At 36.2% G+C, this 68,888-nt stretch overlaps 8 protein-coding genes and 1 long non-coding RNA gene across 22 annotated transcripts; 6 read left to right on the top strand and 3 right to left on the bottom strand.

The window, feature by feature from the left end:
- Positions 1–11,936: 11,936 nt before the first annotated feature.
- Positions 11,937–14,097, top strand: LOC112283145 (serine/threonine-protein kinase VIK). Its single transcript, XM_024521504.3, has 3 exons — positions 11,937–12,450; positions 12,617–13,358; positions 13,615–14,097. The coding sequence occupies exons 1-3, from the start codon at positions 11,944–11,946 to the stop codon at positions 13,647–13,649; spliced, it is 1,284 nt and encodes a 427-aa protein (XP_024377272.1). The 5' UTR covers positions 11,937–11,943; the 3' UTR covers positions 13,650–14,097.
- A 6,709-nt stretch (positions 14,098–20,806) lies between these two features.
- On the top strand, positions 20,807–22,799 carry LOC112283890 (uncharacterized). The gene is made up of 2 exons (XM_024523211.3): positions 20,807–21,607; positions 22,228–22,799. The coding sequence occupies exons 1-2, from the start codon at positions 21,064–21,066 to the stop codon at positions 22,314–22,316; spliced, it is 633 nt and encodes a 210-aa protein (XP_024378979.1). The 5' UTR covers positions 20,807–21,063; the 3' UTR covers positions 22,317–22,799.
- Positions 22,800–23,219: 420 nt separating this feature from the next.
- On the top strand, positions 23,220–33,916 carry LOC112283885 (protein TONSOKU). Of its 2 annotated transcripts, XM_090251038.1 has the most exons (19): positions 23,220–24,557; positions 24,947–25,744; positions 26,122–26,298; positions 26,651–26,742; positions 27,200–27,307; positions 27,613–28,519; positions 28,823–28,961; positions 29,250–29,369; positions 29,654–29,754; positions 29,901–30,024; positions 30,341–30,453; positions 30,773–30,884; positions 31,044–31,148; positions 31,346–31,412; positions 31,621–31,741; positions 31,868–32,041; positions 32,198–32,315; positions 32,567–32,749; positions 32,858–33,916. In XM_090251038.1, exons 1-19 carry the CDS (start codon positions 24,267–24,269, stop codon positions 33,247–33,249), a joined length of 4,242 nt encoding a protein of 1,413 aa, XP_090107164.1. In that variant the 5' UTR covers positions 23,220–24,266; the 3' UTR covers positions 33,250–33,916. The 2 variants fall into 2 exon arrangements, with proteins under 2 accessions (XP_090107164.1, XP_024378964.1); XM_024523196.3 differs by having other exon boundaries at positions 32,567–33,916.
- A 450-nt stretch (positions 33,917–34,366) lies between these two features.
- Positions 34,367–36,243, bottom strand: LOC112283888 (putative UDP-arabinopyranose mutase 5). Its single transcript, XM_024523207.3, has 2 exons — positions 35,931–36,243; positions 34,367–35,765 (listed from the first exon to the last, which is right to left on the bottom strand). Exon 2 carries the CDS (start codon positions 35,732–35,734, stop codon positions 34,742–34,744), a length of 993 nt encoding a protein of 330 aa, XP_024378975.1. The 5' UTR covers positions 35,735–35,765; positions 35,931–36,243; the 3' UTR covers positions 34,367–34,741.
- Positions 36,244–36,946: 703 nt separating this feature from the next.
- LOC112283887 (GTP 3',8-cyclase) lies at positions 36,947–41,349 on the bottom strand. 4 transcript variants are annotated; one of them, XM_024523203.3, is made up of 9 exons: positions 40,825–41,349; positions 39,954–40,134; positions 39,219–39,769; positions 38,792–38,959; positions 38,369–38,560; positions 37,913–37,981; positions 37,652–37,758; positions 37,447–37,530; positions 36,947–37,317 (listed from the first exon to the last, which is right to left on the bottom strand). In XM_024523203.3, exons 1-7 carry the CDS (start codon positions 40,912–40,914, stop codon positions 37,675–37,677), a joined length of 1,335 nt encoding a protein of 444 aa, XP_024378971.1. In that variant the 5' UTR covers positions 40,915–41,349; the 3' UTR covers positions 36,947–37,317; positions 37,447–37,530; positions 37,652–37,674. The 4 variants fall into 4 exon arrangements, with proteins under 4 accessions (XP_024378971.1, XP_024378973.1, XP_024378972.1 ...); XM_024523205.3 differs by having other exon boundaries at positions 39,954–40,131; XM_024523204.3 differs by having other exon boundaries at positions 36,947–37,309; positions 40,825–41,245.
- Positions 41,350–42,406: 1,057 nt separating this feature from the next.
- LOC112283886 (putative protease Do-like 14) lies at positions 42,407–46,954 on the top strand. Of its 4 annotated transcripts, none has more exons than XM_073534636.2 (12): positions 42,407–42,504; positions 42,757–42,821; positions 43,265–43,421; positions 43,562–43,678; positions 43,841–44,035; positions 44,259–44,380; positions 44,580–44,791; positions 45,215–45,296; positions 45,554–45,696; positions 45,954–46,074; positions 46,247–46,339; positions 46,456–46,954. In XM_073534636.2, the coding sequence occupies exons 2-12, from the start codon at positions 42,759–42,761 to the stop codon at positions 46,570–46,572; spliced, it is 1,422 nt and encodes a 473-aa protein (XP_073390737.1). In that variant the 5' UTR covers positions 42,407–42,504; positions 42,757–42,758; the 3' UTR covers positions 46,573–46,954. The 4 variants fall into 4 exon arrangements, with proteins under 4 accessions (XP_073390737.1, XP_073390735.1, XP_024378970.1 ...); XM_073534634.2 differs by having other exon boundaries at positions 42,626–42,821; XM_024523202.3 differs by having other exon boundaries at positions 42,623–42,821.
- A 570-nt stretch (positions 46,955–47,524) lies between these two features.
- On the top strand, positions 47,525–48,794 carry LOC112283889 (oleosin G). Its single transcript, XM_024523208.3, has 2 exons — positions 47,525–48,034; positions 48,248–48,794. The coding sequence occupies exons 1-2, from the start codon at positions 47,540–47,542 to the stop codon at positions 48,407–48,409; spliced, it is 657 nt and encodes a 218-aa protein (XP_024378976.2). The 5' UTR covers positions 47,525–47,539; the 3' UTR covers positions 48,410–48,794.
- A 1,405-nt stretch (positions 48,795–50,199) lies between these two features.
- On the bottom strand, positions 50,200–51,035 carry LOC149989113 (uncharacterized). Its single transcript, XR_016503238.1, has 2 exons — positions 50,895–51,035; positions 50,200–50,410 (listed from the first exon to the last, which is right to left on the bottom strand). It is a non-coding gene; the product is annotated as an uncharacterized LOC149989113 (long non-coding RNA).
- Positions 51,036–60,558: 9,523 nt separating this feature from the next.
- On the top strand, positions 60,559–67,382 carry LOC112283736 (tobamovirus multiplication protein 1). 7 transcript variants are annotated; one of them, XM_024522803.3, is made up of 14 exons: positions 60,559–60,894; positions 62,731–63,160; positions 63,412–63,462; positions 63,644–63,677; positions 63,949–64,035; positions 64,284–64,335; positions 64,503–64,683; positions 64,825–64,920; positions 65,206–65,266; positions 65,419–65,483; positions 65,632–65,706; positions 65,867–65,942; positions 66,181–66,404; positions 66,571–67,382. In XM_024522803.3, exons 2-13 carry the CDS (start codon positions 63,017–63,019, stop codon positions 66,396–66,398), a joined length of 1,140 nt encoding a protein of 379 aa, XP_024378571.1. In that variant the 5' UTR covers positions 60,559–60,894; positions 62,731–63,016; the 3' UTR covers positions 66,399–66,404; positions 66,571–67,382. The 7 variants fall into 7 exon arrangements, with proteins under 7 accessions (XP_024378571.1, XP_024378570.1, XP_090107159.1 ...); XM_024522802.3 differs by having other exon boundaries at positions 60,657–61,003; XM_090251033.1 differs by having other exon boundaries at positions 60,681–61,248.
- Positions 67,383–68,888: the final 1,506 nt, after the last annotated feature.

Raw genomic sequence — 68,888 nt, 5'->3', positions numbered from 1 at the left:
TAATACACATGCTGACATGAAATACTCGAGGTTCTTGTGATCTGTATACACAGTGATTGGACTAGAAGCGCCTTCTAGATAATGACGCCATTCTTGAAAGGAATCCACGATCGCAAGAAGTTCTTTATCGTGGATCTCATAATTGATCTCGGCTGCTGAGAATTTTCTTGAATGAAAAGCTATCGGATGAAGTTTGTCATCTGTTCCCATTTGTGATAAAACTGCACCCAAGGCAAAATCTGATGCATCTGTTTCTATAAAAAATGCCTTGGAAAAGTCAATACGATATAAGACTGGTGCAGAGACAAACGATGTCTTCAAGGCTTCAAATGCTGCTTCCGCTTCTTGATTCCATTGAAATTTATCTTTACTAGTCAAGTGTGTAAGTGGAGCTGCAACTCGTGAGAAATCTTTGATGAAGATCCGATAGTAATTGGTAAATCCCAAGAAACATTGGACATCTTTTACTGTCCTTGGAATCTTCCAATCTATGATTGTTTGGACTTTCTTAGAATCCATCATGAGACCATCATTTGAAATGATGTATCCTAAAAAGTCAACTTGAGTAGTGTGAAATACACACTTTTCCATCTTGGCGTACAATCCTGCATCTCTAAGTTTTTGTAATACTTGACAAACATGTATTTCATGTTCTTCGACGTTCTTAGAATAGATCAGGATATTGTCTAGATAGCAGACGACAAAATTGTCTAAGAATTCACGAAATACATCATTCATGAGATGTTGAAAAGCAGCTGGTGCATTCGTGAGTCCAAAGGGCATGACATTATATTCGAAATGTCCATACCTGCTTCGAAACGCAGTCTTTCATTCATCTCCTTCTTTGATCCGTACTAGATTATATGCTCCTCTTAGATCTATTTTTGTATAGATCTTAGCTTGATTCAACTGGTCAAGGAGTCCTGATATCAAAGGTAATGGATATCTGTTCTTGATTGTGATCTTGTTGAGTCGTCGATAATCAATACACATTCGTAAAGATCCATCTTTTTTCTTTACGAATAGAATTGGAGCTCCTGCTGGAGATTTTGAATGGCGTATGAAATTCTTTGCTAAATTCTCGTCAATATATGTCTTAAGTTCAGCCATCTCATCTTGCGATAAACTGTAAATTGGTCCAAATGGTGGCTGAGTTCCTTCCTTGAGGTCAATTGAACAATCATATGGGCGATGCTCAGGAAGAATATCTGCATTCTTTTTCTCAAAAACGTCTTCATATTCTTGATATTGACTTGGAATGCCACTTGAAGTCTTTACGTTTTCAGAAATAGGTGCAGTATAAATAGCAAAACTTGATCCTTCTTTTGCTGCGTGTATAAATGCTTTTGCACCTATCAGTACGGGTTTTACTATACTAGACTTATAATTTTTTACTTGGTTAGTAAAACTATTAATAACGCTCTGGGAAAAGTCAAGTTTACACGAATTCCAATCTATTCGAGGGTTATATTTTTCTAGCCAGGATAAACCTAAAGTAACTGGATTGGACAGAGATTTAATTATGTTAAAAGCTATGTAGCTATCATGACCGTCTATTGTTACTTTTATAGGATGAGTTTCATGAGTGACATCTCCAAAAGACAAGGGACGACCATCTATGACTTCTACATGTACTGGTTTAGGTTTTTGTACAAAAGGTATTTTACGACTTTTAACAAATTGTTCATCTAAAAAACATGCTGAGGCTCCTGAATCTAATAAAGTAGAGGCTTTGTAATTCTTAGGTCCTAAATATAAGTCTATTATAAAACAAGGAGAGGGTTTTGAGGAGAGGATAGGACCTTCATTAGGAATTGTACAAGGTTCCAGCTGCATGGTCCCTATTGTAGCTGGACGAATCCGTTTTCTGACATGTTGTTTTCTTTGACCGTCGTACCCCTCATTTTATAGTTGCGTCGCTTCTTTGGACAATGTTGAGCAGTGTGCTTAGGTTCTCCGCAATATAAACATAATCCTTCTTGACGACGATGAATCTTTTCTTGCTCAGTTAGGGGTTTAAAACATACCGCGTCAATTTGCATGTCTTCTACTTCCGAATGTACGTTTGGCAAAGATGTTGATGTTGCCATTGAGTAATAACGTTGAGGTTCCCGTGAATGATTCTCAGATCGAAATTCAAAAAGTCGATTATCACATTTTACCGCAAAATCGATTGCTTGACTCAAAGTTTGAGGATCAGGTAAGTTGAGCATCAATTTCTTTACTTCGTATTGCAATCCATAAAGAAATTGATTGATGAATGCAGCATCATCCCACTTGATGTCAATTGCAAGTTGTCAAAATTGTGAAGCATATACTGTTACTGAGCGATTTCTTTGTCGCAGAATTCGGATCTTATTTGTTGCAACACGAGTTGCATCGTGTTCACCATACATAGATCGAAACTCTGCCAAAAAAGCTTCCAAATTGTCCAATATTGGATTTCGTTGTTCAAGAAAAGACGAAAACCACGACAATGCAGAACCAGAAAGTAGAGTGCCAATAAACCTGACTTGTGATCCTGGAGTTGGATAGCTTTGCGGTTGAAGTTCAATTGCCAATTGTACTTAATTGATAAACCCTCGAAACTTAGATCTCGTACCATCAAATTTCTCGGGTAAGGCAATTCTTGGTTCTCTAGTGCTTATAGGGTGTTGTACAATTGGAGAAGGAACGTGATTTGTTGTAGATGTTGAAGCAGCTCCGATCATCTCTATATCCCCACTTTCTGCTATTCTTGTTCTTTCATGTGTTGGTGAATTGAGTTGATGCATCGCAAGCATTAACTCCCTCATTTGCTCTTGCATTTGTGCCATTGCACTCTTCATTTCAACAAGCTCTGCCATAATGACACTAAGAAAAAAAAATTGTTTGATACTGCTCAAGACAAAAGAAAAGAAAGACTTGATAACAAAGAAGATACTAAGAACAATATCACTTTAGAAGTGGGTAATCTGCAAACTTCTAATACGCTTATGTCTTATCAAGAGAAAGGGGTAATCCACTCTCACTCAAGAAAAACAAAGCTCTGATATTGTAAGTGTACTCTTGTCAATCTGTCAAGGACAAAGACTCGATGAGAGAAAATATACACAAAAAGGCTATCTCGATATAATAAGTCAAAATATAAACAAGTAGGTATATTAAAAGGAAACAGGAATGGCTATTGCCACAAGACAAGAAACTAAAGACTCTTGAACCTGGACTAGAAGCAAGAAAGGAGTTGACAAGAGTGAAGAAGCCTTCACTCTTATCTCTATATATACTATCTAACTAGGGGCTACGTGGCGACGTTCTATAGGACCTCCAATATGTGTTGACTTTGTAGGACACATGCTTTCACTTACAAGGCAAGTTTTTCTACGTGTGGGCCACATAATTAGCTTGATCTTCAAGCTAACAACATGTGTGGCACATGGCCAACTTGTTGACCACGTTTCTAATCCAAAAAGTCAATTAAAGACACCTATGAAGTCAAAGCAGCATCTAGAAAGTTTCTAGGAAGCTTCTATATTAAATATTATAGAATTAACTTACTTTTATCTACTTTTTATGTAATTATTAGCTTACATGATTATGGCCGTGACAAAATCTTATTGGTTGTAATACAAATTACATCATATTTTTCATACATAAATCAAAACTATGCCAAAAAAAAACCTCTAGATTATTCAATATTGGATCAAGTAGTGAAAGAAAAGATAAAAAACATGATAATATCAAACTTGAAAGAAGTATAGCAATGAATCTAACTTCTAATCCTAGTGCTGGATAGTTTTGGAATTGAAGTTCAATCACAAATTATATTTGATTGATAAATCTTCAAAATTTCTATCTTGTGCCATCAAACTTCTTAGATAAGATAACTCTAGGCTTTCTAATATTAGAAAGATATTTTGTTATAGAAAAAGGGATGTGATTTGGTGTAGATATTGAAGCAGCTCCAACTTTATCTGTATCTTTACTTCTTGCCATTTTTATTGTTCCTAGTAGCAATAAACTAAGTTGATACATTGTAAGTATCAATTCCCTCAATACTCTTAGATTTGAGCTATTGTATTCTTTATTTTAAGAAGCTCTACTATAATAATACTTAGAAAAAAAAAGTTTCTAATATTGCTCAAGACAAGTAGAAGAGAGGACTTAAAAATAAAGAAAATACTAAGAATAATATTAGTTTAGAAGAGGGTAATCTACAACTTCTAATATACTTATGTCTTATCAAGAGAAAGAGATAATCTACTCTTAATCAAGAGAAGATAAAGCTCTAATATTATAGGTACACTCTTGTCAATTTGTCAAGGACAAGAACTTAATGAAAGCAAATAAATAAGTGAGACTCTTCTAAAGAAATATGAAAAAATAGAAACAAAAAAGCATATATATTAAAAAAATATATATATAGAATGGCTATTGCCAAAAGATAAGAAAACTAGAGACTTTTGAAACTAAATAAGAAATAAGAAAAGAATTGAAAAGAGTGAAGAAGACTTCTTTCTTACCTCTATATATACTATCTATTTAAAATCTATATAGTGATGTTTTATAGGACCTCCAAAAATGTGTTGACTTTGTATGACATGTATCTTGACTTATAAGGTAAGTTTTCTATATGGACAATATATAATTAGCTTGTTTTATAAGTTATCAATACATATGGCATGTAGTTAGCTTGTTGACCAAGTTTCTAACCTATCAATCAACTACAAACATATGTAAAGTCAAAACAACATCTAAAAAGCTTCTAAGAAGCTTTTTTAGAAGGTATTATGAAATCAATCTACTTCTACTTACTTCTATTTATTCATATTACCTAAGTAACAATTATAGTAGATATATATATATCTTTAATATTCTATTAGAATTTATAGGATTATTATTGTATTTTTACATACTTTCTATATTTAAGTGCTTAATACATTTTTAAGTATGAACACATGTAATACAACAATGTTCAATGCAAAGTTCATTAAGTGCAATTGGATGTTTATATATAATAAAAAAAAAAAAAAACATGATGTGATGATAAAATTGTGTACTTTAATAAATCTTAATATTGAGATATTTGAAAATTACATATAAAGAACCAAATGTTGAATTTTGTAATATAGAAATTTTTTATGTCACCAAAGTATAAATAGATTTAATATATCTAACTCCATGCAAGACTATGATGCATGAGTATTGTTGAACAAGCTTGGATTTGATTTTCAACAATAGCAAAGTTGCAAGCATAAAAAGAAGTATTGAAGGTTTATTGGTAGTAGAATATCTTACCATGATATAGACCTCAATTTAATTTTTAGCAATAGTAAAGATATTGATCAAATGATGACCACAAGACAATGTTTTTTTTTTTTTTGATATTAATATATTAAAATAATTTCTTGGTCAGAAATTTCTATTGTATAAATATCTATAATAGAAATTTATATGAATAATAATAATACATTACTTAAGATATGAGAAAAAATTAAAAATTAAAAAATTACAAGGCATTATACTCAATTGATGTTTATTTTTTCATGTAATGGGACCACCTCTCATGGTGAAAATATATGAACCAATTAATCTTTAAGTCTTTGTATAAGAGCTCCAATCTATATTTATAAATCCAATTATAATACAAGAAGCTTCTTATAAATAGTATATGCTATAGTCTATTGCTTGCTTAATATAACATAAAATATTTTTTTCTTCTTTCAAATATATCTTCTCTAGTTTAGACATAAAATTTCTAATTCTACTAAGTACATATGTAATATCTAATCTATTAATAGTATGAAATATAAGTTTTTCATTTAATTGATAAAATATTATTGTGTTATACAAGGTTGAATTATTATTGGTAAGTATTAATCCCTCTAGTAGTAATGGGTATGTAAATTTACAATCCAACATTCCAAATTGCTTCCAAATATTACTTGCATATTTTTTTGAGTGTATAGATATTCTATTTGATATTTTGTCAAAATTAACTTCTAAATATCTTTAAATAATATCAAGGTCCACCATTTCAAAAAGTATTTTTAATGTATTTTTTTAACCAAGTTATAATCTTGGTGTCATAAATAAGTTCTCAATATATAACATAAGAATAATAATATAACCGTCTTTGTGCATGTAATACAAGTTTGCATCAAAATCCCTTTTGGTCATATCTATATCTTTTAGAACACAATCAATTCTTTTTTATCAAACTCTATGTAGTTGTTTCAATCCATAGATAGATTTGTTAAGTTAGTACATTAATCTTTCATTTCCAAGGCAAATGAATCCATTTGATTGTTGTATATATATTTTTTTCTTAAGTATGCCATTAAAAAATGTTATTTTTATATTTATATGATATATATTTTAATTATTGATAATTTTTAAAATTATAGTTGTTTGAATAGTTAATTATTTTAAAACAAGATCAAAGGTTTTTATGAAATCTATATCTTTCCTTTGCTCAAACCTCTTCCAACTTATCTAGTTTTCTTTCTACATAATTGATTATTCTTGTCAGGTTTTAACTTAAAGATTTACTTTGATAAAATATGACATTTTTTTTCAAGTAATTCTTTTAATGTCCAAGTTTCATTCTTGATAATAGAATCCATTTCTTCTTTCATTTCTCTTTTCTAGCTTATATCATTATAGGCTTGAATAAAATCAATGTTTTTTTCTTGAATGTTTAATTCTTTGTTTTGTAATGTTTGAACTTTTCAAAGCCAAGTAGCATATATTATAATCTTTTGTGGATACATAAATATAATAATAATTTTATTTTATGTTGATTTTCTTAAGTCTCATGGATTTGCATAGAAGAAGAGTTGTCTTAAGTGAAGAATCAAGACTATATCTATCAATACAATTTTAATTTAATGTTTTTCCAATAGAATATTCATCATTGACTCATTTTATTAAAAAAAATTGTTGGTTTAGTGAATGTTTTTCTGTCAAAAGATAAGATAATAATATTTTATCTTATATTGCTAGATAGTATGTTCTGATTAATCAACAAATTAATATTTTCTTTTGATATTGAGATTATAGACATATCGATTTTTAAATCAATTTTTTCTTTATCAAAAGATACATCTCTAAAAATAATTATCTTATATTTGAGAAGGTCATAATATTGATATATATTTCTATTTTTATTATATCCAATAAATTAGATAGATAAAGCTTTTGAATCTAATTTATTCCTATATATTAAAAGAATATAGCAATAGGCTACACATCCAAATACACATAAGTATAAAAGATTTGGCTTATGTCCAGAGAAAGCTTCTTTTGGTGTCATCCAATGTAAGGCTTTTTTTGGATATTTATTTTGAATATTTAAGTATTTTTGTTCTACTAATGATACTTCTAATCCCTTCTAAGATTGATCTTTTTTTTTTCTTTCTGCTAAACCATTCTATTGGAAATAATAAGTCATTTTGAAATCTCTTTTAATTCCTTCTTGTCTATAAAAACTTAAAAATTCATTTAATAGATATCTTCCTCTGCAATTTATTCTCAAACATTTGATCTTTCTATTTGGATTTTCTATTAATTTCTTAAATTCTTTGAACTTATCAATTATTTATAATTTTTCTTATAAAAAGCATAATCAAGTCTTTTGTATGTAGTCATCAATAAAAGTCAAAATATATTTTTTTTCTTTATTGAAAAAATTGGTAATGAGCCACATAAGTCAAAATGAATAATTTCTAATAGTTTAGTTATGAATTAACTTTTTTTTTTAAGAATATGTTTTTTGTGTAATTTCCTATAGACATAGTTTATACAAATTTCTTTCCATAAAAACATTTGTAGTAATCTACTAACTTACCTTTGATTTGACAATTAATATAATGATTAGAAGTTGAAGTGAAAAATCTTCTTATGCCATAGACAAATTTTATCTTTAGAAACTTGAAATATTTTTGATATATTTATATCATTTGGTTGTATGTTGATGTTTATGATGTTTTCTTCTATTGATAATGAAGTAGCCAATATTAAATTATTATCTTTTTCTTTTATATGGTAAAGATTTTTTTTACTTAATTTTCTTGTATATAAATACTTTTAGAATTATCTTTGTCAAATATGCAATATGATGTAGAATTGAATAATATTGCATTTCCAAATCATCAAATTTTTAAACAAATAAGAAGTTTTTTTTTATACTAGAAACATAAAGAATATTTTTTATTTCTTTTATTTTTTTAAAATAATTTTCAATAGATATACTTTCTTGTCTAATTATAAGAAAATTTTGTCCTCTAATTCTTTTAATATTAGAAATATTTGATTCTTTGATTTTTGTAAATAATTATTTGTTTTTAATTACATGAAAATTGGCTTCAAAATCCAAGAATTATATATTATCAAAGTCAAATGCATTAAAACATGCATTCTTAGTAGCTTTCATTGATGGATGCATTAGATCTTTTTCTTCATCATCTTCAATAATATTGATATAATTGGTCTTCTTTAGTCTATATAGTTGTAGTTGTAGTTGTAGTTTTTCTATTTGGCTTTTCAACATCTTTACATCACATTCTCATGCAACATGACCAAATTTGCCACATTTGTCGCAAAGGATGGTATGTTTTGATCCACGTTCTCAATTTTTTGTATTGATGTTTCTTGCAAATAGATAAAGATTATATTCTCTTCTTTGACGATGATGTCTAAAAAAATAACTTTTAAAATTTTGATTATAACTTTTCCTTTTGGCTATTATGTCATGAAAAAATCTTTTTGTGTATAATACCTCTTCTTTATTATTTCTACTTTTCTTAAGTTGATGGCTGACTTTTTCTTGTAAAAGTAATCTTTTTAATTTAAAAAAGATAGATAATGTAAGTTTTTTTTTTTGAATTTGCTTAAAAGTCAATCAATTTCTTGATAGACCATTTAAGGTTAGAACAACAATGTCTTTAACACAAACAAAAATTCTTATTTTGCCTAAGAAGATATAGTTTTGGAAGTTTAACTGCACACAACTTTAGCATTCAATTGAAGATAATGTAAATAAGAGATCTAAAGCAATTATTGGTCCTTGTAAATATAGATTGTTAAATATGTTAACTTCTTTTCTTTTAAAACAAATAACTTGATACAAATGACCTTTGATTATAGCCAAGATGATGTAAGCAAGTTCCTTCTATCATGTACAATGTAAAGAATTATCCAACATGATCCATTCAAGGTATACTACTTTATTTCTTCCAATACATATTAAACATTGTGAGATGTGTGAATCTACTAACACTATTGTTGCCACTTTAATATTAATCTAAAAATAAACCAACTAATCAAAATCTATACATTAAATTAATTATATTTTATTAAGATGTATAATTAATATTTAAAAGATTTTTTATTGATATATTATTTAATTAATATTCTTTAATATAATTCTATTATTAAATTAAATAGTAGAACTATTAAAAACATATAATGTGACTAAAATAACTAAGCTTATACAATCCTTTATAATCTTTTAGAGGTCTTTGTAGAAGGTTTTTAGACTTTAAGAACATCTGATTAATCTCATATATCTTCTCTAAAAAGATTTTATTGAACCTAATTGACATAGTGTAAATTAAAAAGAAAGAAATAAGACAACTTACTCTTACTAAGATAAGTTTCAGAAGAACCTAAATATTATATAGTTTTAAGTCTTGTATTTAATCTTCCTTTTAACTTAGAATTTTTTATTTCTTCTATTTCTTAATATCTTGTCTTTATACCTTTAATATGTTCTTATTGTAATAAAAATATTTTTATATTTAAAACATAGATACTTATATGTGAGGTACTTATTTAAAATTGTTAGTAAATCTTTTAATTTGATACTAAGATGTTAACTAATGTACATGCATAATACACACAATCAAAATTTATGGATTATCTAAGTAGAATTTATTCTATTATAATATTTATTTTAATTAAGTATATAATTTTTTATTTTTTATTTTTATTAATTCAATTGATAAACTGATTTTTTGTGTATTAAATTTTTGTATTATAATATTATATTAATTCTTATTAACTTATATAAAAAATATAGATGTATTTACTTTTAAAGTATATAATATTAACAGATTTTACATTCTTAAATCTAAACATAAAAATATATATAATCATTAATAATGATAATTAAAAACCAATATTTTTTTACTTTAATGCTACCATTTATAAATTGATTATAAAATAACAAAGATAAATCACATAATTATTTAAAATAATATTAAAAAATTTGATGATTAGAATAGATTGATTGTAATATTTTTAAGGATTGTTAGACCATGATAAGATGATATCATATAAAAAGTATTAAACACAAGTAATAATTTTGATGCTAACTTTGATAAAAATAAGTTAGTAAGGTTAAGAAGTCACTTCACTTTTATAAGTAGAAAAGTAAAAGTAAAGAATAAGTGTAAGTTATAAGTTAGTTGATAATTAATTTTATGAATGCAATATTACTATAAAATTGATAACAAGTGACATTTGATAAGTTTTATAATACAATTATAATAAGCCACATAATCATGTATTAATTTACTTCACTTTATTTTATGTTTTTATAATTATTATTATTATTATTTCTAAAAAAAATTAAAAACTAATAACACAAATTCATGATACCAAAAAAACCACCATGAAGATTTTCATATCATTAACTATCTTCATAGCAATTTCTTTTTTGACAAATTTCTAGTCAACTTTACATCTTAATAAAGTAAATTATCATCTTCCTACCACCTACAATGCTTTAATCTTCCATACACAATTACAATCCCTTTTCAAACACCTTGCATTTCAATCAACTTAACATAGACACAAAACCAAGATGCTCAACAACAACATGTCACCAAATGGAAGACCAATAAATACCCACTCTAAAAACATCCTTTTATCATTCAAATGAAAATAAGATAAATAAGCTAATCCAAACCACGACAAAAACTAAAACAAAACTTGGGATCATCATTTAAAAAAAAAAAAACCACTGTCCTCCACACCCCTCAACGAACAACACCCTTAACAAAAGAAAACAAAAAAAAAAACAAAAACATAACAAAGAAAACAAACACACAAAAAATCTAAAACCAAATTATGAAACAATCCGGCACTAATTTCTGTGATAGAACCCAGAAGTACAATGTGGCACCGTTGACCTGGTTCCCATGACTGCGACTTCAGTTTTGTCGGTGACGAGAGCTCGAACCTCCCCGACGTCGAGAACGAAAACGATAGCGATGGCGAAACTCATCCAGTGTGCAGCAGTAATAGTAGAAGTAGTAGGCGATGGTGTTGGTTGTTGGTGATGGTGATGGTGAGAGTCACGTGACTTGGGAGACAAGCTTGTGTTGAGTTGGGTTGGGGTGAGGTGGACTCCCAAGTCGTGAGGGGGAAGCACAATAATGCCGCGTCGGGAAAGGGGGTTGAGAGAATGTCACGCAATTTTCGGACAGATTTGGGGGCTGGCAGCAGAGCATGGGGTAGGAGAGCTGGCATGGGGAATTCAGTTACTTGCTCTGGAGGGTGGCGTGCTCATGAAGATGCCTATTTCCTCCTCCTCATCTTTTTCCCTCTTTTTAGTATTTCACTTCGCCAATTTTGCTGCGTTTTTTAGAATAATTCGTGTGTGCTGGTGTTGCGTTTGCTTGAGGATTGATCGACGGCGCTGGGAAGTTGTGTATGATTGCGTAACCGGAGGCTGGAAATGTGTGCCGGATCGACCATCATCTGGAGCGTTTCGTATTGCAAGGATCCGGTGTGCGTTTGAGAGTTTGTTTACTGTGTTGCAGAAATTTCAGGGTTGATAGTTTAGACAGAGGAGTGGTTCGATTATTGGAGAGTTAGGGGGGAGAACTAGATAGTGAGTGTGGATTTGAGGGCGAGAGAGACAGAGAGTAGGAGTTGAAGGGGGGTTTAAGGGAAGAGATGGGGAAGGGTAGGGAGAGAGCATTGGCGCAAGTGCATTGGGCCGTGATCAACGACGATGTGGAAGCGTTGAAGAAGCTGCTGGAAAGGGAAGAAGGGGCGTGGTTGATCAATGGCGCAGACTACGACAAGCGAACGCCGCTTCATGTTGCGGTGTCCAACAACAGCTTGATGTCTGCGCAGCTTCTCCTGAGTGCCGGCGCTGCGAGTGATCCGCTGGACCGCTGGTGCAACTCCCCGCTGGCAAACGCGCAGAAACTGGGGTTTAGCTCCATGGCGAGGTTGCTGAAGAGGTATGGCGCTGAGCCAGTGGCTGAGAATCGATGGGGCGATGGTGCTCTCATCACGAAACCTCCTCAAAGCTGGAGCTGGCGAATCTCGGACCCCAGCGAAATTGATTTCGAAGGCGGAAAGCTCATTGGGAGTGGAGCTTTTGGAGAAATCAGGCAGGCCAATTGGTGGGGCACAACTGTTGCTGTGAAGACCATTCGAGCCTCTCTCTCTCAGGTACACTTCGCACTGTTTCCTATCATCCGGTGAAAGCCATGCAACGCTTCCAAACATGAAATGCCTGTCGTGAGCGAGACGACTTCATTTTATATTGTTGCATTCTTCTATGTTAAGAGTTGTGTGTATGTGTATCTATTCTTAATGTGATTGTGTATGAATTCAGGATCGAGCAGTTGTGAAGGACTTCATTGGTGAGGTGGAGTTGTTGGTGCAGCTGCGCCATCCCAACATCGTGCAATTCTTAGCCGCGGTTACCACCAAAAAGCCACTGATGCTGGTGACTGAATATCTACCAGGAGGAGATCTCCATGCATTGATTCAGAAGGGTCCCTTGCCTACAGATCTAGCAGTTGCATTCGCACTAGACATAGCTCGAGGGATAGCGTATCTTCACGGCGGACCCAATGTTGTCATTCACCGCGACATAAAGCCTCGTAATCTCATCATCGACGAAAACAACGTCCTGAAGGTCGGCGACTTTGGATTAAGCAAGCTGGTAAAAGTGACAAACGTGCATGATGTATACAAGCTGACAGGTGAAACTGGCAGCTACCGCTACATGGCACCGGAGGTATTTCTCAAGGAAGATTACAACACCAAAGTGGACGTCTTCTCATTTGCCATGGTTCTGTATGAGATGTTCGAAGGTGCAGCACCTTTCAATAGCGAGGAATCATACGAAGCTGCTTACATGGTTGCTAGATTCAACAAGCGGCCCGAATTTGGTTCCAGGACTTATTATCCAGAAGGCATGAGGGAGCTAATCACACGATGTTGGTCAGAGTTTGCAGTGAAACGGCCCGACTTCGATTATATCATCGAAGAGTTAGAAAAGATCCAGGAAAGGTCACCGAGGCAGGATCGACACTGCTTTCGACATCTCCTGCAACGCATTCGTTGTAACAGTGAGTGATATCTTCTTCCCGGCCATCAATCACTGCAAAGTTGGATAGCCCTAAAACTCTTGTACCCAACTGCAGCATTTGTATTCTAGTCCAACTAAGAAGCTAAGTGTACAATTTCGTCGTGTTTTCGAAGCTTATGAACCTCAAAGTCTTGGATAGTTCCTGTGTGAAATCCACAGTTAACAAGTTGCAATTATTTTATCCAAAATCCCAGTCATAAAATTGAACTAGAGCCAGCTTGTTTGCTGCATTTCAGCTAGAATGAGATCCGCAACATGGCTAAGGAATTGAAGTTATACACCTGCTGGAGTTGCATTGACAACAACCCAATTAGTAGGATATTCTTATTTGATGTAGGAGGTGATATCAGTAGCTCATTTTCTTTACAAATATGGCAGCATATTGTTGTACTGTACTGGTTGTATAGTATTATTTGCAGGTTGCACAAAGGAAGGCAATCCTGTAGCTCATAATAAGTATAGTTTCTATTCATTTGTGTACAGGCAATGTGAGACTTGAATAGAGTATTTAGAGTAGTGAAACAGACTAATACTCACAGTCTGATTTTATTACTGTAGCGAGAGAGAGAGAGCGAGAGAGAGAGAGAGAGAGAGAGAGAGAGAGAGAATGAGTCTTATCAAAAAAAAGTTTGATAAACTGACATTCTTTTTGGCTCAATTCTAAACCAAGAACTGAGATCCCATTTATTTTTTTGCAATTTTTAAATTTTGTTGTAAAAGTCTTTGTAAGCATGCAAAAGCTCTTGGAATGGAATCTTGATGATGGTTGGTTCCATATTTCTGACCAGTGGAAATGAGGATTCCATAGATTTGACCATATCCACTGGAAATGACTTGCTCGGTCATCGAGTTTTTGTTTTATATATATATATATATATATATATATTTATGGTGAAATTTGTATTGAATGAATTTTTAGCAAAGATGGAAAAATAAAACCTCATGAATAGGGCTTTGTTCATAACTACCACTCTTATTTCGTGTCATGAGATACAAAACAAAAATCAAATTCTCTCCAGTTGTATTCCATTTTCTTTTCTTTTTTTTTTTTTTCCTTTTTTTAAGGTGGCAAGGCACCACCTTTAAGAATTATTCTTGCATGAAGCTGTATTTTTAAAATCTATTTTTATTGGAAGATTTTGTTTCAAGTCCAAAAAGATATATGCACATGTCTCTATTTATATTGGTAATTACATTTTTATATTTTTCATTGAATAATGCAAGAATCTCTAGTAATCTTTTTCTTTGTATCAAGTCTTTTTTGTAATTTTTGTGTAAGATTTTAGCTCTCAAAATCATTTTTTTTTTTTTTTTTTTTTGTACATTTTTCAATTTTTTATTTATTTAGATACAATGTCTTTAAAAAAGTATAAAATATAACAATAAGCTTTAAACAAGGTAATTCAAATTACATATTCCAAAGTTATTTTGGATATTAAAAAAAATGCATAATATTTGTAAATTGAAAAATTGATTAGAAGTAGTAATTAGAAGTACTGAAATACATCTATATATATATAGATAGATATATATAGATGATTAATATATATGATTAATATGATTATATATGTATATATATGATTAATTGTGATAATAAATCAATACTGTGTGAAGACGTGATATTCTTAAAAAATCAGGACTATGTTATAATGTGAAACTAATGAAAATTTATTAAAGCAAAACCATTTGGAAATTTGAAAAACACCTCAAAACTAAATTAAATTAGATAAATTTATGAAATTTATTGTAAACATGTACTCAAGAAAACAAATTTAGAATTAGTTGATCATTTTAGAAACGTTATAATATATTTACAAAGTCTATTAATTATATTAAGTACTTTTATAAAAACAATCTTTGATTTCCATCATATTAACATCTAATCTACATGAATAATACCATTATTGTTAGTTTTAAAACAATGTTTACTTTTAAATATAGATTCAACTATTCAATTCTATTTTGGTTAATAAATATGCAATAAAATAAAAATAAATATTACATTTTTATTTTATTTTATTTTATTTTTGCTCGATACAAAAGTTTTGAAAATCAAATATGATAGCAGTAACAAATATTATCTTATAATCCACTTAACTACATTAACTATAAAATTCTAACTTAAGCCAATTGGTTTGAAGAGAATTATCCTTTGCACAAATTAATATTTTCAATATGCAACACACCAAAAACATAATCTATCAAAGATCAATAACAAGAGCATGAAACATACTCCACTAAGTTGATCCAATATATTCCACTCATAATCCACAATTAATACAATTTATACACCATGCAAGTACAATGACAGCTCAATGAAGTATGTTTAAGTTTCCCGTTCAACTATAATATTAAAGTACATGCAACAGCAGACAATGACTCAGTTTTGTAAGAACCCACAATGTTTTTTTTTTTTTTTTTTTTTCCTATTTCTTTTCTACAAGTTTTCAAGATAAATTTAATAATCTCCAAGTTGCAAATTTAAGCAAGTTGTGAAACGAAATATACAAGTAGAAATTTATTGTTCAAATTTCAAAATACAAAAAAGAAAAAAAAGAAAAAAAAATAAAATTGAAACAATATGCCAATACTGTTATTTTATTCTTGCCATTCTACTGTGCTTTATTATCATTGTGTAATATGGATACAAAATCTTGAATTACTCTATTATAAGAAGAACTTTAATACAATGAAATTATTTAAAATAATGATAATGCACAATTGCAGTGTAAGGTGGGTTGTCCACTTGGTCCATACTTGTAAAATTCAATTTGATGTATTCAAAAAAATAAAAAAGGACGAAACACTTGATCAGAGTATTTGGAAACATTACTGATGAATGGTTTATACTTTAAGAATTAATAGGTGGACAACTCCCCTAATTTTGCGTAAACGCCCCTTCTACCTCACATATACACAATAAAATTCCTATTTACAGTAAACAGTTTTAAAGTAAATTTATAGTAAATAAAATCCTTAAATATAATAAATAAGCTTTTTGAAGTGAATGAAAAAACTATATTAAATCTATTATAGCATTACATTAAATTTAATTAAAAATAAGTATAAAACATAATTTTTTTGTAACAGTGCAAAGAAATCTTTTACTAAATAAATTCTTAAATGTTTTTAGTGTAAACAAGAGTTTTACTATGTGAGAGTGTGTGGCTTGGAAGGGAAGGATAAGGTGTGTCTAAGTAGGAAAAGGGAGGTGTCCAACTAGCAATTCCTTATATTTTTGGTTTAATTAGACACAAATATGTAATTTTTAAGGAATCTTATTTCAAATTTATCTTTTGTGAGTTGTTTTATTTTTAGTAATTTTGAGAAATATTTTTCAGAACATATTAAATAAACATGTACTTATTTTCCTCAAAATAAAGATATATCTTAATTTGTTATCATTTGATTTATTATATAATAGAATTATATTAAAAATTAGTAGGGTATTTAGATTTACATTTAAATTTTAATTACAACCAAATTTAAGGGCTTCAAAAACTTAAAAAAAACAGAGTGCATTGTAAAAAGAAAATTTTATTTATAATAGAGATATAAACAACAAATATATGTGCTAATTCTAATATTTAATAAATATAGAAGATGATGTATATAATCATTTTAGTTTTTAAAATATTACATATTTATTGTTCATTCTTTAATAATTTAATGCTTATCTAAAGATTTTGTGAAGGTGCATGCTACTTGATCTTACTGTCCTAATATTTTTTAATAAGCAGTATAATTATTTTTTAAGGATTTTTCAATAATATATATTTTTAAAAAATTCCATAAAATATATTTAGTTTTTGGAAAATATTATAGTAGGATTGGATTTAAATATCTTTGTTGACAAAAATTGTAAGCTAGATAGTGATTGTAACATTATTCGCTAGTATTTTGGCTTTAGTATCTACAAAGGAACTAGCTATTATGTCTTATTTATTAAAGACCATGTATTTGATCTTTTTTCACTAATTTAAAGATCGATCAAATGAATTATTTCTCCATAAATTTGCACTCATTTTTTAATATATTATTGTACTTATTCAATATATAATTATATTTTTATTTATTTTTTAAATTTTTAACTTGATAAATAAGTATTTCTATTAATCTTTAAAGTTTTAACATATTTCTTATTGAAAGATGTTTTTTTACAATTGTATATTTTTTTAAATATTAAAATAAAACAAATAAATTTGTATAATTTCTTATTTTTTAAACTATTGATACTTATTTATATATTAAAAGATTAGATTCAATTTAGCATCATAAAAAAATTACCATAAAATTTTAAAATAATATAGATATAATTAAAATATATATTATTTTATTTTCAATCTAAATTTTTAAATATGAGAATGTTGAATAGATCTAAGCTTTTACTAAATTGATCCACTCATCCTAACCATCATGAAAAAAGCAAAAAATAAAATGACCTCTACATTCATTTCTCCACTATTAGATCCAAAAGCAATAAAAACCAAAATAGATATATTTTGTTTTATTAATTTTATATATCTACTTTGAATAAAATTAATTCATATATACCAAATTATTTAAACAGTAGAAAAGTAAAACTAAACAATAACTCCCTACTTTCTCTTCTTCAACATTATTTTACATGGACATAATTTTTGTATATAGTACAAATTAAAATATCATAGTCTTAAATATAACAAGTTTTTTTTTGGATGTGTTAATTCTTATTTTAAAAATAACATTCAAATAAATCAACCATAACTTCTCCAATTATTATCAAATATTTTGACATTTGTTTTTTTTTCACATAGCTTATTTAATATATATATTTATTAAAATTATTTAGAGACTTTGGTGTTATATTTTATAATTTTTATTATTATTATATTATTATATAATATAAATTATAAATTATTATTTTCTTTGCATGTTTTCACATATAAGATTTTTATTACTATTTATGTTATCAAAGTTTTGTATACTATGCCTAATCTTGTATTCTAAAATGTGTAATAATAAAGCCAAATAATGCTTATGCTGCTTAAAATTAGATTTAAAATTTTATCCAGGTTTTATTCATATTATAATGTTCCAAAATGTTCCAAAAATATTTCGATGAACAGTATTCTAAGCACATTGCAATACTAAGCAGAAAAAAAAACAAAAAACAAAAAAACAAAAACAAAAACAAAAAAAACAAAAACAAAAACAAAATACTAACTTTAAAGAAATTCAGAAAAAATCAAAAAAGAAAAGAAAAAACTTCACATTATAAGAGTATACATATAACATTTATGCATTTTCCTCTCATGCAATTCATAAATTAATAGTAGCATGCACATAACGAACATGTAGAACTTTTCCACACTAGGCCATGCAAACAATCCAACACTACAAAAGAAAGTTTGATAACCTTGCAAACCCTAAATTCTTCCAAAACAATGCATGCATGCATGCAGCTCTTTGTCACATCACCGAATTGATAAAACCGAATCACTTTTGGAAAAACGTAACACATACAAACCTTCCACTCAGCCATTAAAAAACCAAGCTAGAAGACGAGGAAAATAAAATTAAAAAAGAAAAAAACAAAAACAAAAACAAAAAAACAAAACAAAACAACAACAACAACAACAACATCCAACAATGACTATGTGTATGTTTGTATATACATATACATACACACAAAATCTAATGCTAATTCAAGGACGAAGAGGGGTTAGTGTTACTGCAGGATCATGAAACAAACCCAATTGTTGCTTTAGCAGCACGATGTGTGGAAATCTCTGTGGAGCTTGAGTTTGTGTAGAATGATACCATTTTCCAGATGCCGACAGATGGTGAGACTTACTCACCGATATGATGTGTGTTGATCTGTGTCCTGGAGATGATCAATTGTCGCATTACAAACAGTGTTTAGGATTGAGTGGATACATCCCAGTTAAGTTGCTTGGATTCAGGTACTATGAACCTTGGAGGGCCCACTATAGGGCCGTGCTGGATGTTGTATAACGCCGCAATTGGTAATGAATGCACTCAGGAAGCTTAGATTGTTTGTGACTCCGTCGTTGGGGGTTGTGTTTCTTTTTCATGCAGGTTTTAAGGTAAAGCTTCGGGGAAGTTTTCTCCATCCATGGTCTTGTCGGAGCGTTTGAGCTGGTCGGTGCTTGTGTAGCGGTGTGAAACGATTGCTGTGAATACGCGTCGATATAGCTTTGCATGGGAGATACCAAAATCTGAAAAAAGCACGTAATCGAGGTCGATCCATAGTATCGAAACGCGAAGTTGCACTCATGACAGCGGCAGTGCGGAGGAGTCGCCATATGGCTCGGCGGGAGTAGCTTGCGCCACATTCCTCGAGAAATACCTCCCTAGCGGGATTACAAATTTGTTGTAGACCTAATTTTTCATGTATGTTTGATGCCGGGCTGGAGATGATGCATTGTCCTCTTGACGCAAGCCATCCATCATGGTGGATTATAATACACGGGCGCTTAAGCACATCACGCATAGTTAATTGGATCCTTGGAGCAATTTCTTCTGAAAAGAAAAGAAAAAACAATGCGACGTTCCAAGCATCTTGCAATCCAGCTACCACGTTGCGTGCAGAAGTTTCCAACGCGTAAGCTGCATGCTCTTCAGTGTTGCGAGGTGGCGCTGCATTAGCCAAATGCTGTGTTAGGTTTTCTTGTATGTGTCACCGACCATTCACTCTGGAAAAGTGACGCTACACTGTCCGTATCCAGGCCGTGTTGAGAAAACCAGCAACACGCACTTTGAGCTGGAAAGGGGATCCTCATGACCCGGTCACAGAACCCCCCTAGGATTCTTCAAAAGCCCATTCCGAGGAGTACCTACACATGTCGACGTAGGGTTTCGGATGGAGTTGCTCAATAAGCAGAATTGTGCATGTAATCACCCGATTTCGGCCAACCGATTAATATCTTGATGCATCACCGGATGACTTAAGAAAACCTCGAAACTGATCACCGCAGCCACGAAGTTAAACCGACGTCCGGTGACCACGACAGGAAGTACAGTTCGTTGAATTGTTCACGGCTTGTAGCAACTCAGCTATCCAAAGATTCTATTCACAATTCGATCCTTTAAAGACAAATGTACATTTCACTTCGGAAATTGGAGCAATGCCGGGTTTCATTCCTCGTTCACCTACAATTGTATATGAAAGCGGTCATCTTATTCTGTTGCTGGTGGGGGGGGGGGGTGGTTATGCTGTGAGAAGCATGAATTCAAAATAATTAGATGGCGCTTGCAACGAGGAGGTCTGACTGTTTCAAACCCCGATCCTCCGGGCCACTTGGCGAAAGATGCAGTCGCCTGCTACTGCTTCCAATTTCCTCAACCTTTCGCACCCCGCTGCACCACTCTTCTTGTACTCTTAAAACGAGTACTCTCGCAGCATAAGCCTCATCTTCAAACTGTTTGTGCCTTGATTCCATAATCTGGCGGGGATCATACTAGTTCTTGGAGTGCACTTCTAACACCTGATGGTTGTAGTCAATTCCTAGTCAACATTGCGGTGACAGTGCACTAAAATCCCTCAGATTGTAACCGCCATAACCGGGCATCAAGGTTTCGCAGCCAGCGAATCAGATTGGATTGAAGTTTTGCAGTTCTGTTGAAGGAAGCTGCAGATCTGAGGTAGGATTGAAGTTGCAGCGTGACGAAAGGCAATTAAGATGGCGGATGTGGTCGATGGAGCAGGCGATGTTCAACCAACTGTGGAGCAGGAATCAAGATCGTTTGAGCTTCCTGCCGCGACCGATCCCACGGATGCGCCAACACCTGCCGTGACAGAGGAGTCTGAAACCCAGCCTCCTGCAGCAGACGACAGTGGCAGCTCCAGCAGCGATGACGAAGCAGAAAGCAAAAAAGCTGAGGAACCCACCCCGGCATCAGAATCACCCGATTCGGTAGCTTCTGCTGTGCCGGCCGCTGCTGCAGGGAGATGGAATACGTTGCTTGACAGGATCCATCCCTCTATGAAGAAACACGCCGACACTGTGGCCAACCACCCGGTTGTGAATACGTTGCGTCAGAGAGCCGTCCAGGCTCATCAGACCGTGGTGAACAATCCCTACGTACAGAAGGGCACGGGCGCCATCAAGGCCAGCGGCGCCAAAACGATGGAAGGAGGGAAGATGGTGCGAGATGACCCTAAGCGCTTTGTTTCCTTCTTTGCCGCCATCGTCGGTCTCATGGCTCTTGGCCTTCTCTTCCGAGGTACTATCCTTGAATCTGCACATATTCTGTCTCGTAGCATTGCCGCACTGTTTCTCCCGTATCCATCATCGCATGCTTCTTCACTTCAGTACAATGTTTTCTTGGAGAGTTGGACGCTGTATGTGAGGATTTGTCTCGTACCCAACATGTTTGTACTCCTATTTGGAGGTCAGCGCGGTGTAGGACTAAGTTCGAAATGTTTCCGGTGACATCTTTGCAGCCTAGATGATGTAGTGAGCATGCGATTGATGTTGATAACTGCAAGCTTACAGCCTAGCATTTTCCAGATCCGATCAAACGTTTCTTAGCGATGTACTGATGAGCGGCATGTTAGATCGAGCTGACAATTCATGTTTTGTATTCCGTTTCGTATGTTTATAATCTCAAATTTATGCGGCAGAACTTTAGTCCCATAGGCAATTGAACTTGGGCCGGAAGTTTGTGTTGTTAGATTATTTAGGTGGAATCAAGCAGAGGCGATCCTAGACACAACTATGAAGTTAGAGGCCATATCAGATCCGATTAGTGCACTTGGAATCATCTATGACAAAGCTGAGAGGGGTGAGATCTAGTTTCGGCTACTGATGACGGCGCTGCATGATTCTTGTTCGTTTGTACAGTGTTGATGCAGAAGTACCCAGAGTACAATTTAGTAAAAGACGCATATGCCCAGATAATGAAATTGGGGAAGGGTCACAAGGAGCTGTAGGATGCCAGTCTCCTCAGTTTCCTTCCAGTTAAGCAGACGACTCGACAATATTATTTCGGCAGGTGATGGAGACCGTGTGATTGTCAAACTTGGGCGTCGGTTTAACAGGAGATGAGGCCACCACAACGGCGAGTCACACAATCTGTTGTAAACATGTTGTTAGCATAATATTCCATACGTGTCAGTGATTTCGGTTGTGTAAAGAATTGAAGCAGCGCAACAATAACCTCGGAGCATGTCATCGAAGCAATTCGTAAATTGCTACCTCGATTGCGTTACTCAAGCCTTATGTAATTCATCTAGTAAAAGAGTGTAATATTCACGAAGTTATACTCATAGGGCAGTGCAAACCCATGTAGTTATAAGATTAGGGTCACAAGTTCTGAGAATGTTGTTACAGTGCTTTTTCATCTATCGACTATGGCGATGCTAAGTCACGCAGGAGAGTTCACGAAATAATAAAGTTGTGCAGATATTATCTAACTCGAGTTAAGTGTCTGAACCTGGATTTTTCTGCATATTTTGTACTGCATGAGATTAGGTGAGTCACTGTGATGCGTTCCAGCTCGATAAAAATCTTCAACATGCAAAGTCATCCTGTGGCAGAATGGGCTTCATCACCCTGGAGCCCACAGTGAACGGCTGATTCTTCCTTCATATGAATATCCCAGAAAGCCAGCTGCCCTTCAATTCTCAATAACCTATCTCCGAGGTTCATCATGCAACAGTGATGAACGTCTACAACACTTTGGAATGATTCTGATTCGATGTTTACAGGAGCTCAATAGATGCGAAAACTTACAACGAACTGATATTGCCTTACGAGTCCGTCCTAATCAGCCATGTGCCCTAAGCACTCTATATAACCCCTTTACCACAAAGCTTGACGATCGAGTTACCGGTACTGCAGAATGAATAGCATCTCACGATGACAATGTGCCATTCAACAAGGAAGCAGAACGTGTCGCGAAATGTATTGACTCCCGCCGTAAAAATGCAGCGACGAAGCAGAAAGCGAGCTATCAAATTTCTTGCCCCACACGACTGTAGTATGCCAAGGAGAAAGCATTTTTCTCGGTAACAATTGACAGTCGAACGAAATTGGAAGAATCGAGGTGTAATGTAGGCCCATGACAGGGCGCGTCCAATCTATTTTTTGCCAATATGCCACAAACATGTGTGCTCCGGCCACAGAGAGTATTGCACTTTGGCGCCAATTTTTTGAGGCCTTAGGATTGCAAGCCTTTCGAAACCGGGTTCTCGTCGCAGTTTGCGCGCTCGAAGTCCGCCGCAATTGTTGTCTGAATCTTTCTCGAGACCTGGAAATGCAGGATGGCGAGCGTGGATCTCGTAGGCAGCGTCAGATTTGGGATTCTGTGATGTGTGGCAAAAAGTTTTGAGGGTGCGGGTGGTGTGATTCATTCGATGTCATTGTACTTTCTGAAACATCGGTTGCAGGTTTTAGAGGTTTAGGAATAACCCTGGTCAGGAAGAAATGAAGAAGGAAGTTACAAGGCATTCATGTGTCCATATTCCGGAAGTCTCGCTTGGAAATCATCGAAATGAAATACATATACTCGACCACGTACTTGAGAAAGGGTTTTACACCGTGCCTCCAGTTCGCGAGTTCTTTGAATTTAAGGTCGAGTTGGGCACCGCCTCCTATACCTAATTTATTAGGACTCCTTTGATCGGATTTTCATCCTTGCTTTGTGAATGAGGGTATTATTTCGATGGAATACATCGTGATCGACGCAACCCAGAAGCTCAGGAAATTTCTGTGTTGTGGATTTTGCTACTTGTGCTGGAGTAGTGGCGAGGTTAGAATGTGTACTCGTGCGTGAATTATCCTCGCCTAAGCATGCGGATACTTTTCTACTCCTCTAAAGTGAAACTTGAAGCTGTAGTTTGCCGAAGTGTCAGTGCTGCCAGTTTGTGAAGTGAGGCATCATGGGTAGGAGGGGCAAGAAGGCGGATGGCCCGGAAGGTATGAAAGCCTGTTATAGGGCTGCTAAGGAGAGTGGAGATCGGGAAGAAGAGGCTCGCTGGGCTAACCAAATTGGTCATGCTTACAAAGACCGTGGTGACTATGTGGACGCTCTTACCTGGTTTCGTTTGGATTACGACATTTCCGTGAAACGACAATTCGACGGCCCGCGCCTGAATTTGATGCCAACTTGCCAGTCGCTCGGAGAGATCTACCATCGCCTTGGGGATTATCGACAAGCCCTGCACTACCAGGTGTATTTTAACCCTAATTTCCTGATAAGCCTTGACAGCATTTATTTACAACTTTTTAAAATTTACCTTTTTTTCTGAGATTTTCTCAGTCATATTGAATGGTCAATCGGTACTGTACGGTTTGCTAAAACTTTCTAATGGAATCATTATTTATTTGAGAAGTGTCCACATTTTGCGATTGTCATTTTTTTCCTTTTGTCTTGCAGTGTGAAGCATGTTTTTATTGTGATGAAGTGTATGGTCTCGTCACCAAAGGAAGTTACAACACTCGCGAAAAGTTCTTTTGCATCGCTTAACCTAATCTGGGACGGGTTTAGGACTTGCGATCTCGATTGCAATCGAAGTTTAGAAGTTTGGAAGCATACGCTAACCCATATTATGGTTGCCAGGAACGGCATTTAGAGCTTTCTGTGGAAGCAAATGATCTGGTTGAGCAACAAAGGGCTTACACGCAGCTGGGACGAACATACATGGATATGTATGAGTTTCAAGAAGACGTGCTGGCATTGCCTAAAGCAAAAGATTCATTCAATAAGGCTATGGAGCTTGTTAAAAAGCTGAAAGCCAATCCTGTGCCGGGCTATGCCTCAACTTATATTGTAGAACTGGTTGATGCTTATAACAACCTTGGTACAATGAAGATGGTTACTGATGAACCTTTGGAAGCACGAAGACTTTTGTTGCAAGGACTTAGAATATGTGATGAAGAAGAGGTTGGCCAGAATGATGCTGCTAGGACCCGAGTGCACCACAACTTGGGGCGCCTTTACGCGGAAAAGCGCCAGTGGGCTCAGGCCATGTCTCATGTATTGAAGGATATTGAGATTTGCCGAGCACTTCCACATCCTCAAGGTGAGGTTAAAGGTTTGATTAACTTGGCTGATATTCACTTCAAACAGCGACAATACATAGATGCCATAAGATGCTACAATCTGGCGCACGTGATCGTAAGAAAATTGCAGGACGAGGACGGGTTGATGAAAACAGTGGAGACAAACAAAGAAGTTGTGGAGGCTGCTATACCCAAATTAAAGGCCTTTAACTTGAGTTTGGCAAAGCACAAGGAATTGCAATCGCAAGTGGATACAGCTCGGGGCACAGCATTAGAGAGAAGCCTTTGTCTGAAGGAGTTCAAAGTTTTGAAAGAGCTCATCGGGCAGGCCTTTGAACTGCAATATTGGGAAGAGGTGTGAGTTCTTGTCCACATATTTTTTGGGATGATAAGTGAGGCGCTTCTTACGAACTAGAAAAACCACCAGAAGGAGGATTCTGATGTCATTTGACCTTGGATATTCACTTGTGTCTTGTGATGTCATCAAATTCTTTGTTAAACTTTATGTTTGATGGACCAGCCTTAGTGGTCATTCGAAAAGTGAATCCTGCCTATAGCCTTAAGCTTTTGCTCTAAACTGCAATTTCCTTGTCAATCCTTCAAGGCCTGAATCTTTGTGAATGGAAACCGCGACTCTTCCTCTATCAACGCACTTAGTTATCTCTATTATTCCCTCGACAGTTAAGTTAGTTTCATGTCAATGAATTTTGTTCGTGCTCCTGCTCTTTTCAGCATTTAAAGCTTGCTAAACGGTTGAAGAAAGTCGTGGACGCTCTTGGAGATTTAGAGAAGATGGGAGATGCATTGGATACTATTGGTGAATCTTATTGCAATCTTTGCAATTATGAAAAGGCCAAGAAATGGCATCTTAAGAGCTATAAGGTCTGCCAGCGAGTGCATCATGACGAGGTGGGTTGTTTCTTGGCAGCATGTTACCCTGCATCGGTAGAAGACTATATCACAGGCTAATTGTTTCGTCAAGGGCTGTTACGATTTGCACTAAATTATCGAAGTGTTGTGAAATACCCTTTCTCATTCTTTTTCTGCCTCTAAGTTCTTTATTGTGAATGGTTTGGGTGTATCGCCCAGATCCTTCAGATTTAATGGTCAAAATCATGCTATGGCAAGGTCTTCTTGTGAACGCTATTTTCTGTTGATTCTCTGCAAGTCCTGCTATACTGCCACGTTCCTAAACCTTAGTTGCAATTTCATTAGTTCTGTGGCAATAATGTTACTTTTTAAGTGCTTCTTCTCATGTCAGGGACAAGCGGTTGCTTTGATCAACTACGGAAATGCCTTGGATTCTTCTGGTGATTTCAAAGGTGCCTTGAAAGCTTATCAACAAGCCTATGAGTAAGATCCAAAATACTGAGAGTATTATGCTTAATCTTGAGGCTGAATATGTTTTGAGCTAGTAGAATATCTACTATAAGTCCATGCTTCTCTATCTGTTTCCACATTCTTGAAAGCACTTTCTTTTCCAATACTTGCATTTGAGATGATAAACTGCGGGTTCAAGTGGCCAAGACATGAATACATCATTCAGTGTTAGTACCATAGCCCTTCTAGCCTTCTGATTCTACGGCGAGTTGGTATTCTACTCCTAATCGGAGGGTAATGCTCAATGAATTATTAGTCTAAGCACACGCCACTTTTCACATTGCGGATAAATTTCGGCGAGCCGAGTGTTGAACTTCTCGTTTCATATTTAATATTCACTTGCTCTTGAGTGTGAATTCTGGACCTTAAGGCTCTTCATTGGAATGCCGCTAGAACTTTTCGCGTTAACTCTTCTCTTCTGGGGTTTCAGCATCGTAAAAGAAAGTGGAGATAATCATTTCCTTGATTTAAAAATCAGTGCCCTCCAGAACATGCACTACTGCTATGTTGTTCGTTTCAGCAAATTCAACGATGCAAGGTTAGGTGACTATCTAACTAAAAGCTGTTCTCCTAACTATTCGCTTGATATCAGCAGTGCTTTCTGTGTACATATATTATTTTGAAAGTTAGAAGAGAACCCATGCTTTCTTCGGTTGTTAGTTTAGAAAATAAGGGAAGAGGCTGCGACTCACACTTAGATTAATTTATCTATTCTTGGGTAGCTCAGATGAAGGATAGTTAAGATGTTGGGTGGTTCTGTTAAGTCCCTCAATCGAAGTTATTAGATTGCAACTTGTCTTTCTCGAGTACATTTCATGATGCGGGAGGGTGTTGTCACACTAGAGTTGTGGAAGCTGAGATGAAAAAGCTTGAGCAATTTAAGGAGGACCGTGAGATTGAGAAGGAAGAGGATAGTGATGATCGGTGCTCAGAAACAGATGATGAGGCTGAGGAAGATACTACACAAGAGGCTATGAACATTGATGATGAAGAACTTGCGACTTCTTGTACACTTTTGGGCAGCACATTCAACGCCCAGGGAATTAGTGACCCACAGGGAAAAACAGAAAGCCGCACTGGTTTGGTAAGAAGATCACAAGCACCAGACTTCCGGAAACGATCAAGGATGGTGTTATCTGATGAGGAAAGTGAAGAATCTGATGATGCTATGCTCCCAAGTCCTCCAAAGAGAAAATATACCCGGTCAAACGCCAGAGGCCCTAGTGCACCAAAGGAACGTCCTTCTTCAAGTGTGCGAAAATCTAAGAGACCAGAGAGCGGAGCCCTCAACCTTTGCTCCGATGACGACGAACCTCTAGCAACTGCTTTGGAAGCATGTAAAGCTGCTAAACGCAATAAAAAATCTTCACTGAGACATTCTAAGCTTACGAAAGATCAAGGTATTGAGCATAAGAATGTAAATTCTCTCAACTCCAAAACTAGGAACAGTGGATTAGCACGACGAAGTGATGTCGTTCAACGTAGTCCAGGGCGGAGACCTATGCAAGAGGATGGAGATTGGACTTTCACAAGATCATTGGGTACAGGCAACGCTTCTCGTAGGAAAGACGAAGACTTCAATGATGAATCGCAGCCATTAATTCAAGTGGCTGGAGATATGGGTAAGACATTAGCAAGTGGCTCACTTGTCCGGGGTTCTCAACGTGAAGCAAGAAAATCATCTTCAAGTCACCAAGATGGTGCTACTTCGCACAACAGTGACACACAAGCGCGTTCTAACGTGATTCAGGTGACGTTATGTGTCGTGCATGTATTATATAAACGAAATTTGCAAGCTTGATATTTTATTTCACTTTTTTTTGTTATTTTAGGTCAGCTTGTTTTCATTAAGTGGTCCTGTCTTGAACGCTGTCATTCTGGAACGCCCAAATATGAGTTTTTCATTTTTTGGATTTATTACTATCCAAAACTCTGAATTAAAAGATTTTGTTTATTTGAATATGCTGATCCTCAATGGATATGCAGCTATACATATCTTTCACTTTTGTGATGTAAATCAAGGTCTCAATAAGTTCTTTTGTATAATTTGAAGGCACCTTTGATCGTCCCCGTCAACATCAATGGGCAAACACTGCGTGTGATTATCAAGCGGTCTGAGACAGAAAGAAATAAAACAGTTGGCTGGTTAATGGAAGAGATTATTCGCCTCTACACTTGTGATAACTCAGCAGGTAATTTGTATAAGGTCATTGTTAGATGATGGCAATTAATGGTGGTGAGTTGACTAAGTTAGCTGCTATGTTAGCTTGGCCATGATAACAGGAATGATATGTGTTTCAAAAACTTGGTTGTCAATGATACTCAAAGGGCTTCAAAATATGCCATGTATTTGCACGTGTACCCTCCACTAAATTAAAGGCGAACAGACTGCAATTTTAGTGCTTGAAGTGTTCAACTCCATTATCTGTTGCCACAATATGAACCATGAGAAGTAACATTGATACTTTTAATGTGAGCAGGCAAAAAACCAGTAGTGCAGAGACTGGAGTTCAAAGGCAGTATCCTTAAGCCGATTCAGATTATTGAGGAAGTTTTGAACGATTTTACCGCTGATGACTCTATAGATGCTATCATTCAAGGTACACTTGAAGATCTATGTTTTCTAGGTGTTTCAGTTCTACGTACCAAGCCTACGAACTTCTTTTCATAGCATTTGCGCAGAACTTGCGTAGACTTTTCTTAAAGGATTTCTTAAGCTTAGAAACCTGCTTAAAACAGCTTTCAATGTAGTGTTGAAAGCCTGGAAGTACATGTTGGCTAAGATATTAGTGTCAATGACAATACGTGTGCTCAGCTGTATGGATTAATGTTGCAAATTCAAATATGTGATACGAACTAAGATTTAGTAAGTGGGAGGACACAGGTTGGGTGGCTATACCTGTTGTGGAGCGGTACGAGGCGCACTGCATTGCTGCTAATACTAGCGTTAATGCTGCACTCGCACTTAAGCTGAAGCTTCTCAAGGTCGCAAAATGAACTCCTCTCGTAGTTCTTATCTTATGCTATGTATGCTATGATATTTGATAAGAATACCTGCTCCATCCTAAGTTTGTAGATTATCTTGTATCGCTCTATTAAAATTGAGTAATCGGAAATCAACTTTTTTGCAGGGATCCTATGAGGAGGTTGATGCCTCCAGCTGTGACCTACAAGATATATCGGTCAGGCCTTTGATAAATGCTTTGCAAGAAAACGAAGCACTCTCGTTTCTGGATTTGTCTCATAATCTCCTTGGTAAGAACCATTTCTTCTCGTGTTTCTTGATTTTTATCTCAGCTCGATGCTTGTCCTCAATGGCTTCAATTGAGGTTTTGAAGTGAACGATAACCATTTACGCTTTTGCTGGAATCAGGTAGATACAAGGTGGACTAGAACTCACCAGTTTAAGTGCATCCTTGGCCAGCATTGAGTTAGTTGGTTATTTGTTGTTGCGGCAAGGAATTTTTTATGTGAAATAAGCAGTAGACCCTTTTTGAATATTGGTGTCGGCACTAATATATATAGTCTTATCCAACATGCTGTGTCTCAACTGCTGAATCATCGTGAACAGGCAATGCAACAATAAATGCTATACAAGAGATGGTAGCTGCCACCAACCAGTGTGATTTAGGACTTACTTTGGACCTTCATAAGAACCAGTTGGGAGCTGGTGCTCTTGTTCAGGTAGCCTTTCTCACTACCATAGACAACGTACATCATGTTGTTTATGAATTTTTTTAGAAATGGCAGATTGTCAGCGCACTGGTTCTGCTCTCCTGTGGTGAAGGTATACCGAATGCAATTATACAATTTGCTCCTGCAGAATGCATTTCAGGAAGTAATGATAATCATGTTTTAATCTTCTGGTAATGACACTGGGATTACTCTAGCATCTCGGGTTTTTTAATCTGAAGTGGCGATGGTTTGTCTTTCCTGTAGTCTTTACTTAGATGTCGACATCTTTGTTTGCACTCCACACTGACATAGTCTTTGCCCTGCGCAGATTGCCAAATGCCCCGTTACTCTTTCTCGTTTGGAAGTGCTCAAACTATCGGGAAACCGCCTTACAGATGCTGCTGGAAGGAACCTGGCAGCCATCGTTGGACAAAGCAAAGGTACAAATTTCAGCTATTCTATGCCTTCCACACAGTGCTATGTTTTCAAGTGTCGAAGATCGATAATCGCAAATGGCTTCTGGACTTGTTGTTGAAATCTATCCACCTCTTGTATGTTTTCACCGTTCTGCTTGACAACTTTTTTGTGTTATTTGGCAGCTTTGGCAACTTTGGAGATTGAGAGATGTGGACTTACTACACGTACGATACAGCAGATTAGTAGTTCTTTGCAACCAGAGTCGTCGCTTGTGAAACTCTGCATTGGTGAGTCAGTTTAAACTCCACCTCAATGTCTTTGTCAATAACTTACGAAGAATGCCGAAAATAGCGAAACATCTCTGATGAATTACACCCGTGAGTTTGTCGCCTTTATCGAGGCCTGGGCAATTATGCTGACAGGACAACTCAGATGCTCCCTCGCTGCAGAGTCTATGTAATAATTATTAGATCTTGCAACGCAGGACACAACAACCCAATTGGAGGCAGTGCCCTGTCCAGCTTATTTCAGAAGCTCTCGAGGCTCCTGAGGTACACATTCGACATCTATGAATCTTACCGCATGGTAGCGATATCACAGATTGTTATTCCCCTAAAGACTAGACGTACTCGATAATCACTTATGAATAGATGCATGACTTCATGGCTGCGATTTGGGTATTGTAGTTGTCTGAGGGAGGAAATTGTGGAAAAATCGTGTAAGGGCCTGCATCCTAACAAGGTTTTCATTGTATTTCAGTTTCACAGAGCTTGATATACGGGGTATTGAGCTCGACGATAAAGGAGTGCTTGCAGCTGCTTCCTTAATGAAGTCCTCCAGTCTCTCCGTGCTCAACATGGCAGGATGTGAGATTCAAAATGTAAGCGTCGTTCTTCCTGTTTTCAGCATTTTCGTCCTGTTAAACCTGTGGATGAGCGTAGTTTCACCTAAAAGTCTGTCTCACGGTATGTTTTCAGTTCTAAGTGTGGAAATTGTATGTTTGCAGCATGGTGCACAGGTCATGTGCAAGGCCTTGGCAGGAACCACTGTGCAGCTTCTGAACCTTGACTTATCCTCGTGTCGATTAAGTCGAGAACCAGCTCTAGAAGTTTGCCATAAAATGGCATCCATATATGGGCTCTCTACACTGAATCTCAGTAATAATCAACTTAGCGAACAGGTGTGTCTCGATTCTATTTCTGTGATCCAGATCGTCGAGAGAACTACCAAATGCGTTGCTGCTCATCCATTTATTTGTTCATTCTTCTTTTTCTGCTTCTAGAATTGCTTTTTCAAAATTATTTGATCCGAAGTACGTAATATGTTGTATCTGCAGGGGGCAGAAGTTTTGTCTCTTGCTCTACGTCAAGAAGAGTGTCGGTGGAAGTCTCTTACTTTGGATGACTGTTGCATCGGTCAGACTGGTGTCCTTCTCCTTTTGCAGGCTCTCGAAGGTAAGTTTCCTTACGCATTTTGAGCTCGTTAACGATGAGAGCCTGAGCAAAATCTTGCAGGATTGGAATTTCAAAACTTGCGAAAATTTGGTAGTTTCTACTGGGAGCTCGGCTCATTCTGATTGTTCTGTACAACATTATGAGAAAAGCAGAGGTGCTTGGCTATTTGCTTCTAGTTCAATATTTATAGCTGCTACATTTCTGAAGTTGATTTATGAAATTCAACTGATTCACGCGCTCTTGATTAACAGGAAACTCAGTTCTATGGGAACTTCATGTTGCTGGAAATTTCAAATTTGGGATCACAGAATCGTTAGCTATGGCGATTGTTCCAAGCATAGACCTTGACGTGAGTAATCATGTAACCCAACAGACTCCGAAGTCTTCGAATTCTGCCCTTAATCAAGAGCAGGGTTCAGGAGTTCCTTTAAATGGTACGGAACATTCTAGAAGTACATTTTCAAACTGTAATGCACCGTACATAATTAAAAAGACGGATTCGAATCTCCAAGAAACTTCTGACCATGAAGGTCAACATGCAGCCATTGACCTTGGCACCTACGATAAGCCTTACGGAGATGCATTCCTGAACGAGCTTACTCAAGTAGAGGAAGGATTTCCAGAAATCTCTGAAATTGTGAAGGACATAGACGGAGGATTGGCCGACTCAGATTCCAATGAGAAGCAAGCGGATTCTCATGTGATAGAGAATCTTATCAAAAGGATCCGAATGGCTCAGGGGCTGGAGTGCTTAAATATGAAAAAAAATGGTCTAAGCACGGAGGTTTTGAAGCATTTGTGGGAAGCTTGGTGTCATTGTGGAAGAACCGCAAGTACAGAGTTCGTAAGCAAGGCACACTTTGTTGTGCGAGATGGTAGGGAATGCTCTGCGTTAACTTCTAGCTGCGTATATTGTCAGCCACGAGCCCAGTGAATGAACCTATCTATCCGAGAATTGAGCAGATTATCAGTGACTTGGGGGACTAGCTGCATAGTTCGTTGGAATTTCAATCCTGGGAAGAGCTCTATATTTCTCTGCAGGCGAAAATGGCTACCAGAGTTTTGTTGAAACAGGAAAAAGCATACTAGGAATAGACGGGTAGAAATTTTATGTTGCTCTTTCAGCAACACAGCCCCGTGTGTGCCCCGGTTGTTAATTTCGTTCGGATCGTTCAAATCGGACAGAATCATGGACAGGATCTTGTACCTGAAGACCTGAATGTTCTGGAGAAGCCTTTCACAATCGACGGAACTGGTATCATATGCTGGAGTATGTTCAGTGAAAAGCTCAGCATATTAGTCCTAGCACGATGTGTGCATCTGCGAAGTGTATAATAAAGGTGACCCTCCTTTTTACTCTCGCAAGGCAGATAATTTTCAAGATTGAAGACTTTGAACCAGCAATTGGCTGTAGTGTAAAGGGAACTCTCTTAGGGTAGATAATTTAAGCCACTTAATTTTTGTGGGTTATTGATACCTTTCCTGAGAAAACCGTGTGCATGATTGCGCACACTGAGACTAATCACCTCGCTTCAAGAGGCATATCATTGTGTATTGTTGAGAATCGATATCGAATGCAGCTCAGTTCTGTTGAAAAGAGAGAAGTATGGTTCATGTTCGATGAGTTATTATACTACCGTTGTTTACATGGGAGTCCAATTGGCTGTCAAAGTGGGATAAATTAGAAACAACCACTCACGTCCTTAAATCTCCTTATCTCAAACAGAATTTATGTGCTAGGAATTCACGTCGGAGATCGACACTGTAGGACTACTCATACTTCTGATCACAAGTCACAAATATACGAACGCTGCAAACGCACTGTTAGATTCATAGGCGTTGAATGGGAAACGAAGCCAGATAAATGGTTAGATTCTTTTGTTGAGTTTCTCATCAGGAAAAAAGTGAGAAAATAAGAGGAATGTTAATGGATATTTTCCCTCTTTATAACAATATTACTTATTCCATGAAAAATTATCATTCTAAAAAGATTCCATAAAACGCTGTAGGAAGTAACCCCTTACATGAAACTTAGATTTTAAAAAACTGCGTTACTGTGAAATTTACAAGAACAAGATTTTATTGCGGCTATGTAAAAGTAAAACAATGTGGAATTTAAGAATCAATGTACACCACACTAGAAAACGGTGTAGTAAACAGAACTACATCAATAATTTTATGATCTAATAAGCAAGCGTATGGGTCGCACATGCTGACGGTTGACAGCAAAAAAGGAAAAGAGCATATAAACCGAAGCAAGATTAAGCAAGAACCTTTTGTAACAACTCTTAAAACCAGGACCCGTCAACAGATCTCCTTTAGACACAAGCCCGATAGAATACTTTCAATACTCGGTAGTATGTAACAAGGAGTATGGACTTGCTGAAACTAAAACCAGACCTAATATATGTCTTCAAATGGTGGTGTTAATGGCCAAGCTTACTCCAAGCTGCGATCCACGCCTGCATAGACGACGCAACCTCGTTGAAGGTGGGATCTCCGGCCGACAGCCTGGACTTCGCTTGCTCCGCCAGTTCAAGGTAACAACCCTTTACATCCACTGGATTGCCACTCAACCGTATGGTCTGGAAAAACCCAGCAATTAGATCCAGCTTGTTGCCATCTCCTTGCCCTAAAGCAGCCTTCTCGTTCGCTACATTCGCTTCATTACGGCAGATGTAGGGCAAACCAGTCTTCACACCCCAATAGTTGTGGTCACAAATCGTCTTGCAACAGAGGCCCGCCCAAAGCTCACCAGCGCCATTTGCAGAGGCAAGCTGAGGAGGCTCGAACATGAGCGGTCCCACCAGACTTCGATCAAATGCCAGATTGATCCCGCTCATTGTGTACAAGGTGTTCCTCGGGATGGTCAGTGTCGCATCCACATATCGTCCCGTGGTAGCATTTTTCCAGGAACCCAGAGACACGGCTGTCGGCACACCCTCCCGCCAGCTAAACGGATACCCTCGCACGAAATCCGTCCCAACTCGATATGGATCGTATAATGTGTTGAAAAAGAGTGGTGTCGCAGGAATTTTGAGGTTCACGACATGCTCCACAACGGGGTTGACAACGTAGCCCTCCGGGTCCTGGGCTGGTGAGCAATCCGGCTCCATGGAGAACACGTACCGCCGCTTGGCCATGAGGTAGCCGAAGCTTCTGCAGCTACGGCCGTTGAATCCGAGCTTCTTAACTAGCTCTGCACTTAACAACTTCACGATGTCGTCCCTCGTATACACATCCGCATCAAACCCTTCGGGCACTCTTATCGGCTCGGGAAACGCTTCCCCCTGCACCACAATCAGATGGCATCCCTTCAACATCTCCCGCCATACTTCCAGATAGCCTAAGTCCGGCTTCAATGCAGCCACCACAACGTCGACCTCCCCAGGGAGGACATTAGGAACCAACTTCGCCATCCCTGCGAGACAATTTCTCAATGGATCCAACCTGCAATCGCAAACCAACCTCACGTATTTCAAAAACCCAGCTCAACTCTCGTTCCTCCCCTCGTGCAAAAACTCAAATCCAACCCACATATATGCCGATCTCAATGCACTTCGAAAGAAAAACCCAGGCATCACTTCCCGTCTTCGATCAACATGACTCTTGTACCTAACAATGCCGGGTTCTCCAATCTGTTGATGTTGAGAGAGCTCGGGAGCAGCGAAATGGAGATGAAATGGGCTCCAAACTGAGACGATTGCACCTTCAAAACGATGTGCCACAATTGCAATAGCCTTAACTACCTGCTCACGACACCAATATCTGACATTCGTGGCACGTCCAAGCTCAAATTTGGTGCCGTGTTATCATCAAGCATGACATATGCATTACGACTCGCACTCGAAACGGCGCAGTGGGGGTGAGAAGAATAAAAGGAGACAAAACAAGGCCATCGGATGAATGGTGTTAATTGAATGTCGGATGTTTTCAGAAGACAATTTCCCACGGATAATGTGGCTTTTCTCGTGGCAGATTCATGCAATATGTTAGTGAGATGTTTCAATTAATAAAAATATTTTTCTGAAGTTAAGATTTTTTTTTTGGAGTTGTCACAAGAAGCGTGTTTTCTGCAATAAAATCAGCGGAGTAGCAGCAGTGGGTCATGTCAAGCTACTTGGCAAAGCAAAATTGGTGACATGGATTGCTCACGGCACAGTGTTTCGTTCTGTTTGCAGTGTAGATATGTTTTCTAAAGTAGGATTGTTATGTGTCAGCCCGTAATTTAGAAATGTTGGTACTAACTAAAGGGTATGTGTACTGATGAAAACTTCATAAGCTTTCTAAACAAAGTTAATAAATTAATTTTGGTTGTGGCAGAATATCCATATGGTTGGGTCAGATACTTGTAATGCAGGGGTGAAACAGTGTCTTCAGCTCAAAGCAATGGGCCCAAAAATAGATGTGTTGCATGAAAATTCACCACGAAGGTAAGTGTAAGAAGAATAAAAAAATTAAAATGTTGTAAAGAATAAAATAAGCCAAATACTTGAGCGTGTGGATCGTATACGAGAAGCGACTCCCAGACCTTGTCAAGTGATGTCGGTAATCCACTTCAGAGGTAACAGATTCTGCAAATTGCTTGATAAGCACTAAATTTCCGCCCGCATACGTGATTTTGAGGTGCATGCGTAAACGAAGGGCCAATCACAGACTCATATTAAACAAAGCTCCGATTGCACGAACAAGTATTCTGGTCATGCAGACGTGGCAAGTGCATATTGCAATCCAGTAATAAGAATCCATAAAGCTAGTCGAACAAGGCTTTCATGCTCTTAAGATATAACTGTGAGAATTGACTAATTGGAGCCTAATGGTACAATGCATTAACATAACATCCGAGAACATGTTGGCAAATTAAATTCCTCCAGATCCGATGAAGCCGCCAAACAATGCTTTTCCAGCCGCAATAAAGAGTGTACAAGATTATATAAATAGGAGGCAGAACAACGAACTTGCTAGAAAGATGTGTAGGAGCCGCACATACGATGCTGAGAACCTGCAATAAATCAACTAGTAAGAAGTTCAAATTTGACAATCTAGAGCTGGACAGATACGTGCAGAAAGCATCAGCCACTCCAAAAGTCCAGTGGACTTGCACTGAGACAACCGAGTAAGTGAAACTTACGTGATTAAATAATGGCAACTTCTGCTTCTTGACAAGTCGAATACGCTTTCAGCAGATGAGAAAGCTATTTCACCTTTCCACAACCTGTCGTCCACACAAAACAAAACAAAACATATTAGTTCACATCACATATAATGCATCAAAGACAATCCATCTACGCAACCACAATCTATAATAAATTTCTGACTCAAGCAATCATTCTGACCTTCAAATATACTAAGTGCCATATCACCCGCCAATGTGTATCATGGGTCTATTCTGAGTCCGAGCTAACTCAAACATGCCAGCATGCGCAGCTTTCTTTCGCTTCACCTGCACAGGTCAAAAAGCAATTATCAGTTGTGTAGGTCTCTCATCCCAATCCGTTATTACTAAGGCAATTTCTAGTACTAAACTCCTAAATATTATACGAGAATGATTAATACAGTATCCACAGACTGCAGAGAGAAAAGGAAAATCTACAAACCGCATCACTGATGACCTGCTGCAATTCGGATTCCTGCATGCCACTGCGTACCGCATCCCGCAGGCTGACCTGAAACCAATATATACATATGAGTGTGAATGTGGTTCAAATAAAAGCCATCGAAAACTGTTACTTCTCTCAAAACATTCAACTCAACCACACCCTTAAATTATTGTATTAGAGGGTATAATTCAGATGTCTCCCACTGCAGTTATGGCAATGAAACGCTTCTGATCAGAGCTTAAACCATCACAAGGCAAAGGTATTCGAGTGTGGTCTCACACACGATATCCAACACATGTCTAACAGTTGCACACGGTTGGCGAGTACACAACACCAGGATAGGGATTGTCATTTCCTACAATCATTTGAAACGACTATCCACGCATGGTTGAGCAATGCCATGACAACTACAAATCAGATAGCTTGACACATGTATCTTGGTGCGAGGCTCACCTCTGATGGACCGAACAGGCAGACTTTGAGGTTGCCGTCAGCCATAAGTCGTAACCGATTGCAACCTGAGCAGAAATGTTGAGTCATCGAGGTGATGAATGACACCGTGCCTAGATACCCCTCCACCCGGAAATTCTTAGCTGTGTCGGTAGGGTGGTCTTTTAGTCTATATATACTCGGAAACTTATTCTTCTGCGCGACAATTTCCAATTCAGCACTAAATATCCAAACAGTGGAGGGTATGGTAACAAGATTTCATCCAAACAATAATAGCTATAGAATGATAAAACCAAATCAAACAACGTGTACTGCGTGTCAAGAAGAATCACGACAGTAAATTTGAACTATTCTATACACTTCGAAGGAACTATGAAAATGTACCAAAGATATGGATTGAAGACATAAAGGGCGTTAAAGATTTACAATCGTGTCCATCATCTCCACGTACGAAACCAGCTTTTTGGGATTCCAAACATTGCCATCAAAAGGCATGAATTCGATGAACCGGACATTGATATCTCTATCCCGCGTTATCTCAACAAAATCTAAGATCTCGTCGTCGTTGAGACCTCTCATTACAACTGTGTTTACCTGAGCACATATAACAAACAAACAGTTAAAACGAGCCACCTAGAAGTTGAGATTGCTTAACTTGATTTGGCATGATCATACAAAACTCTGGAAGTATTACAAAAGATTAAAATTAGTTTTGGTCGCGAAACACAAAACTTCCATCATCGTCAATCATCATCACTAAGGAACCTGCACAGTGAACCTATTCCCTTGAAAAAATATTTCTAGATCCAATCTCAAACTTTCAGGGTTCAAAAGAAAAAGAACATCGTCTTACCTTAACTGGAGAGAATCCTAATCCCAACGCTGTGTCAATGGACTGTAGGACTTTATTATGTCCCTTCCGCCTTGTGAGGAGCTCGAACTTAGCTGGGACTAATGTATCTAGACTAATATTAAGCTGGTTTAACCCAGCCGCTTGCAATCTGAAGAGTTTACGCGACAAAATGATGCCGTTGGAAGTCATAGCTAAGTTTTGGAGACCTGGAAGGCTTCTTAACTGCTCACATATTTCCTCAATGTCGGATCTGATGCTTGGCTCCCCCCCTGTAAGCCGGATTTTATCAACCCCACCAGCAACAAAAGTGCTAGCGATTCGGATTATCTCTTCTTGAGAAAGCAGCCCTGAATTTGGTGTCAGCTCAACACCTTCCGCAGGCATGCAGTAATGGCAACGTAGGTTGCAGCGCTCAGTGAGTGATATTCTCAAATAATTGTGCCTCCTTCCATGGGAATCAGTAAGCATATCAGATACTCGATCTGCTTCTTCAGCATGTCTCCTCTGATAACGAGGATCTGCTTCAATAGTAGAGGACCTTACAGGAGAGACTGCAGAGACCACACAAGATCAACCTAAGCACCACTTCGTTATCTGCAGCAAGTCGATCTAAGCCATACCTTCAGATACTGCTGAAATACAAATTCCAAATTAACAGAATGAACTGAATGAAGTGCAAAACCTGAAGAACTGAGTACAGAATTGGCAAAAGATGGCGTAGATTGACCCTCTCACCTCCTTCAATGCTGGATTTCTCTCTTAAATTGTCCGAGCGCGGCTTTTCATTCGAGTGACGATCAACTTCACCATCTCGACGCTCATCTTCTGGTTGCGGTTCTTTCTCAAGGGCTAAAGCATGGAAAGATACGACACTCCCCTGTTTACAAACCACTGCAGATACTCCCGAATACCCCTGCTAATACTAGGAAGACAGTCAATAAAACATCCCAAATGCCAATTCCCGAGCTGAGAACCCGAAAACATTCTTCCCACTCTTTTCAAAGCTAGCGTCCTACTTCAAATCCAAATGCCAAAGATCACAATCCTTCATCAGATATCTCACCCCTGACATTGAAGCTCCAAATTCTGGAAATTGAAAACTGGTCACTAGTTCAAAGCTACAGTCCTGCTCGAGGACAAAGGTCATAGTATCAACCAATGATAATTTCCACGTTTAATCTGCGAGACCCTTAAAAGCATTTTGACCCTGAGGCTGAAGAAAACAGCGATAACAGCACGACAAATGCACCAAACTTAAAGTGTACCACTGAGGTAGTAAGAAAAAATTTACAACCTAAATTAAAAAAAGAATTTACGAATAAGGCTTGACACCGACTCCCATGTTGAGTCTCATTCCTCGAGGAATATCCTGCTAATCTAAATTCAGCAATTAGGGTTCCAGATTCTGGGCGTCGAGATGATCTCTTATCCAATGACGAAAGTTCGTGGATGCACCATTTTCTTTACAAGAAGTACAAAAGTTGCATCATTGACCGATGATTGTTATATTCCAACCACGACATTCACAGCGCAGCTATGATCCCCGAAAATTTAAGTCTAATCACGAGTTTGTTAGTCGACAAAGCTAAAAGTGAAGCATACATACATGGAATCCGAACCCGGTCGGCGCAGAAGAGGTTGTGAGCGATCGGGCGGCACGCAAGGAGGACAGCGCAACCCACTGCACCCATCTCATACTGACTACCGCCCAATCACACGCAGGAGCGACTGAGTCCTCACAATGGCCGGCACACCAATCCGCCAACGAATTATTCACCCTTCCCTCTCCCAAAGCTCCAAATCAAGCCAGCATGTGAAACTCAACAAACGGAAGCATCGAGGCATATGAAACAAAACCACCACCTCCTCCTCCTCATATACAAATGCAGACACAGACAGTCTTCTCGGCTCTCCGCGGCACAAACAGCTTCACCTCTGCAATTCAGGGCAGTGCATACAGCTCTACAATTGGCATATAATTCCCCAAGATGTCGATTCTGCGGCTTCTACAAAGTCGAATTTGAGTAAAGGTTCGAAATAATCTGTAAATCTAGTGCAGATTCTGCCGGCGGAGGCCACAGCTTCGACCGTCGATGGGCCGGATTCGAATGGGCAAGTCCAAAGGCGCCATGCAATAGCCATGAGAGCTTATTCGACGGGAGCCAGCTGAAGCCGACGCCGAAGCCGATCAGGAAGCATCCTCATCCATTGGATGTATTATTCTTCATCCATCTATCTGTATATTCATCCTATATCGTTAGTCCACATTCATCCTCTGACTTCATCCCTTTCTCATTGACTCCCTTTGTTTTGAAGATATACCTGTTTAATTAATATACATGTTTCAATGGTGGGTGGTTGTAACAATTTCATTTGCTAGTGTAAAAATATTTTGCTTGCTTAGTCTTGCAATCTACAAGCAAGTAATTTATGAGTAACATTTTTACGTACAGAAAGATGGGTTTCAGATTAAAAAAATCAAAAATCAAAAATCAAAACAAGAACTATTAGATCTTTGGCAATTGGACTTTTTATTTGTAGAAATTTGTTCTATCCATCTAGCAAGAGACAAACAAGAGACAGAAACAATTCTTGTTGCTGGTCAAAAATTTGGTTGTATTGTTCTTGTATCAACCAAAATAACAAACTTTGTTCACCACAAATTTTTTCTAAATTGGTACAACACTTTGTACAAATAATTTACGAAAAAAATTCTAACTATGTATAAATATATAAATATATAAATATATAAATATATATAAATATATAAATATATAAATATATAAATATATATAAATATATAAATATATAAATATATAAATATATAAATATATAAATATATAAATATATATAAATATATAAATATATATAAATATATAAATATATATAAATATATAAATATATATAAATATATATTTCATAAATATGTCATAAATATATTTCATAAATTCATCTCTAATTCATATTTCCATGTGCAAGGTTTTTTTGATACCATTGGACGCTTTCCTCTGTAAGATGTCGAGAAGTGTGACATCACTTTAACATCCAAAGTAACGAATACTTTCCAATCACGTCCATAAAATGTATTCATCCACACGAACATCATTCATCCATCGATTCTGCGTGGTTTTCAACCCTAAGAGACGATAAGAAGAAATGCTGCACTGATGGTCACGTCGATGTATCGCCACAATCGCCTGCACTTTGTTTGAATTTCGTGAGGTTTGAGCGCGGATCGAGGTTTTGTGAAGAGTATGGAAGAGTTTCGGTAGAGAAAAGTGCTCACGTAAGTTTTAGCTTTAGGGTTTGGAGATATTGAAATTGCTGAGCGTCGGGTTTTATGAGTTTTTGCGAGAGCTCTGAATTGATTTCTGCAATGGGGTTTGTTGGATTGAATGTGGCAGCAGATAGCGTTAGGAAGGGGAAGGAACTATAATTGAGGGATGATCTTAGGAAGTTGTTTTAAGCATTTAACGGAGGAGGAGGAACTTGTGCGGGGTTCGCGCGTCTGCTGAGAATCGGAAGAAGAATTGTGCAGAGATGGCAGTGCGTTGGTCGTCGAGGACGAGGCAGAGCTTGAAGTTTATCGGCAAGTTGTCAAATGTGCGTTTATTTCTCGATTTCACTTGCATTTGTTTCGCTGGGGTTCATATCAGCATTATCGGTTTGAATTTAGGCTATGATAGGCAACTGTATTATATTCTAGTCGAGGGAGTATTGGTCAATTGTTGATAGGAACGAGTAGATTCATATGAGAAGTGGCTGCAATTGTGTGCTAATAGAGCTCTACCTTTGTATCGAAGAATTCTGTGGTAGAATCGGATCTTTTGATTTAGGATAGATCGAGCTGTAGATACTCGCGTATCTTGAAACGGTTGAGGTTTGTACAGGATCAAGTGAGCGCTGGTGTAACATAGCATTAGTTTGGTTTTGGGAACCTGAACCCGCTGCCGAAGAGCAATTCAGTTGTAGCCTATATTTAATATCTGTATTTATGTTGGATGTTTTCCCTGCTTAAGACCAATGTGCTGACGTTTGGATTTCAGGAGGCTCCATCCAAGCCATTGCGCTCATCGGGAGAATTAATACATAGTTTTGAATGTAAAGCAAACCCTTCAGACAGGTTTGGGCTAAGGTCTGCTGTGGTGGCAAGTTTGGTGTTCTGCACAACCTCGGGAGCCCTATACACAGAGCAATTGAATGGTAAGACAATGACGTCATTTGTTGCCCGACCTGTTAGATATTCGATGCCTTGGATGTAGCTGCGCAGGCGAAACCAATTGTGCAACTGAAAGTTGAGGCGATGTCATGATATAGGTGAATTGTGGGACCTTGATAATTAGGGAGGCCTGAGAGGGATGGTATTGGTGGAGGTGTTACAACACCATCGCATGAGGGAGAATCTGGACGGTTCAATGAACCAAGGAGAACTCTGGATTTGCCCCACTCTGGTGACAACGGTACAAGATCTTGACGTATACTCTTTTGCCGTGTTTTTTGACTTTGTGATTATGCATTCTAGTTATTTCGAACCGTTCCTTAGATGTGTCGTGTTATGGTTTTTATTTTTTACTTATTCCCCTCCTCTTCCTTCTCAGTACTTGGATTTGTTACTTGTGAAGGCTGTAACTTGAATAATCGGACTCCAATTGTTAGAGTGTCCAACGCGTCCCCGTTCCCAGGATCAGCGGCAAAGAGTCCTTCCACTAAAGGTGCTTCCTTACCGTCCAAACAAGGAGGCTGCTTAAGTCGATATGCTATTGCTGATGCTGCAGCAAAGGCTGCCCCAGCTGTTGTTAATGTCAAAGTCTCACTGGGTGAGTTCTTACTTGTATACTTTCCTGTCTCTTGAAATAGAAATTTTGATTTTTTTCGTGCCTGACGTCTGAACGAACTCTTCAACAGTACCCCAGTTTCTCGAGGTTTGTATGGAATAACGAATGAAGATCTTATGATGCAATTAGTGAGCTCTCAAAATTCATTGAATAGTGTTGCTTTCGAGTAATTTGAATATAATGTGAAGATATCTTGGAAGTGCAGGTAGAAGAAATGCTTTTTTTGGAGAAACGGCAGGCTCTGGGTTCATAATACAATCAGATGGTACTATTCTGACAAATGCGCATGTTGTTGCTACTGATCGGCGTGGTCTCCACAAAGGCTCGGTGAGCATGTATGACTTGAACCTGTTAATGTTAGATTTCAATGCCCTTGTTTCTGGGTCTGTCTGTGGACTTGCTATTATTGAAAGTTTGTGCGGATAATTTGTCCTAATTTTCTATTGCTCCAAGTCAATTTATTTTGAAATCATATTGTTTCCTCTGCAATTGTGGTATTTGCTTTCTTTTACTGATGCCCTTGTAGTTGATTGTCACGTTGCAAGATGGTCGGAATTTCGAGGGTGAGGTGGTCAGCTTTGACTCTTTATCAGATTTAGCTGTGATAAAAGTGAACTCATCTAGGCCACTACCAGTAGTGAAGCTTGGATCAAGCAAAGATCTCAGGCCGGGTGAGTGGGTGGTTGCTTTGGGTAGTCCTCTTCATCTACAAAATACAATAACAGCTGGTATTATCAGGTAGGAATGCCTTAATTCTTGTTCTTGTTCTGGTTGTTACTATAGATGCATTCATGTGAAGTGAGACGATTTTAGTAACATATTGTTTCTTTTTTCAGCCTTCACCTATGAAACGACATAAATTTGAGTGTGTTAGAGTTTTGTGACACAGTAATTTATGTAAATTAAATTCCTCATGTTCGTTTGTTTGAAGTCTGATAGCTATCTCTGGCAAGCTCTTAAGAACGGAATGTTGAGAGATGAAAGATGCTAATTTTTTTATTTATTTATTGTCATTAAATATGGTTCAACTATTATAACAGGGTTTCTCAACTTTGAGCTCGCAAAATTTTAGAATTCTGGATAGAATAATATGATTACCTGCTCTGACTGTGTGTTTGTTTGCGAAGACCTGATATGAGAATCTGTTTTTTCTGTTTTTAGTTGCGTAGACCGCAAAAGCTCAGAAATTGGACTTGAAGGAGTTGGGACTGGGTATATTCAAACCGATGCTGCTATCAATCAGGTATGTTGCTATGCGGTAGATTTTTTACCTCAAGTCTATTCTTTTACTTGGTATAGTCAATGGGCGAGTTAATGGCATACTCAGTGACTTTGATGCCTTGTTCAATGAGTGTTCGTTCTTGTAATTTGTTTCTTTTAAATATTGCCAGCATACTTTATAACTTGTGCAGACAAGTCAATATATTCAAATGATGTAGCCTGTAAACATTGTCGTAAATCCGGAGTGTCACTTTAACTCAACACGAGCTGTTGTTCTAGGGTAACTCGGGAGGACCATTGTTAAATCTTGATGGTGAAGTGATTGGCATCAATACGATGAAGGCTTTGGCAGCTGATGGTGTCAGTTTTGCTATACCAATTGATTCCGCGATTAAAATAGTAGACCAGCTCAAAAAGCGCAGGTTGTTTCTGATGCTCCGTGTAAAATTATCATAAGTAATTCTTTTTATGCCAAGACCGTATGGTTAACGTGATCTGCTTGCTTTTGAGAATTGTCATGGTCTTATCTGGAATTCCTTCATCCTTTATATAAAGCATTCGACCATTTTTTGTGGATCATGTTGTAAAGCTCGTGTAAACTCCATTTCATTGTTATCAAAATGGTCCATGAGTATAATACAACATGAATTAGGGAACATGATTCTCTCTACTAGTGCAGGCATGTGGTACGGCCCTGGCTTGGCATGAAAATGTGGGAGCTCACTGAACCTAGAATTTCGCAACTTAAGGAAAGAAGGCCTGGGTTTCCTGATGTTAACGCAGGCATACTTGTCTCTCAGGTAATTATTTTTATTTTTATTTTTTCTGCCTACTGGAAGACTTAAAAGCCTTCATTTCTACTTCTTTTAATTGGGTTTGTTGTTATAAGGAGAATTCTTGATATTGATGTGAGCTAGTTTCCCATTCGTGGAAGTGCAATGTGCACGCAATGAAGTATGTGGATTTTTGCAGGTAATCCCTGGATCTCCAGCATTTCGAGCCGGAGTACTTAATGATGATGTGATAATTGAGTTTAATGGGGTTCCTGTTACCACCATTGATCAGGTGTGTAAATCAATATTAGTGAACATGTAGAATAATTTTCTCTTTGTAATAACGCCCCTCTTTTTGTTGGGTTCTGCCTTGAATTGAAGGCTCACGTCCCTCAAAATTGTTGACAGATCGTTGAAGCTTTAGGAGATAAAGTTGGAACCTCATTCAAAATGGTGGTGAAGCGAAGAAACAATGAGCAAGTTGTACTGCACGTTACTGCGGAGGAAGCCAGTCCAGACCTTTGAGTGGACATCTTTAATTCTTGGGGACTCTGTTAGCGAAGTAAGAGGATTTCCCCTAGTTTTCTGTTGTAGTTTCTGGCTGACAAAACAGTAGATGTACCAGCGGACTGAAGGGATTAGTATGATTAGTCTCAGGACTTAAGACGGATAGACACAGACTGGAGAGGGTATTTGAAAATGGTTCAAGAGAATCCAGTGGAGCCCATCATCGAGGGGTGTAAGGTTTGGAGAAATGTTTTGTTTTCCTCGTTTTGAGTAGAGCATTACCGTAAGAGGTGTGTTGCGACTCACTCAACACATATAGCGTTGTAACTCACGAACGCACACTCTGATATCACTCAATTTTCTAATAACACGATGACCCTGGAGCCTCACATTAACGGAATTTTCCCTCGAATGTACGTTCAATTGCTGGACTAATCTACAGCTAGAAATAAGACCAACTGACGAAACCAGGTCCTGTTATGTCTTTAGTGCAGACTCGTGCACAAAGTATCCAACACAGGGGCCACGCTAAAAGGGAGTGAGAGATTACATTTTCTCAACGTATTGCTATATTGGACATATTTTTGGCACATAAAAAGTCATGAACTTCGCATTAAAACATCGTTTATAAAATGTTGCTTCAATTTGTGTAAAGGTCATGGGGCTAGCAATGCAGGAACTAATCCAATTCGAAGCTTTTACATAAGCTGAAGTGGCCGGTAGTCTTGCCCACCAAATTTGTCATATTGTTCTTCGCATTAATACATTATGCTTTACTTTAGTTTTGGACAAATAACACTCGTAGTGATGAAGTGTTAGCCTGTTTAGCATTTGTCAGTATGCATGGTATTGGACCCAGTTACTTTTGACTCTGATGGTCTGTGCTACTTCAGTGCTCTGGTCTGGACTGCATGGAAACGTTGGCCTGCTTTTATCGAGCCCACCACGTCCGAATCTCTCCACAACTGCATGTGCCTACCCGCGCATGGCGGCATGCTTCATGCTTTCCGTCCATGCAAATTCTTCCCACGCCTTCAAGTTGCATTTGCATCGTCGCAGCTCGATCTGCTTATCTGCTCTTGCTGAAACCCAGTCTAGTTTCGAATCAGCAAGTGTTAGCCGGCTGTTGAAAGAGTGTGGATTCGACCCATCGAGGTTCGAGATGGCCGACAGGGTCAAGGATTCGTATTACCGCGCGCATCAAAATTTGCCGCTGGAATGGCGTCAGGTGCTGGGTTTGGTGATCTTTTTGGTTGCGGCAGCGACGGTGACTACTGTTGCATTTGTCACGCTTGCTGGCTCCGCCTTCGCCTCCGTGATGGCATTACCAATTCTCCTCTTGTTCAGCCCAGTTCTCATCCCGCTTGGGATTGGAGCCTTGTTCGTCATCGCTGTTGCGCTGGGCTTAGGCGGATTCGCCTCCTCTCTCGTTTGGGTGTACAAGTATTTCAAGGGCGCTCATCCCGTTGGCTCCGACCAGGTACTCCTCCAATCCTCAAAATTGCCACTGGCAGGCCCCAAAATCAAAAGAATTTTCTCTTCCATGATATAATCAGCCAACATTATATATATATATATATATATATATATATATACATATACATATTGTTACTAACCGTGGTGTATTGTGGCTTTATTTCTGTGTGTTTGTTCGAGGCATTTACTGCATGATCAAATGTTGTGTGCTGCCCAGGTTGGTGCCGCACGTTTCAAGCTGAACGAAGGAGCGGGGTTAGTGAAGAAGAAGGCGACGGAGTATGGCCAAGAGGCAAAATCCCGTGTCCAGGCTGGTACTAGCCTTGCTTCCGATATTATTAAGCAGACTGACACCAATATTCCCAATCCAGCACCGTAGGTTGATAATCCACCCAGGTTTCTATTCATAAAGTAGAAGGATTACACTCCAAATGTCCAAGTTTCACGCACTAGCTAATCAATTTCGAGCAGTTTTTCTAGCTGCACAAAACGGTACTCGTAGGAGAGAGGGACTGGCCTTGGTCCGACATGCCGGGTGCACCACTCGGCGACTTGTTGCATGTCATCCTTTTAGGTTTCCATCAAAATCTGTTTCCAAATCTTAAAAGTAGACGTCTACATGGAAAACATTTCACAGTTGGGGAGTTTTTGGACTTGGATGTTATAGACCCAAATGGAATAAACTTTTATGCATGACAGCGGGAGTGAGCACTACGCGCCGCTGTGAAGTGCTGCACAAAGTAAAGACCTCTTTAAATACCGAAGTTGTTTCGAACACAAACCTGACGTTGAAGTTTTCGTAAGCTTAAGGCAACCACTTCTCCTGTTCTTTTTAAGTGCAATTGCAAATTGGGTGTGTTTGTTCTCCACCTCCTCAAAAGCTTCTGCAGATCTAGAGTCTGTGCAATACCATGGCTAGCTGTTGTATTCGATTTCTGTGCCTTGTTTCGTTTTTTTGTTCCATTCCATCGATGCATAAGTCTTAATACTGCATCATCAGCTTCTGTTCTGCAGGTTTTGTGGTGAAAGTGCGTGTGTGTTTTTATTTTTTATTTTCATGTTGCTTTGCTTGTATTTGAGGAGATGCTGCTGATGTTTTTGTTGCTTGTGAGAGGTTCACAGTTTTTGATATTATTTGGTAGAATTTTTGAGGTTTATTCCTGTTTTGAGGTAACGGAGATGATTTTTAAGGTTTGTTGGAACTGTTAATGTGTGGACTTGCATGGGATGGAATTTTTATTTTGGATTCTTTTGTATTCTTCAATAAAATGAATAAATAAAAATAATAATTTCTTTTTTAGTGTGTTCGGGATATTATATTGTGCAATAGATGATTAAATTTTCATGTTCAATTAAAATCCTTAAATAAATTAGTAATATTATGAATAAAACCAATTGTGGCTTAGAAGGAAAATTAAAGTTAAATTTTATTATCAATTAGCTTTGAGAAATAAAGAACATAAGACAGTTGAATAAAAATTACTTTGCAAAAAACTTTATTAATCAAAACCTTTAAAAAACCAAATAAAAAATCAAAAAAATGGATGGCATAGAAATAGTTTTAATTTTAAAGTAGTTCTATATATGTAACTTTTAGAAAACGTACCATTATTGAATTTAACTAGATTAGTAGATTATCAGAGTATTGTCCTTGTTTAACTCAAACTAATTTGTTAAATCAAAAATAGACTGCTGAACATTTACATCTCACAATCAACCAAAGAATCAAACAAATAAATGATTTTTCACATATTTTTAAAATTACACTATTCATGTCTACAAAGAGATGTATAACTAGAAGTCCTTAATGCATCCATGTATTTCCAACCTCTCACCTCATTTTTCAAAAAATGGGAATGATACAAAGTAACATATAATGCCAAGTCTTCATTAACCCATAAATTAATAGCCAATGATATGATAAGAATGAAATAACTATATATTTAGTATGTTGAGTCACAAGAGCATATGTATATATATAGAGAGAGAGAGAGATAGATAGATATACATTTTAGGCATAGTTTAATCAGGGTTTTCATTAGAAAGACAACCTATATTGTGAGAGTTGGTCAAAGTTCAACTTTGGTTTCAACACATTTAAAAGGATTTTTTTGGATGGAAACAACAAACATACTAGACCAAGCAACATTACAAATTTACAAAACCACAAATGGCAAAGAGGCATCATGTTCTTATGAGTCCAATGTCAACACAAGACATTCTAAGAAAATGCCTTCGGAATTAAAACAATATCATGTTTGACCGCAAAAGCAACTCGTACCATGTTTTGTGGAGATGATGAAAGGCACTAATTTAAAGAGATAGAGATCTTGTGTCCTGAAGCCAATTAAATCATTTGTTGAAGCTCCGGATCCTTGATCTGATCATATAAAACATAAAACAATAAAAACCTAAATAATATATCAAGTGTGGTGGACCAAAAATGAGCACAATTTTCAACAAGCTTCCTTTTTTTTGAAATTATTGAAATTTTTTGTGCTTCAAACGTGATTTCATGACCGTTAACATAGATTTGTGGGTCTTTTGGACATGAACCCAAATGTGAAATAATAGAAGTTGATTATTTTTGTCAATTAAATACAATGATATCAATTTCAAAAAAAAAAAAAAAAAAAAACACACTTAGTAAAATTTTCTTTTCTTTTCTTTTCTTTTTTCTGTTTTATTTTATTTTTAAATTTTTATTAGCAATGAAAGAAGAATAACAAAGATCTGGATCCTTCATTAAAAGAAGTGTGTAAAATTATGATTCTTGCACTCTCAAAACTACTATACTTGTAATTTTAATTTTTTAATTTTTTAATTTTTTTCATCATAGACATGTGAATGTGGTCCATGAGTACATATTGGTGTTGAATATTTGATATGAGTTGTGGCAATTTTATTGATTTGTTGCTAGAGGCTTTCACTTCTTTTTATCTTCATATTGCTGCTCTTTTAATATTATTATTATTATTATTATTATCCTTTACTTTTAGTGAAAGTGTGGAATGGTTCCTTGCATTTTATTTTCTTCTAAGATTTTCTTTTATCTCTTTCTCTTAATATGCTTATAATTGAGTGGATCAGTTAGAAATTCATGTTAAAAAGGAAATACTCTCATGCCTGATTTATTATTTATGAAATGTTGTCCACCTATTTAAATAGCAAGACCTTTAACACCTGCTTCCTTTTAAAACAATTACAATAGCCCAATATTGATGGTCTAATGAGAGGGGAAAAAAATCCAAAAAATCCAAAAAATTCCAAAGATAATTACCATATGTGTGCCCTTACGAATAAGGATTGAATGATTAAGTAAGTAAAAGATGAAGAAAATATGTTAACATGGCAAATTAAGAGAAAAAGACATCTTAATATCTGCTTTTGTAGGTTTTGGTTTCAGATTATTTTTTAATTTTTCTCAGTTACATCAAGTAAATGTTGGATTTTATCATAGGCAACACCTCAAAAGTGAGCCATAATACTATTTAAAATTTATTTAATCCTTGTATATATATATATTTATATATATGATGTTTATACCTAAAAATAAAGAAAATTGATAAAATAAATAGGATATCAAACAATAAATTTAATGAATATAATTTACCAATAACAATGAATGTTATTGTTTTTGTATGTTGTTGGTTGATACATACATATATACTTACATACACACATATATTTGGAGTGTTGTTAATGTGAAATTATGCTAATACCAAATTGAAATTTGTTATGATATCACACTGAGCCAAATTGTTGCATTTTACTATAGACACTGTAAGAATTAATAAATAAAAATAGAAGATGAAACTATAATATAAAGGATTAAAAGAAGAATAGTGTCTTGCAATAAGACACTATTATAATAGTAATGTCTGTAATAATAATGGATAAATAATTTGAATAATGATACTTAAAACTTATGTCTAAGGTTTTTTTTTATCATTATTATTGTTATTTAGAATAGGTAAGAGTTTTTTTTCTATAAAAGTAATAGTTGGAAAGAATATTTATATTAATTATTGTAGTAATTCAATATAATCTTTAAAAAATTAGTATTTAAAATTTTGAATTAAAAATCAATAAATTAAGATTTTGTATGAAGTCATTTATATGTTCATTATTAAAATTATTATTATTTATTATTTAAATATATTATGTTAAAATTTGTACATTTAGGGTGATATAGAATGTAATTTTTAAGTGCATAATGTTAAATTTTGCTTCAAATTGCATACAAATAGAAATGGTTCTATTGAGTTTTATATGCATAATTCTTACTTTAGAACTTGGTTTCATTAAATTATTTTTATAAGATTGACTATGAACTAACTTAAAATCTATATTAGATTCTTAATCCATGTAAAATTTGATTGATCAATAACATGATACATTTTATAGAATTTTTAATAATAAACATATTCAAACAAAAGGTAGCTTATTTTGTTGTTGTAAACTATTTGCTAAAAAGTTCATACCATAGATAAGTACTAGTCTCAACCAATTTACTATTTGGATGCTAATTTTTACAAAAAAAATTTCAAAAATATATTAATATAAATTTTTGGACTATTTGTTTTTAAAATTAGTGCATTCTATAAATAATAAATGAATTTTTTATTTAAAAAATATGAGTATTCAAATTATTTATAATATAAAATAATAATCATATGTTTATAATTTTTTATTTCATTTAAAAACAATTATGATATTTTTTCTATCACTTTGGCATATTTAATTTTGTCTTCTATAGCAATTATAACATGCATCTATTTTATGCAATAAAAAGTTTGAATACACCAAAATTATGCCAATATTACATCAAAGACATGAATCACAAAAAAATCTTATAGAGACAACACATTCTTGTGTCAATGAAATAAATAAATAAATAAATAAAAGGTAGATATGATATAGAAAGAAATTAGAATGACTATTGCAATTACAAAGAATCTAGAGAAACTTGAACGAAGACTAGAACACAAGACAAGATTAAAAAAGACCTTAGTATTGTCTCTATGAATATTAGTTATCAAGAAGGTCTAGCATAAGCTTCATACAAAATACAAAGCTTGTGGCCTTAGCATCAAGTTGTAGGTTGCTTCCTACTCAACTTTTTAAAAGTTAGAAACTTGCAAGACAAGTTTTAATAGTCATGTGGCATATCTATAAAAGTCTAAATATCTAATTAACATCTAAGAAACTTTCTCAAAGCTTCTTAAAGAAGATAAAATTTTCATAATATATTTTTATCTAATTCTACTTCTTGTTTATTTATCTCTAATAACTCAATTAATATGAACATGTTTTATACTTTATGGCCTCTTAATAGATTTAAAAAATTTAAATTTGTAATGATATAAAACTATTATCAATATATTAGTCATAAAAATTGATAAATACTAAGATATAATAAAATAAGTATTTAATTATATTATATATTACAAATTTAAAATAAAAATTAATATTTTATTTTAAAATTTTATAATATTTATTAAAACTTCTTTAGTTTCCTTTTAAACCCACAAATTATATTTAAGATCATTAAAAAGATAAAGATGTAAAGAAATAAATATAAAATATAATTTACACTTTAGAAAATTAAAGCATATTTTAAATATTTAAATATTATTCAAGGATAAGAATTTAATTTTTATTCAATAAAAAATAAAATATCTATTTTAATATATAAATTATTATTCAAATTTTTTAGCTGATAATTATTTATATAAAACTTTGAAACTAATTTTTAGACTTATTGGATCTAGATCTTGATATTTTAAAACATATACTGCAATTTAAATAAGATATCATGAGGTTTATTTTAAATATTATTAGAATTTAAATTCAGAACAAAAACTCGAAAATAAATAAATAAATAAATAAAGATAATTGTTAGGTAGACACCCTTATTTTATTACATAAACACTCTCCTAAGCCACATACCTACACATTCACGTCTTTGTTAAAAACAAGTAGTTTTTATTTTATTTTATTTTACGTTATTTGACATTGATCAATGATAAAAATAATAAAATACATTTTGAATATTTTTTATCTAAAAATATAGTTTTATAAGAGTTTGCAAGAAAAAAATAGTAAAGATTGAAATAATATGGAGCTATAGAATACAATTGAATAAGGATATTCAAATTTTAGTATTAGAATAGTAAATATACCAATAATAGCGAATTAAAATAAAGACTAATCATTTCTAGTAAGGGTGTGTGTGTGGGTGTACATAATTAAAGAGAGGTATCCACTGAATGGTTTTGTAAATAAATAGTATAAAAAATCAAAGGCTTATTTTGAAGTGAATATTTGATTTTAATATTAAACTTTAAATTCAACTTATCTTGGTTTAGATGATAAATCTAAATTCTTCACACTTGCCTGAAATTAGTTTAGAAAGACATGGAAAATATCTTGAATCTTTCATGAAAGCAAAAACTTATTGTATTTTACTTTTTTACTTTTTAAAATAAAATCAAAAAAATATAAAGACATGTTGGTAACTATAATAAGATTAAAGCATTTACAAATCAATTCACCATTGTACTATGCCTTTCTACGGGAAAAGTAAGACAAAAGCTTTTTTTTATGAAGTTGTTATATTTACATGGAAGTGTTATTACTGCTTTGAATTTTATGTCCATAAATTCTTCGAGACAAAAGTGCATTAAGGATATTCATTTCATGTGGTAATAGATCAAGCCCAAAATAAGTGTCTAATAAGTATATATATATATATATATATATATATATATATCCTATAATTGTAGGTGCGTACATTTTATAATCTATAACTACTTTTTAAGTATATAAAAATAGTCAAAACATGAAAATTTTGAGAATAATAAGTATTTGGTAACTAATTAAATAGTGTGAATCCTTACAAAACTAAAGCTTGAAGATTCAATTTGATGTCAAAAGTTTGTATATTTGGTCAGATTGATATTAGTTTTCTAAGTTTTAGTTTATTGTATTTGTGTAGCAGAATGTTGTTCTATTGTATGATGTTTATATTGAAGAATTTTCTGGTTAATCTAGTTTTAATTGTTAATAAATAATCCATCGTATGTTGCAAGGTACCATGAAATACAAGGAAGGTCTATCATTAGTAAAAATTAAATTAAATGATATTTCTTAGCTTTCTTTTTTTTCATGTCCTAATGATATGTGAGGTATTTCTGTATATTTTTAACTACTTTAAATCCCAATCAATCACTCTTTTACTTTTAAAGCCTTGTAGTTACATAAATCCAGACATTCAACCAACTTCAAATTTTTGTAAAAGTTTAAGTTATGTCTTCAATTGTATTTTGAAATAAATTGTAGATTTTGAATCTCATAGTTCTTAACACCAATTGATTAAAATTCTTGTCCCAACTCTATTCTCAGACTAATCTACAAATTTTTGTTTTCTGTTACCATTATATCCCATAAAATAAATTATACAAGTTTTTTATACAACCATCAACAAAAAGGTTTTATTGGAAGATAATTATGAAAGGAAAAATCATCAAGTATTTAAGATACAGATTGAATTATAATTTTATGTTAATCAATCAAACTCACAATCCACAACACTCATGCTTCAACTTTAAATAATCATGCTTTTCCATTTTAAATCCAATTTTTTAAAGATAAATGTTGAAATATCTAAAAAGATCAAAAACAGAAATTAGGAGCTAGTTGTTTTCATTAAATTTCTTTGATGATAGAATCCAAAATACATTTATAAATTTTGATACACATTTTTAGATTATCAAAAGACTACAGTTTTTGAAATTATTATTTTGACTTTGTATGGTTATTTCATTTTTCTACTAACAACGTTGTTTCACTAACTACCTATTTTCAAGTATATTTTAAACTCGTATGTATGTATGTAAGTATGTATAGTGCATATTTCTATTGAACTAATTAAGAGTAAATAATAAATTGAACACGAAATTATTTTTTTTAAAAAAATCTATATCCCTTAATTTTATTTATTAAAAAGGTTTCTTTAGAAGTCATCCCAGACAGCAATGTAATCTTTGTTACAATAAGATTAATCTCGTATCCTACTCAAACTAATTCCCTAACATGCATTAAATTATTTGCCAACAAGCAGTTCAAGAAACCAAAAATGTTTTATCTTAGTTTTTAACATAAGAATATATATATATATATATATATATACATATAATAGTCTTGTTCCAGTATTCTTAAAATTTCATTAGAAATGATATAAATATTAAAAATTAAACTTAAATATTTCAGTGTGCACTTGGTAATTGTATAAAAATTAAAAACTCTTAAATATATTCAAACAGTGTTTGAACCTGGGACAACTGATTGTAAAGAACTTAATCAATAATATTAGTATAAGTCATATAATATGTATCAATAAAACTTTATGTTGCATCGATAATATTGGTTATGATTTTTACCATTTTTCACAAAAGAAATAAATATTGAGTAAGTTCAGAGTGTTGTATTTTTCAAAATATTGATACAGTCAATACTAACATAATGTTTCTATATATATATATATATATATATATAATATCATTTTTTGAATTACATTAATTTAAGACATACTCTAAGATCGTTTGTTTTGTTGTAGCTTTCAACACCACACCAACATATTCAAAAATATTAAATAAATCATACTGACACAACTTTCATTCCACACAACTAACAGGATAAATAGCAATTCCAATTACAATTTTTGAAGTTATTCCAATTTTGTTGATATCATGAAATACAAGCAGCACACTTCCTTTGTTGCACATATATATATATATATATATATATACATATAGAATGTTTTTAGTATGTTACTTTGTCTTTTCTAAGAGTTAAATTTATCTGTTATCTGGTTTGCATGTAAGTCAGGGGAAAAACTCCATGTATCTTTTTATTTTAACTCTAAATCATGTAATGGAACTTCAAAATAAAAATAACACTATAAACACAATCTGTGTGTGACCAGATACAATTTTCAGAACCCATTTATTTTTAAAAAATAAAAAATAAAAAATAAATACTTGTACTTAAACGCTTCCTTGGATTTGTTTCCAAAAATATTACCTATCATTTGTGAAGTGTCTAAGAAAATAAATAAATAAATAAATAAATATCTAAAAATTGGTCTCACTCTTTGTAAACACAAGGAGTATACTTGCCCAGCATTCAAAATGTTTTGCAGTCTTTTTTCAAATACAACATTCATTTTAAAAATCTTAATTGAGAACATGTATTCATGGTAAATAACATATTTCAACTCAATAACTTACACAAAATTTCATTTGTGATATTCATGATTATTTGTTTCACAAATCACAATATAAAAACCCATCCAACATAGTTACTAAATTCGTAAGTAACTCTATTTGCGGAACACACGCATGCATCAAAAAGAACAGCTCACAACTAATTTGCAAAACTTCGAAACATAAAACCTAATTCCGAAAAACATGAAAAATAACCGTTAAACATATTTAAAAATAGTGAAATTACTACAGCAAAGAGCGATTTAGTTATCATAAAAGTTACAGAAATCTCAATATTAGCAAGCCGTAAATACCGAAACATTAACCCCATGTTGCAAAAAACTATCATTCCAAAACCCAGTTGACACTAGTTAACAAAAATGGATGGTGATAAAGCGCTGCCTGCTCAGCAAAGACCCACTTGCAGTGACAACATGTATTGTTTTGCTGAGAAAGCTCTGACTCCTCATGGGCCCACATAAACTCAGTGTGTGACTCAAGCCCCCCCCCCCCCCTTTGTCTCAAGTATAGATTAGCTCTTCTTCATTATGAGCCCTCTCCTCACAGAATTGGATTTCCCAACAAACCCATGCCTTCAAAACCCTACAATCAACTCCCACATAGACCCTTTGGACCCCTAAACCCTAAAACACAAGCCCAGTTTTAGGATTAAGGTTTAGGTTTTGGGGGTGGAATTCACTTGGGCCACTGGGTCCCCACCCAATAGGCCCTCCCTTCTTCTTCTTTTATTCACTCTGTCTGAGGCCACATTGTTCTCTGGGCAAATGCAATGGCAGGAGCATCATGAATTGCCCTAGTTTTGCCAGATGGAGTATATTGAATACTCCTCATGGTCTTGGGAAATATGTATATATATAAGTGTTAATTATTTTTTGCCACATTAAACTTATCAGCTTTGAATTATTCAACCGTCCTTGGCACTAGAAGATAAATAGATAGAGTGAGTGAGACTTCACAAGGATTGGAATCCATTTCACTTGTGTGCCACTCACTTGACAGAGATGGAATAGGCCATGGCATGTTTCGCATGGAATAGGGCAGCTTGGAAGTCAGAAAGTCTCAGTCCACGTCAGTGCCATATCAGCGTAGCTGAACATGTCTCGTGATTGGGTTCTGCGTTGGATGGAAAGCTGACCTGGAGTGGGATTCGATTTGACTCAAGGTTGGATGACGACCTACCGGAAAAATATATTGTTTGGAACGAGTTGTAAGAGAGGACAGAGGAATTTATCATCCATAGGGTGTCATAGGGCTCAGCGGTGTGAACACGTCCTTCGCCTAGGCTCAGATTCTTTGTTCTCCACCGCAGACATCCTTGGCTTTCTTAAAAAACTAATTCTTAATGTTCCACACTTTTTAAAAGTTTATTTCCCATCCCTTTTTTGTACTTATTTTTTTATATTGGGGTCGAAGAGAGCTTATTTAGTGTTTCAACTGTCTTTTTTGGCTTGTACTTTATGATTGGCCCCACTAATGCAAGGGGCCTTCATTGAGAGAATATTCCCCTCTGCACAATCCAATACCACTGCATCCCCCCGTAAAAAGTGGCTCCTCAAGACTGTTGGCAGTAACTCATCATTGACGGATCTATATATATATATATATATATGTGTGTGTGTGTGTGTGTGTGTTGTTGTTGTTGATTTTGATTTTTTTGATTTTTTTTTTTACTTTTTCTTCATAACACTGTAAAGGATTGCAAAGTAAGGGTTTCAGCTTGATGCAGACTTGGTATGGCATTGGAAGCATGCATCTTGTATCATGACCTCAACAGAATATATGTACAGTCCTCCTCCCTTCCCTTTTTTCCCTTGTTTTATTTGGTTCTCACTTTTTTTGGTTTTGTTTTTTTGTTTATTTTTTCTCAATTTGCAAAGGACATGAATTTAACCATATCATGGCCTTTGGAATGTTGGACAGGGAATATTCTTGTCACTCCATGTTCACTCATTCTTCCACATTCAAGTTGGTTAACAAGGATGAATGTCAAATTACTTACACATAGACATGATTACCGGAAGAAGAGGACTTACCACTTCATTGTTATGAACATTATAGTTCATAAAAATAATATTCTAAACATTGAACATTGGAAATCATTGATTTTGTTGTGTGTATATGTGAGTGTGTGAGAATATACCTTTTAACACAAACACAGATATCAATAAAAGGTAAGCTTATTTCCCATACGAACTAACCAAGTTTTTAAATTTGATATGTAGAATTGTATCCCCTCTTACTTCGTTTTATTTTACTTTTATTTAGTTTCTCTCACTCGTTGGAGGAACGTACACACACGTGCCGTGAACAAAACCGGGATGTAATTCGTATTTGTATACAAGGGGGTACATCGTACAGAGAGGTGGGGTGGTACGTGTCCGAATCGCATACGCAAGCACAGAGGTGGAAACAGGGGCTTAGGATGCAAAATCGCGGGCGCCGCTCTGAAACCCTCGAAATTAAGAACAAAACGTCTCTCTGCCCGGGAGGAGAGGGCAGGAGGAGGAGGAGGGGGCCAAGCCTGACCGAGGCCGTCGAAAAATCACGGGAAACAAGGCCAACTGTTTCCCCCCGCGTTTTACCCGGAGGGGTAGAGGCCTGCGGGTCCAGCGTCGTCTGTTCCATAATCCCCAGACCAACGAACAGAACACATCATCATCCACTCACCCTCGTCAGTACAGCAGCAGCGATCATTCGTTCATCCAGAAAGGTCCTGCCGAGGCTTGCCTTGCTTTTGAGGAACCAAGAGCGGTTTCGGGTCACCCCATCCAGTGGTGGTGATAATAGAGACGTGTGTGGGTCTCAGCTGCCTTGATGGTGATATGATGCTTGCTGAAGCCCCACTTGTTGAGTGACGAGAAACAACCACGACAACCATGGTGGCAGAAGAAGAGACTGCAACAGAAACAAAACAGATATACTCTCTCTCTCTCTCACCTTATCCCCCACTCACCTCAACACATTCTCACGCACTCGGAACAAATTTTACCCTACCGCAGCATGAACATAACTCCCTTGAAAAACAACACTTAAACATCATCAACTCTCTTCCAGAGTTTGGTTTGGATTGGTTTGGTGGAGTATTGACTAAAACGGGCGGATGTTTCCCTTGTAGTAGCCAGAGGAGGGTCAAGGGAATGAATGTAGGTGATTACTTAGTGTTCAACGATTGGCAGCAAGATCCCCGCGACTCATAGACCCCTCGATTAAATCCCAGCTGGCAGTCCGAGTGGCAGCCACCCGTTGATCCATCCCCTGCAGCAGCCCAGCCCGGGCCTTGTTCCTAGATACCACAAACATCGCAAACCAGGTGCAGCATGGACGTCGACACATGTTTCGTCGGAAGTGATTCGAAAATGTCTCCAGCGCGTACCCTCGGCGCGTGGGAACATGAGGAAGCACATGAAGACGAAGGAGAAGAAGACGCAGTAGCAGGGCTAGAGTTTCTATGGCACCCTTGCACCACCAGCACCAGCACTACCACCCCCACCGCTCCATTGTGCCACCACGTTGCGTCACGCCAATCCCCTTCGCTCAGTTGCCACGCTTGCTGTGATGTTCGGAGCCCGAGGAGGTCGGGTATCATTAGGGCCTTTTTTCCCTCATAACCTCCTTCCGTTTTGTGCCTTTCGCTTTGGCGCCGGTTCCTCGAAATCTTGTGTAGAGGCGAGATTGTTCGCGAGGTTCCGCTCGAGTGCTCTCCTTTTTCCTGCTTTATTTATTTATCTATTTTATTTGTTTGATGCTTTTGGTTTATTATTATTATTATCATTGTGTTTCAGCCCCTTGGGTGTGGTATTGACACGGCCGTGTTAAACCTTGAGATGAGAGATTTGGGCGAATATTTGGACGGGGGTGGCGGAGTCTTAGACGCGGTCTGAGAGTAGTAGTGGTCGTGGTGCTTGAGTTTCTGCGTATGTTTTCGAGGGTGAGATAGGTGATTCTGTGCCGTTCCGTGTGCCTTCTTCATATTTTATTTTTATTTTTAATTGTTTTTAATTTGAGTTTATTTCGTGAATGTGTGTGTGTGCGCGCGCGAGTGGGGTAAACTGTGAGGTTTAGGATGTCTTGGGGTGTCACGCGATCGTGAACATGTGAGGGTAAGGTGTGCGAAGTTAATATTTTTAGTCTGTGCCTGTTTCCTGTTGCGCATAATTACGAGCAATTTTTTTGTGTTGTGCTTTGGATACGGTTAGCACTGCTGGTTGCTGCTTTATTTTCGGTGGCCTTCCGGAGCAGGTCGAAGTTGGCCTCTCGAGCCATAATTCTGGAGTTTCTGACTGCAAGAGCCAACGTGAAGAAGAGTTATCCTGTAGTGTCTTTGCGAGTAGAATCGCTGCCGGAAGGGAAATAGATTCCTTTGGCACTGCCAAGCACATTTCCGCAGCCTCTAGCTTGCAGTCCCTGCCCAGATTTTAGAACGTAGTCGTCAACAGCGATTACACTCAAACAGTTCGTCTGGCGTTCCATCACCTTAGTTATCAGAAGGGATTTGAAAGTGATATTCTCACGCTGCTGTGATATATTGCCTCATCAGTCGAGTTTGAGCATCCGTTCTGCTTCAGTTTAGAAGTTGAATCTGAGAATTTAGTTGGACAAGGCGGAATTACCAAGGGCTCAGTGCTGGAAGTACGAGTTTCTGTTAGAGAAATTCTCTCGTGTTAGGTTCTTACCTCACTGGTGCTTTTAGTGTTCCAGGGTGTCGAAACGATGCTTTTCGTCGACCTGGGCCGCCAGGTTTAGTGTCTGCTGCATGAGTGCATATTATCAGAAAGTGACGCTGGCTCTGGTCATCGCCAACCACCGTTGTACGGTATCAACTATGCTCGTTCGTACCTTTTGGATGATTTTCAGACTCTCGCGAAGGGTAGCTCCGTGTGAATGTCGCGTATGCTAATTGCGGTTTCTGATGGCACTTATTGTTGGCAAACGTGTGACGTTGTCGTCTAAATCATATCTTCTATTACTGTGGAGTAGATTCACGTGGTACATGACACGTAACCTCAACTGATTGTTGGAAGGAGATGCAGTTTGTAAATGTCAGTAGTAGGGAGTAAGAGTTCTTCAGTTTTCGCACAGTTTTATGATTTAGTTGCATCTCAGCTTACATGCATTGCCATTGTTAGATCCTTTAGAGAGGCCATTTGGTGCTTTTTCATGTACGCGTGAAGTATCTCGTTCAGCAAGATGCACTTGTGACCAATTATATATGTATATATCCACTGTCATTTGCATCTAAGGTTCTGCTTTTAGATGAGTCGCACTGCTATGTTAACCTTGTCGAATCTGGTGTCTGTTAGTCTTCAGTGACTTATCTACTGGGATGGGTTGCTTCGCACAAACTAGTTAGATCTTGATTTTGCTGGAAACTTTGTAAACTGGTTCTTATCGTGTGTGTGTGTGTGTACAGGTTGCTCGTGCTTGTTACTTCTGTAGTTTCTAAACTGAATTTTAGTGGATAGTTACTGTGTTGGCGGCGTTGATAGTGATTGCTGATAAAGCGCAGACCAGGATAGGGCATGCTAATCATGCCGTTTACACCAAGGAACAGAGAATTGAGGGTCTGCGATTGTATGTGTGGAGTGTACACTGGAATGATGAATGTGAGCGTTTACCTTCAGCAAGCGGCTTAGTGTATACGTAGTTCAATTAGAAAAGTTTCAGAAGGTCTGTCATATCACTTTGAAGTTGATAAGATGTGGGTTCCTGTGTGTGTCAAAAGCATTGATGCTTTTGGCGTACCAGGAGAGGAAAAATTCTACTTGAGCTCCGTGATGATTTTGGTGCATGCTATTCTCGCCATTATTGATCTTCTCATCGTCATCGTTGCTGGAATTCAGGTGGGTTGTTGGTTGAAAACTGGTTCACTTAATTTAGAGCGAGAGAGTGAGAAAGAGTTTAGGGGTTTGTTTGCTGCATGCTTAAGAGCACGCATTTAATATGTTTATATTATTGTCTGCGTTGAGGCTGTGAAATGTTCACAGTACTTTCAATTAATAATAATAATAATAACAATAATAATATTTTCTTCATAAATGATATCTTATTTTATTCTAATTTTATTCTTTTGTTGTTCTTCTGTGGTGTGTAGTTGTTGAGGCACCACTTGCACAACAAGCGAATCGGTTGGACACGTCAAAAAGTAAGACCTTGAGAGTTGAATGGTTTAAATAAATTCATTTAAAAACATCAAATCTGATTTTTGTGTTCAATTTTTTGTGTGTGTTTTTATTTTTATTTTTAATTTATATTATTATTGTACTCAATTCGATGTGTTGCTTCAATATTATCTATTTTTGACATCGAAATATCATCCCGCGCAGGTTTTTCACTGCCTAATTGGTGCTGCAAACTTTGGTACGTCTTGCTACGTCAAGCTTTGAGTCGATAAAATTGACGTCCCTTCATCCGTACCTAGCTCTGTCAGAATGCGAATATGATAGTTCCTTACTTTTCACTTAGTTTTTCAACCTGCTTGATTAATCGGCCAGAGATGCATACTCTCAATGTTATCCACCATGTATTTGCAGAGGATTGGAGGGGTATGGTTTTTATGCTTTTTGGTTGTCGAGGAAGATTTGCTAATGAGAAAACTAATCAGTTTTCATTTTGTACTCTTGGGAAACAGGCTACTTCTTGTATTTCATCCTGACTATAGTGGCAACATGTCAAGGATGGACATGTTTTTCATCTGCTTGCGGATTCATTTTGATTGGTAGGTGTCTTTCCTTCTGAGTTGGGCTCTACATTGCGATATATGTCTCAAGTTTTATTCGTTCCTTTTCTAATGTCTTCAACATGCCAGAAGAATCATAGATAATATTGACATGTCGCGTCAGAATAGTACAAATAGCATCAACGGCTCTAAGTACCGGAGCCTGACGCCAATTTTCTGGTATTTTCTGTTATAAATGTAGCGTCTTGCCTATGAAATGTTTTGTGTTTGGTTTTATTTTTTTGCAGCCGCACCTCAAACATTATTCTTGGCCACCTTCCTGCTGCTTCTTTCTTTCTGGTAAGTGCCTAACTATGTGTTTAGGGGTATTGATTGCATTCGGATGGTACATCTTAGTTACTGAACAGAGTTTTGTTTAAGCAGATATATTACGTAGGGAATAAGTTCGGTTTAGATTCGTAGGATGTTGTTCTTCTGTGTTCCAAACATACTCTTATTGTTTGCAGGGTGGATTTATGTAATCCCGCTAATGACAATGACGAAGAAGATGATGAAGACATAGATTCTGAGTACGCTCAATTACCTTCATCTCCAAATAGCGTAGAGTCGGGTTCAAGTAAGCCGTATCGGACATGTTTACCCTTTCGACGCTGGCGTGTTCGAGGACGGCAACGATGTGTACTTATGGTAAGTATTTGAATTTGACAACAAAAGCAAAGAGGAATATCTTTATTTCCAAATGCTAATTGTATATGACGATTGTTATGGTGCTTTTGAGTGCGTATTACGATACCAGTATCTGAAGTGGAGGCCCTGACATCGCTGCAGGTGGTTTTGCTTATCTTTTCGTTGACGGTGGCTTTTGCTGCGTTGATTTGGTACGGAATGTATGACAATCCGATAGATTCAGTGAAACTAGCGCAGGTGAGTTCTTTTCTTCATGTTCACTCTAGTCGTTGCGGGATTCAACTTGGAAGAAAATCAGTTTTCTGAATTGTCTTTAAGGATTTTTGTTCATGGAAATATAAATTCTTGCGTTGGAACACGTCTTTCGCTCCAGCTGAGTTTGGAAAATCTCACGAATTAATTTAAAGCTTCCCATGTCGTCATTGAGAGTCTAACATGAGATATTTTTCAACTCTAGTCTTGGATTCAACCCAATTTTAAGTGAAGGCTTACGGAATGTCTGCATCGTTTCTTTTTTTGTAGGTGTACGCCAACTTCTTTGCCCTGGTCATTTTGCTCTCAGGAGGGGGTCTGGCAGGATATGGTGAGTCCTCTTTCACGAACATGGGAGATTTGTTGTTTGGATGCCAATGAAAGAATGAGTTCTTTAATTTAGCATGTGTACAATGACATTGAATTTTCGTCTGTCGTTAATATTAGAAAGTAACAGTTGTGTGGGCGTTATGATCTGTTCAGGGTTGCTGCTGTACACCAAGATGAGCAGAGTAAAGTCAAGTAGAGCTTCAGCAGACATAAAAAAGGTGAGCACTTAACTTAATACGAACGGGTATCTTATGCTTTCGAAACACGCGACTCAGAAATTGAACGTATATACCTTTTGATTCAGAAATGGTTGTAACATTTTCTGAGCTAGTAGAAAGCATCTCACTGTATTTCATTGGCTTCCAGGTTACGGGTTTGGCAGTTGCATCGTTTGTGTGTTTTTCTCTTCAGGCCATTTTGGTTATTATTAGTGATGTTACCGTAAGTGAATCTTCCTGCCCCTGTCATGGGAAATATGTTTATGCCTTGTTTTTTTTTGTTTTTTTTTTGTTTTTTGTTAACAATTTAAAATTTATATGTTCTGATATTTATTTTACTTATCCACATTCAGTTAATAACACTTATGTTGATTGTGTTGCAGGGTCTGAACATTTGGCATATGAAGCATGGTGACAGCCAGTTCTGCGCACTTATGATTTTCTTTTATTATTTTATAGGTATGGTAACTTTTGGAAAGATTCAGCATCTCTTAGTATTACTGTGTCTTGCATTTTTTCAGCTTCTGTGAATCTGCACTGGGGAGGTTTCAGACTGTTGTTTGTTTGCGTGATCACCATCATTCAATGGTTTAATGTGTATAAAGATCTACATAAGTGCATATGTGTACTAAATTGCACATGGATAGTTTGATGTGATGATTTCTGCACTCAAGGGTTTTATTTGTCGCCTTGACAGGGGAATCCGTGCCCTCCATCGTAGTGCTGTGGGTGATGAGAGATCTGCCTCCGAGATCTTGTGACAACAGCATGCATGGTCGTGTTGCATCTGAACCAGTTTTGATTGAAGATGCTCTAGTTCCGGATCCCAATTATTTGTCACAATTAGTGATCTCGGCAGCTGGCCGAAGATATTTTCTGCCAAACTGCTGCAACAGTGATGTTTCTCCTTCTTGAACTAAGGTATCGTTCTGTCCTAGCGTCATATACAGTGAGCTACAAGTTCGGCCGTTGGAAGTGCTCGCATAGCTTTTTCTGCAATTCTGTACAGTGTATGTAGTGACTATGACTTACAAATTACTGTTCCGACGCACGTTCTTATATGGCAGGCTGCAAACTTGAATTGCAGGTTCTGAATCACCGTGTACTCTCTACAGTCGTATTACGAATACGAATTCAGTAAATCACGAAAAAGCAAGCATTGCTGTGCCGAAACTCCCCAGATCATGGTTGCAATTGCTCCAGATTATTGAACGAAAGACTTGCACCCGGCTAACTCTTGAAAAACTCGAAGCTGGCAGAATCTCAAGGAACGGAAAATCCTGTACAGCGTCACCGATTTCATATAACTTGAAACTCACTTTTCCAATTGTCAGATTGGAAGATTCGGATGTCTGTGCTATGTGTGGACTTCACAAGAATTTGGGGATATGAGACCTGTCACTAGCATTGCTGCTTAAGTTGACCTGAAGACTGGTTGGGATTCAGGATGGAATGGACTACTTCTACACCCACGAATCTCCTTCTCTCTTCCTGCCCGAGTTTTTTGTTTGAAGCTGTAAGTCAGGTACCTCCTACGTCTGCACTACTGAAGAAGTTATTGTGCAAGAGAATGCGACCCCATATTCGCGGGCTTGGAAAAATATGGGACCTTGTTCACTAGATTTGTTATCAACCACGAATGCTGGTGGTGTGATTGTACATAACACTTAGAAACATTTAGCAGGTACTGATGTAGTTATAATTGGTATCTTTGCACTACGGAGTTATGGCTTTAAATTCATTGTGATCTTTAAGCATCGTACTTGTGTGCTTGTGTGCTAAGTAGAGTTAGTCAGTATAAGATCTGTTTGTACTGATATTTTTCCTGATAGTAGATGCACTTGCTGTGATGCCCTTCGTACCAATATCAGAGGTCACCACGCTTACTCTCTTGTCAGACCCAGGGAACCAGACGTTATTTGCTTGAGTGACCCAGCGTATCATTATGTTGAAAGTATTATTTTGTGCGTCGAAGGGGGAGAAGAATTAGTCATTACTTCTGTCAGGCCATTATATTTTAAGTATCCTAACGTCACAATAGAAACGTTCTAATGTTGTAATCGTATACAATATTGATGTCTTATTATTTATAGCTGGTCATTTGACCTTGCAGGTATTTGCCAGTAGTGAATGTTAGAAATCAATTTAAGGGTGACGAGAACATCAAACTCAGTGTACAAATTTCTCTACAGTATGAGCAAAGTTGAGTGTAACAAGGCGGGCACATAAAGTTGGAGATAAGACACAAACTAACCGTAGTCTTCTCCTATTAATGTATCCTAACCAGTGGCAGAAGAATGTTTGTAAAAAATAAATTCATGACTTATCCAACAACTTAAGAAAATTTTGGACCATGTATCAATTAATTAACTAATTTTTGTTTTTTGGAAAAATGAAGGGAATGAATAATGATCAAACCTTCAATACTTATGTGAGGCAAGTTATTGGGAATTCAGAAAAGTATTTATTTTAATGGGAAAATATCATATGTATCCCTCAAATATGCTAAAAGATGCTAAAATATCAAATATGCTAAAATATCAGGAATATCCTTGTATTCTTGATAATAGTAAATCTACCCATGATAAAGTATCACCACTTCTTTTTTAGGTGCATTTGGGGCCCAAATTATGTGCCATATAAATTTTGGTGCAACCCTTATTAGCACTTTTTGGCATATTTTGCCTACTTTTTTTTCTATCAATGTTTGAGTGTCGCACAAATTTGTAGGAATGTATTAAAATTTGCAATTGGATGAGTGTGAGCGACAATGAATAGAAAAGAGTTAAGTCTTGTGGAGAAGCTTCCTAGAAGTGTCATAGATGTACTTTCACTTTTATATATGTCTACAATATATTGATATGTTAGAGACTTGGCCAACAAATTAGTCACATGTCATTTATTGATAGCTTGTGGTGCAAGCTAATGATGTGGCACACATATAAGAAACTTACCTTGCAAGTTAAGGCATGAATTTTGCAAATTGGACACGTATTGGAGGTCTACAATGTTGCCACATAGTTTTTAGGTAACTAGCATATGGAGAGGTAAGAATGAAGCCTTCTTCACTTATGTCAACTTCTTTCTTGTTTCTAGTCTAATTTCAAGAGTCTTTAGTTTTCCAGCCTTTAGCAATAGCCATTCCACTTTCTTATTAAATATATTTACTTTCTTATTTCTACTTTGTCATCTCTCTTTAATTCATTTCTCCCTTGTTTACTTATCTTCTTGGAGTTCTTGCCTTTGATAGATATGCATTAGTAAAGAAGCAGAACTTTGTGCAACCTTCTATCATAACATATGCGAAGAACAAAGGCATAAACTTTGTGTGTATGGATTTTCACAAATCTTTGGAAGAGCAAGGGCCTTTCAATCTAATTAGAAGCATAAAAAAAAAGAAAATTA

The sequence above is a fragment of the Physcomitrium patens genome, chromosome 6 (genome assembly GCF_059467195.1).
Source record: "Physcomitrium patens ecotype Gransden chromosome 6, ASM5946719v1, whole genome shotgun sequence".
In the NCBI taxonomy this organism is placed as follows: domain Eukaryota; kingdom Viridiplantae; phylum Streptophyta; class Bryopsida; order Funariales; family Funariaceae; genus Physcomitrium; species Physcomitrium patens.
Note: the sequence above shows the minus strand (reverse complement) of the source record. Positions and strands in the feature narration are given on the sequence as shown.

Excerpts from the sequence above, each read along its gene's own strand:
- LOC112283145 (XM_024521504.3), top strand. The coding sequence starts at position 11,944 with ATGGGGAAGGGTAGGGAGAGAGCATTGGCGCAAGTGCATTGGGCCGTG. Across the intron at positions 12,451-12,616 it reads TTCGAGCCTCTCTCTCTCAG|GATCGAGCAGTTGTGAAGGA; the intron begins GTACACTTCGCA and ends GTATGAATTCAG. Across the intron at positions 13,359-13,614 it reads GCAACGCATTCGTTGTAACA|CTAGAATGAGATCCGCAACA; the intron begins GTGAGTGATATC and ends GCTGCATTTCAG.
- LOC112283890 (XM_024523211.3), top strand. The coding sequence starts at position 21,064 with ATGGCGGATGTGGTCGATGGAGCAGGCGATGTTCAACCAACTGTGGAG. Across the intron at positions 21,608-22,227 it reads TCTTGGCCTTCTCTTCCGAG|TGTTGATGCAGAAGTACCCA; the intron begins GTACTATCCTTG and ends TCGTTTGTACAG.
- LOC112283885 (XM_024523196.3), top strand. The coding sequence starts at position 24,267 with ATGGGTAGGAGGGGCAAGAAGGCGGATGGCCCGGAAGGTATGAAAGCC. Across the intron at positions 24,558-24,946 it reads GACAAGCCCTGCACTACCAG|GAACGGCATTTAGAGCTTTC; the intron begins GTGTATTTTAAC and ends TATGGTTGCCAG. Across the intron at positions 30,025-30,340 it reads TTTGTCTCATAATCTCCTTG|GCAATGCAACAATAAATGCT; the intron begins GTAAGAACCATT and ends CATCGTGAACAG.
- LOC112283888 (XM_024523207.3), bottom strand. The coding sequence starts at position 35,734 with ATGGCGAAGTTGGTTCCTAATGTCCTCCCTGGGGAGGTCGACGTTGTG.
- LOC112283887 (XM_024523203.3), bottom strand. The coding sequence starts at position 40,914 with ATGAGATGGGTGCAGTGGGTTGCGCTGTCCTCCTTGCGTGCCGCCCGA. Across the intron at positions 40,135-40,824 it reads CGACCGGGTTCGGATTCCAT|CAGGGGTATTCGGGAGTATC; the intron begins GTATGTATGCTT and ends TCCTAGTATTAG. Across the intron at positions 38,561-38,791 it reads TGGAGATGATGGACACGATT|AAGAATAAGTTTCCGAGTAT; the intron begins GTAAATCTTTAA and ends ATTGTCGCGCAG.
- LOC112283886 (XM_073534636.2), top strand. The coding sequence starts at position 42,759 with ATGGCAGTGCGTTGGTCGTCGAGGACGAGGCAGAGCTTGAAGTTTATC. Across the intron at positions 45,297-45,553 it reads CCGATGCTGCTATCAATCAG|GGTAACTCGGGAGGACCATT; the intron begins GTATGTTGCTAT and ends CTGTTGTTCTAG. Across the intron at positions 45,697-45,953 it reads GACCAGCTCAAAAAGCGCAG|GCATGTGGTACGGCCCTGGC; the intron begins GTTGTTTCTGAT and ends CTACTAGTGCAG.
- LOC112283889 (XM_024523208.3), top strand. The coding sequence starts at position 47,540 with ATGGCGGCATGCTTCATGCTTTCCGTCCATGCAAATTCTTCCCACGCC. Across the intron at positions 48,035-48,247 it reads ATCCCGTTGGCTCCGACCAG|GTTGGTGCCGCACGTTTCAA; the intron begins GTACTCCTCCAA and ends TGTGCTGCCCAG.
- LOC112283736 (XM_024522803.3), top strand. The coding sequence starts at position 63,017 with ATGTGGGTTCCTGTGTGTGTCAAAAGCATTGATGCTTTTGGCGTACCA. Across the intron at positions 65,707-65,866 it reads TTATTATTAGTGATGTTACC|GGTCTGAACATTTGGCATAT; the intron begins GTAAGTGAATCT and ends ATTGTGTTGCAG. Across the intron at positions 65,943-66,180 it reads TTTCTTTTATTATTTTATAG|GGGAATCCGTGCCCTCCATC; the intron begins GTATGGTAACTT and ends TCGCCTTGACAG.